General features: G+C 44.9%; 4 protein-coding genes and 1 long non-coding RNA gene across 8 annotated transcripts; 4 read left to right on the top strand and 1 right to left on the bottom strand.

Annotated features, from left to right (window-relative positions):
- Positions 1–4,475: 4,475 nt before the first annotated feature.
- Positions 4,476–14,812, top strand: LOC109886755 (L-seryl-tRNA(Sec) kinase). Its single transcript, XM_031813160.1, is given in 7 exon segments — positions 4,476–4,617; positions 4,620–4,820; positions 5,315–5,651; positions 10,008–10,209; positions 10,692–10,767; positions 11,076–11,169; positions 12,389–14,812. Coding segments are annotated over 7 exon segments (1,470 nt in total). The 5' UTR covers positions 4,476–4,590; the 3' UTR covers positions 12,922–14,812.
- A 6,753-nt stretch (positions 14,813–21,565) lies between these two features.
- LOC116359706 (zinc finger protein Pegasus) lies at positions 21,566–29,616 on the bottom strand. Of its 2 annotated transcripts, none has more exons than XM_031813022.1 (4): positions 29,226–29,615; positions 27,872–28,051; positions 27,550–27,726; positions 21,566–27,348 (listed from the first exon to the last, which is right to left on the bottom strand). In XM_031813022.1, the coding sequence occupies exons 2-4, from the start codon at positions 27,999–28,001 to the stop codon at positions 26,336–26,338; spliced, it is 1,320 nt and encodes a 439-aa protein (XP_031668882.1). In that variant the 5' UTR covers positions 28,002–28,051; positions 29,226–29,615; the 3' UTR covers positions 21,566–26,335. The 2 variants fall into 2 exon arrangements, with proteins under 2 accessions (XP_031668882.1, XP_031668881.1); XM_031813021.1 differs by having other exon boundaries at positions 25,170–27,348; positions 27,550–27,729; positions 29,226–29,616.
- A 2-nt stretch (positions 29,617–29,618) lies between these two features.
- Positions 29,619–51,794, top strand: LOC109886027 (short/branched chain specific acyl-CoA dehydrogenase, mitochondrial-like). Of its 3 annotated transcripts, none has more exons than XR_004206744.1 (11): positions 29,619–29,748; positions 30,977–31,136; positions 32,704–32,804; positions 35,602–35,808; positions 37,630–37,800; positions 41,639–41,764; positions 44,803–44,985; positions 45,609–45,746; positions 46,923–47,022; positions 48,094–48,238; positions 48,294–51,789. XR_004206744.1 is itself a non-coding variant. In XM_031813025.1 (11 exons), coding segments are annotated over exons 1-11 (1,296 nt in total). In that variant the 5' UTR covers positions 29,619–29,715; the 3' UTR covers positions 48,227–51,794. The 3 variants fall into 3 exon arrangements, 2 of the variants coding, with proteins under 2 accessions (XP_031668885.1, XP_031668883.1); XM_031813025.1 differs by having other exon boundaries at positions 48,094–48,168; positions 48,225–51,794; XM_031813023.1 differs by having other exon boundaries at positions 48,094–51,789.
- Positions 51,795–60,322: 8,528 nt separating this feature from the next.
- Positions 60,323–63,173, top strand: LOC116359736 (homeobox protein HMX3). The gene is made up of 2 exons (XM_031813140.1): positions 60,323–61,211; positions 61,835–63,173. The coding sequence occupies exons 1-2, from the start codon at positions 60,896–60,898 to the stop codon at positions 62,446–62,448; spliced, it is 930 nt and encodes a 309-aa protein (XP_031669000.1). The 5' UTR covers positions 60,323–60,895; the 3' UTR covers positions 62,449–63,173.
- Positions 63,174–64,220: 1,047 nt separating this feature from the next.
- Positions 64,221–65,520, top strand: LOC116359742 (uncharacterized). Its single transcript, XR_004206750.1, has 2 exons — positions 64,221–64,615; positions 64,977–65,520. It is a non-coding gene; the product is annotated as an uncharacterized LOC116359742 (long non-coding RNA).
- The last annotated feature ends 5,585 nt before the right edge of the window (positions 65,521–71,105 follow it).

Below are 71,105 nucleotides of genomic sequence, written 5' to 3'. Positions count from 1 at the left end.
ACTGCACTGTTGGAGCTAGGAACACAAGCATTTAGTCAGATATTACTGCACTGTTGGAGCCAGAAACACAAGCATTTAGTTAGATACTACTGCACTGTTGGAGCCAGAAACACAAGCATTTAGTTAGATACTACTGCACTGTTGGAGCTGGGAACACAAGCATTTAGTCAGATATTACTGCACTGTTGGAGCTGGGAACACAAGCATTTAGTCAGATATTACTGCACTGTTGGAGCTGGGAACACAAGCATTTAGTTAGATATTACTGCACTGTTGGAGCTAGGAACACAAGCATTTAGTCAGATATTACTGCACTGTTGGAGCTGGGAACACAAGCATTTAGTTAGATATTACTGCACTGTTGGAGCTGGGAACACAAGCATTTAGTTAGATACTACTGCACTGTTGGAGTTAGAAACACCAGCATTTAGTTAGATACTACTGCACTGTTGGAGCTGGGAACACAAGCATTTAGTTAGATATTACTGCACTGTTGGAGCTAGGAACACAAGCATTTAGTTAGATACTACTGCACTGTTGGAGCTGGGAACACAAGCATTTAGTTAGATACTACTGCACTGTTGGAGCCAGAAACACAAGCATTTAGTTAGATACTACTGCACTGTTGGAGCTAGGAACACCAGCATTTAGTTAGATATTACTGCACTGTTGGAGCTGGGAACACAAGCATTTAGTTAGATACTACTGTACTGTTGGAGCTGGGAACACAAGCATTTAGTCAGATATTACTGCACTGTTGGAGCTGGGAACACAAGCATTTAGTCAGATATTACTGCACTGTTGGAGCTGGGAACACAAGCATTTAGTCAGATATTACTGCACTGTTGGAGCTGGGAACACAAGCATTTAGTTAGATATTACTGCACTGTTGGAGCTAGGAACACAAGCATTTAGTCAGATATTACTGCACTGTTGGAGCCAGAAACACAAGCATTTAGTTAGATATTACTGCACTGTTGGAGCTAGGAACACAAGCATTTAGTCAGATATTACTGCACTGTTGGAGTTAGGAACACAAGCATTTAGTCAGATATTACTGCACTGTTGGAGCTGGGAACACAAGCATTTAGTCAGATATTACTGCACTGTTGGAGCTGGGAACACAAGCATTTAGTCAGATATTACTGCACTGTTGGAGCTGGGAACACAAGCATTTAGTTAGATATTACTGCACTGTTGGAGCTAGGAACACAAGCATTTAGTCAGATATTACTGCACTGTTGGAGCCAGAAACACAAGCATTTAGTTAGATACTACTGCACTGTTGGAGCCAGAAACACAAGCATTTAGTTAGATACTACTGCACTGTTGGAGCTGGGAACACAAGCATTTAGTCAGATATTACTGCACTGTTGGAGCTGGGAACACAAGCATTTAGTCAGATATTACTGCACTGTTGGAGCTGGGAACACAAGCATTTAGTTAGATATTACTGCACTGTTGGAGCTAGGAACACAAGCATTTAGTCAGATATTACTGCACTGTTGGAGCTGGGAACACAAGCATTTAGTTAGATATTACTGCACTGTTGGAGCTGGGAACACAAGCATTTAGTTAGATACTACTGCACTGTTGGAGTTAGAAACACCAGCATTTAGTTAGATACTACTGCACTGTTGGAGCTGGGAACACAAGCATTTAGTTAGATATTACTGCACTGTTGGAGCTAGGAACACAAGCATTTAGTTATATACTACTGCACTGTTGGAGCTGGGAACACAAGCATTTAGTTAGATACTACTGCACTGTTGGAGCCAGAAACACAAGCATTTAGTTAGATACTACTGCACTGTTGGAGCCAGAAACACAAGCATTTAGTTAGATACTACTGCACTGTTGGAGCTGGGAACACAAGCATTTAGTTAGATACTACTGCACTGTTGGAGCCAGAAACACAAGCATTTAGTTAGATACTACTGCACTGTTGGAGCCAGAAACACAAGCATTTAGTTAGATACTACTGCACTGTTGGAGCTGGGAACACAAGCATTTAGTTAGATACTACTGCACTGTTGGAGCCAGAAACACAAGCATTTAGTTAGATACTACTGCACTGTTGGAGCTGGGAACACAAGCATTTAGTTAGATACTACTGCACTGTTGGAGCTGGGAACACAAGCATTTAGTTAGATATTACTGCACTGTTGGAGCTGGGAACACAAGCATTTAGTTAGATATTACTGCACTGTTGGAGCTGGGAACACAAGCATTTAGTTAGATATTACTGCACTGTTGGAGCTGGGAACACAAGCATTTAGTTAGATACTACTGCACTGTTGGAGTTAGAAACACCAGCATTTAGTTAGATACTACTGCACTGTTGGAGCTGGGAACACAAGCATTTAGTTAGATACTACTGCACTGTTGGAGTTAGAAACACCAGCATTTAGTTAGATACTACTGCACTGTTGGAGCTGGGAACACAAGCATTTAGTTAGATACTACTGCACTGTTGGAGCTAGGAACACAAGCATTTAGTTAGATACTACTGCACTGTTGGAGCTGGGAACACCAGCATTTAGTTAGATACTACTGCACTGTTGGAGCTGGGAACACAAGCATTTAGTTAGATACTACTGCACTGTTGGAGCTAGGAACACAAGCATTTAGTTAGATACTACTGCACTGTTGGAGTTAGAAACACCAGCATTTAGTTAGATACTACTGCACTGTTGGAGCTGGGAACACCAGCATTTAGTTAGATACTACTGCACTGTTGGAGCTGGGAACACCAGCATTTAGTTAGATACTACTGCACTGTTGGAGCTGGGAACACCAGCATTTAGTTAGATACTACTGCACTGTTGGAGCTAGGAATACAAGCATTTAGTTAGATATTACTGCACTGTTGGAGCTAGGAATACAAGCATTTAGTTAGATACCAGTCCACTGTTGGAGCTGGGAACACAAGCATTTAGTTAGATACTACTGCACTGTTGGAGTTAGGAACACAAGCATTTAGTTAGATATTACTGCACTGTTGGAGCTAGAAACACAAGCATTTAGTTAGATATTACTGCACTGTTGGAGCTAGAAACACAAGCATTTAGTTAGATATTACTGCACTGTTGGAGTTAGAAACACAAGCATTTCACTACACCCGCAATATCATCTGCTGAATATGTGTATGTGACCAATAACATCTGCTGAATATGTGTATGTGACCAATAACATCTGCTGAATATGTGTATGTGACCAATAACATCTGCTGAATATGTATATGTGACCGATAACATCTGCTGAATATGTGACCAATAGCATTTGATTTGATTTTAAAAACGTTCGTCGAAGGAGTGGCTTTGAGACGGCGTGCACATGCGCAGTTCGACACGAGAGGACCCGATGACGTGTTTATACGCATGAGTTTATTTATTTTATTTTTATTTATTTGACCTTTATTTAACCAGGTAGACTAGTTGAGAACACCTTTATTTAACCAGGTAGGCAAGTTGAGAACACCTTTATTTAACCAGGTAGGCAAGTTGAGAACACCTTTATTTAACCAGGTAGGCTAGTTGAGAACACCTTTATTTAACCAGGTAGGCTAGTTGAGAACACCTTTATTTAACCAGGTAGGCAAGTTGAGAACACCTTTATTTAACCAGGTAGGCTAGTTGAGAACACCTTTATTTAACCAGGTAGGCAAGTTGAGAACACCTTTATTTAACCAGGTAGGCTAGTTGAGAACACCTTTATTTAACCAGGTAGGCTAGTTGAGAACACCTTTATTTAACCAGGTAGGCTAGTTGAGAACACCTTTATTTAACCAGGTAGGCTAGTTGAGAACACATTTATTTAACCAGGTAGGCAAGTTGAGAACACCTTTATTTAACCAGGTAGGCAAGTTGAGAACAAGTTCTCATTTACAATTGCGACCTGGCCAAGATAAAGCAAAGCAGTTCGACAGATAAAACGACACAGAGTTACACATGGAGTAAAAACAAACATACAGTCAATAATGCAGTATAAACAAGTCTATATACAATGTGAGCAAATGAGGTGAGAAGGGAGGTAAAGGCAAAAAAGGCCATGATGGCAAAGTAAGTACAATATAGCAAGTAAAATACTGGAATGGTAGTTTTGCAATGGAAGAATGTGCAAAGTAGAAATAAAAAATAATGGGGTGCAAAGCAGCAAAATAAATAAATAAATAAAAATTAAATACAGTTGGGAAAGAGGTAGTTGTTTGGGCTAAATTATAGGTGGGCTATGTACAGGTGCAGTAATCTGTGAGCTGCTCTGACAGTTGGTGCTTACAGCTAGTGAGGGAGATAAGTTATCTAGTATCTAGTCATTATCTAGTATGAACGGGGACTTCTGTTGGAGAATCAGTTTTAGCCGGTCTTTGATACTGTCCTGTCTTTTGTATTACTCTGAACATGCCATTGGTTTGGTAGAACCTCCAGCACCGTAGGTGGCAGCACTGGGCCATAAACTAGTATACTTACCAAAACAAAACCACCCTCGAAGTACTGGATTATGAAGTGGACTTGTTATGGGTCAGGAAGAGGACATTCCTCAACAAATAATAGTTTAATAACGTTGCAAAGGTGACAAATCGTTCCGTCGATGGATCTAAATGAAGATCGTGTTCATTTGCGATGTGCACCCGGATATGCTTGTGTGTTCTCTGCGGTTTACCTGCAGCAGGAAAGTCGACGCTTGCACAGGCGCTCAACTCTCACTCTGTCCAACGAGGATGGAGGTCCGCTGTCATTTCTTACGACGACCTGATTCCCGGTGACGCTTTCAATGTGAAGGAAGTCGAGGATGAGGAGGATATTCCGCGATCGCAGACGGTACATTACAACTCTAAGTCCTGTTTATATCAATGTAGACTACTGAGAACTGTAAATGCTCAACTACCCACCTGGGATGTTTTGTGCCGAAATTCAATCAAATCTGCATTATTGAATTACACTGCCTGTAAAGCTACTGCAATTAGACAACATTTTACCAGAGGAATCAAAAGGGAGTTAATTTCCATATAAATGCGGCATAGGTTTGATTGATACTGTAATGAAACGGCAAGGATCAGGTCTCGAACCCTCGGGTCCGGCGCGCTATCGACTGTGCCGCACAAGAATGCTCGATTTCCAGCGCTTATAAACCCAGGGTCGTTACAATATGATATACTATTTGAAATAGGCAACAGAGTTTGTCATGAATGTAATCCTCATGTCACTGTGCCACAACCCCCATGTCTTTCAGCAGACTAAATGGAAATGATAGAACAGGGTTTGTCGTGAATGTAATCCTCATGTCACTGTGCCACAACCCCCATGTCTTTCAGCAGACTGAATGGAAATGTCACAGACAAGCGGTGCTGCGGTGTGTTGAACAGTTCCTACAGAGTCCCACAGAGCAGCTACCACCAATCATCTACCAGATCAACAGGGATGCCCGGAGTCGTCTCCTTCACGCCGCTCAGGCCTGCGGGACACCGGCAGGCTCTTCTCAGGCCTGCGGGACACCGGTGGGCTCTTCTCAGGTCTGCGGGACACCGGCGGGCTCTTCTCAGGCTTACCCGTCACCTTCAGATCGACCACCGCCGCCACTCGTCATTCTGCTGGACGACAACTTCTACTATCCAAGCATGAGATACGAGGTGTACCAACTGGCCAGAAAACGTATGTTAAATCTGAAACTCTGTCGTAGAGTTACTGCACCGTCTGAAACCCTGTCGTAGAGAGTTACTGCACCGTCTGAAACCCTGTAGTAGAGAGTTACTGCACCGTCTGAAACTCTGTCGTAGAGAGTTACTGCACCGTCTGAAACCCTGTCGTAGAGAGTTACTGCACCGTCTGAAACCCTGTCGTAGAGAGTTACTGCACCGTCTGAAACCCTGTCGTAGAGAGTTACTGCACCGTCTGAAACCCTGTCGTAGAGAGTTACTGCACCGTCTGAAACCCTGTCGTAGAGAGTTACTGCACCGTCTGAAACCCTGTCGTAGAGAGTTACTGCACCGTCTGAAACCCTGTCGTAGAGAGTTACTGCACCGTCTGAAACCCTGTCGTAGAGAGTTACTGCACCGTCTGAAACCCTGTCGTAGAGAGTTACTGCACCGTCTGAAACCCTGTCGTAGAGAGTTACTGCACCGTCTGAAACCCTGTCGTAGAGAGTTACTGCACCGCCTGAAACCCTGTTGTAGAGAGTTACTGCACCGCCTGAAACCCTGTTGTAGAGAGTTACTGCACCGTCTGAAACCCTGTCGTAGAGAGTTACTGCACCGCCTGAAACCTGTCGTAGAGAGTTACTGCACCGTCTGAAACCCTGTCGTAGAGAGTTACTGCACCGTCTGAAACCCTGTCGTAGAGAGTTACTGCACCGTCTGAAACCCTGTCGTAGAGAGTTACTGCACCGTCTGAAACCCTGTCGTAGAGAGTTACTGCACCGTCTGAAACCCTGTCGTAGAGAGTTACTGCACCGTCTGAAACCCTGTCGTAGAGAGTTACTGCACCGTCTGAAACCCTGTCGTAGAGAGTTACTGCACCGTCTGAAACCCTGTCGTAGAGAGTTACTGCACCGCCTGAAACCCTGTCGTAGAGAGTTACTGCACCGCCTGAAACCCTGTCGTAGAGAGTTACTGCACCGCCTGAAACCCTGTCGTAGAGAGTTACTGCACCGTCTGAAACCCTGTCGTAGAGAGTTACTGCACCGCCTGAAACCCTGTCGTAGAGAGTTACTGCACCGTCTGAAACCCTGTCGTAGAGAGTTACTGCACCGTCTGAAACCCTGTCGTAGAGAGTTACTGCACCGTCTGAAACCCTGTCGTAGAGAGTTACTGCACCGTCTGAAACCCTGTCGTAGAGAGTTACTGCACCGCCTGAAACCCTGTCGTAGAGAGTTACTGCACCGTCTGAAACCCTGTCGTAGAGAGTTACTGCACCGTCTGAAACCCTGTCGTAGAGAGTTACTGCACCGTCTGAAACCCTGTCGTAGAGAGTTACTGCACCGTCTGAAACCCTGTCGTAGAGAGTTACTGCACCGTCTGAAAACCCTGTCGTAGAGAGTTACTGCACCGTCTGAAACCCTGTCGTAGAGAGTTACTGCACCGTCTGAAACCCTGTCGTAGAGAGTTACTGCACCGTCTGAAACCCTGTCGTAGAGAGTTACTGCACCGTCTGAAACCCTGTCGTAGAGAGTTACTGCACCGCCTGAAACCCTGTCGTAGAGAGTTACTGCACCGCCTGAAACCCTGTCGTAGAGTTACTGCACCGCCTGAAACCCTGTCGTAGAGAGTTACTGCACCGTCTGAAACCCTGTCGTAGAGAGTTACTGCACCGTCTGAAACCCTGTCGTAGAGAGTTACTGCACCGCCTGAAACCCTGTCGTAGAGAGTTACTGCACCGTCTGAAACCCTGTCGTAGAGAGTTACTGCACCGTCTGAAACCCTGTCGTAGAGAGTTACTGCACCGCCTGAAACCCTGTCGTAGAGAGTTACTGCACCGCCTGAAACCCTGTCGTAGAGAGTTACTGCACCGTCTGAAACCCTGTCGTAGAGAGTTACTGCACCGCCTGAAACCCTGTCGTAGAGAGTTACTGCACCGTCTGAAACCCTGTCGTAGAGAGTTACTGCACCGTCTGAAACCCTGTCGTAGAGAGTTACTGCACCGCCTGAAACCCTGTCGTAGAGAGTTACTGCACCGTCTGAAACCCTGTCGTAGAGAGTTACTGCACCGTCTGAAACCCTGTCGTAGAGAGTTACTGCACCGTCTGAAACCCTGTCGTAGAGAGTTACTGCACCGCCTGAAACCCTGTCGTAGAGAGTTACTGCACCGCCTGAAACCCTGTCGTAGAGAGTTACTGCACCGTCTGAAACCCTGTCGTAGAGAGTTACTGCACCGTCTGAAACCCTGTCGTAGAGAGTTACTGCACCGCCTGAAACCCTGTTGTAGAGAGTTACTGCACCGTCTGAAACCCTGTCGTAGAGAGTTACTGCACCGTCTGAAACCCTGTCGTAGAGAGTTACTGCACCGCCTGAAACCCTGTCGTAGAGAGTTACTGCACCGCCTGAAACCCTGTCGTAGAGAGTTACTGCACCGCCTGAAACCCTGTCGTAGAGAGTTACTGCACCGTCTGAAACCCTGTCGTAGAGAGTTACTGCACCGTCTGAAACCCTGTCGTAGAGAGTTACTGCACCGTCTGAAACCCTGTCGTAGAGAGTTACTGCACCGCCTGAAACCCTGTCGTAGAGAGTTACTGCACCGTCTGAAACCCTGTCGTAGAGAGTTACTGCACCGCCTGAAACCCTGTCGTAGAGAGTTACTGCACCGCCTGAAACCCTGTCGTAGAGAGTTACTGCACCGTCTGAAACCCTGTCGTAGAGAGTTACTGCACCGTCTGAAACCCTGTCGTAGAGAGTTACTGCACCGTCTGAAACCCTGTCGTAGAGAGTTACTGCACCGTCTGAAACCCTGTCGTAGAGAGTTACTGCACCGTCTGAAACCCTGTCGTAGAGAGTTACTGCACCGTCTGAAACCCTGTCGTAGAGAGTTACTGCACCGCCTGAAACCCTGTCGTAGAGAGTTACTGCACCGTCTGAAACCCTGTCGTAGAGAGTTACTGCACCGTCTGAAACCCTGTCGTAGAGAGTTACTGCACCGTCTGAAACCCTGTCGTAGAGAGTTACTGCACCGCCTGAAACCCTGTCGTAGAGAGTTACTGCACCGTCTGAAACCCTGTCGTAGAGAGTTACTGCACCGCCTGAAACCCTGTCGTAGAGAGTTACTGCACCGTCTGAAACCCTGTCGTAGAGAGTTACTGCACCGTCTGAAACCCTGTCGTAGAGAGTTACTGCACCGTCTGAAACCCTGTCGTAGAGAGTTACTGCACCGTCTGAAACCCTGTCGTAGAGAGTTACTGCACCGTCTGAAACCCTGTCGTAGAGAGTTACTGCACCGTCTGAAACCCTGTCGTAGAGAGTTATTGCACCGTCTGAAACCCTGTCGTAGAGAGTTACTGCACCGTCTGAAACCCTGTCGTAGAGAGTTACTGCACCGTCTGAAACCCTGTCGTAGAGAGTTACTGCACCGTCTGAAACCCTGTCGTAGAGAGTTACTGCACCGTCTGAAACCCTGTCGTAGAGAGTTACTGCACCGCCTGAAACCCTGTCGTAGAGAGTTACTGCACCGCCTGAAACCCTGTCGTAGAGAGTTACTGCACCGCCTAAAACCCTGTCGTAGAGAGTTACTGCACCGCCTGAAACCCTGTCGTAGAGAGTTACTGCACCGTCTGAAACCCTGTCGTAGAGAGTTACTGCACCGTCTGAAACCCTGTCGTAGAGAGTTACTGCACCGTCTGAAACCCTGTCGTAGAGAGTTACTGCACCGTCTGAAACCCTGTCGTAGAGAGTTACTGCACCGTCTGTGAAATGTCTTGATAATATTTCATTTAAAGCTGTTTGAAAAATACGTATGGGAAGCATAGAAATTGCACACCTAGAACAGATCTACCGCTTTCTAAGACTTGCTTTCAATGAAAATGACAGATCTATAAGTCACATTTCTATGTGCATTTGGTCTGGTCGGCCCAAAAAGTTACAAATTACCAAACAAAACAAACACCTCTCAGCCCAAGGACGACTTTTAAATATGTCCACAGAAAACAACAACACATTTACAGGAACAACTGTGCAGATAAAGTTTGTCAACAGAATAAAACTGAGGGAGATTCGACCATAATTCTGTTACCAAACTTTTGCATCTGCACAGTTTTTCAAGGAAATTTGATTTATTATTATATATTTTTTTTACTATGTAAATTGTTCATATGTGTTGTGCATAGAATTGTATGTATGGTTTGTTAAACTTTGAAATCAATGTTTTTTTTTTGTTTAGCATAAGTTTTCGTCTTAAATCAGAGTCTCGGCGTAATTCCGTTTCCGTGGAATTGCCCCGTACCAGTTAACGTTATGTGGTCATTTTAACCAGTTAGTAAATCATAGATATCGTTTGCCTACGTTGACATTTTTCTCTTTGAAACAGACTCTGTGGGATTCTGTCAGGTGTACGTCCACTGTCCCGTGGAGTCGTGTGTCAGGAGAAACCAGCTGAGGCCCCAGCCGTTACCCAGTGATGTTATAGTAGAGATGGCCAAGCGCATGGAGCCTCCAAACCCTCAGAGAAACTCATGGGAGCAGAACAGTGTCACTCTGGACAGCGAACACCACTTCACCATAGAATACATGTGAGTGAGACTAGGGAAGTGTCCGCTTACACAAGAAATCAAGTCAAATGTATTTATAAAGCCCTTCATACATCAGCTGATATCTCAAAGTGCTGTACAGAAACCCAGCCTAAAACCCCAAACAGCAAGCAATGCAGGTGTAGAAGCACGGTGGCTAGGAAAAACTCCCTAGAAAGCCCAAAACCTAGGAAGAAACCTAGAGAGGAACCAGGCTATGTGGGGTGGCCAGTCCTCTGGCTCCCTCTCCCCTCTGGCTCCCCATCCGAGGCTATGTGGGGTGGCCAGTCCACTGTGGCCCCATCCGAGGACACCCCCGGACAGGGCCAAACAGGAAGGATATAACAGACTGACCCTAGCCCTAGACAGGAGGGGTCAGGAGACACTGTGGCCCCGTCCGATCAATCAGACAGGAAATGTGACGTTAACGCAATCAAACGTTACTATTTATGTATATTAACCTTGTGTTTCACCGTCTCCTTCAGCCAAAGGTTGGTGAAGGTGATCTCTACTGCGTTGGAGAACCCACTGAGTCCAGTCCAGGACAACACTGAGCAGAAGGTATGTTCTGTTAGTTCATGGACAACACTGAGCAGAAGGTATGTTCTGTTAGTTCATGGACAACACTGAGCAGAAGGTATGTTCTGTTAGTTCATGGAACCCACTGACACTTCCAAAGGACATCTCTGTGAAACCCTCCTATATTCTAGTAGGAGGCAGAGCAGCTTACAGTATGGTGATGACCATGTTAACATGACCTCTGCTATATTCTATATTATGTAGGAGGCTGACCTTCAGAGCTCTGTGGTGTATTCTATATTCTGTAGGAGGCTGACCCTCAGAGCTGTGGTGTATTCTATATTCTGTAGGAGGCTGATCGTCAGAGCTGTGTGTCCAGTGTGGTCCACCAGGCTGACCAGGCCTGCAGACGCCTGGTTTCACAGGCCATGCAGGAGGCCAGAGGTCAGTATTCATCCTTACTGTGATCCTTAAAGCCCACACACACACACACACACACACACTGATAGAGTTTGCCGGCTGAGAGTACTTAGCGACTCTGAACGGAATGCCAGACGTAATTTGCAAGCGGAAAATGTTGTCAGCCGTACGCCCACCGGCAGTCGGCCCCTAAAACCCGCCGTGTCGAACGAAGGGAATATGAACAGAACGTGGACATTTGGGGTGTTTACTCTCCCCTTTAAAAGACTCAGTGAGATGGCGTTGCCCGCACGAAATAAACACAATATCCAGCCCATTTCCACAACAACTAAAAGAGGTGTTGAAGCACGAGACGACTAAACTTCTCTGTTCTTTTTGGGGGGGGGGGGACCCGTACCAACCACGTCGTAGCAGCGTGACGCTCCCCTCGTAACACGTGTCAGATACTCTTGACTGTGTGAGAACATGGCAGTAGAGTCTTGCCTCGCGCTCATCTCAAAATCTTGTTTCAACGTCATCTGGAGTCTAACTTTAAAAAAGAGATAATAGTGGCAAGGCATGTAGTAGCCTAGCGGTTAGAGTGTAGAGGAGGTAGGTAGCCTAGTGGTTAGAGTGTAGAGGAGGCAGGGTAGCCTAGTGGTTAGAGTGTAGAGGAGGCAGGGTAGCCTAGTGGTTAGAGTGTAGAGGCGGCAGGGTAGCCTAGTGGTTAGAGTGTAGAGGCGGCAGGGTAGCCTAGTGGTTAGAGTGTAGAAGCGGCAGGGTAGCCTAGTGGTTAGAGTGTAGAGGCGGCAGGGTAGCCTAGTGGTTAGAGTGTAGAGGCGGCAGGGTAGCCTAGTGGTTAGAGTGTAGAGGCGGCAGGGTAGCCTAGTGGTTAGAGTGTTGGACTAGTAACCGGAAGGTTGCGAGTTCAAACCCCCGAGCTGACAAGGTACAAATCTGTCGTTCTGCCCCTGAACAGGCAGTTAACCCACTGTTCCCAGACCAGTTAACCCACTGTTCCTAGACCAGTTAACCCACTGTTCCTAGACCAGTTAACCCACTGTTCCTAGGCCGTCATTGAAAATAAGAATCTGTTCTTAACTGACTTGCCTCGTTAAATAAAGGTAAAATAAATAAATGAAAAACCCAGAGAGAATGAATGATTGTGTGTTTATATTTTTCTAAGTAGAACGTTTCTTGACTCACCACCTCCCCTTATCTCTTTATCACCAGTAAATCACCACTCTTCTTCCTCTATGTTCAGAGCATCAACTTCCCTCAGAGAGGATGAGGTCTCTGGCAGCCGACTTCAATGAATCCAAAACCACATTTCTCCAGGACCTGCGGAGACAAGTTCTCCACGGCCTTCCCTTAACCCAGGGAGAGGGCGTGGAGGTGGAGCGGGTTGTGAACAGAGCCGTGGAGGTGGAGCGGGTTGTGAACAGAGCCGTGGAGGTGGAGCGGGTTGTGAACAGAGCCGTGGAGGTGGAGCGGGTTGTGAACAGAGCCGTGGAGGTGGAGCGGGTTGTGAACAGAGCCGTGGAGGTGGAGCGGGTTGTGAACAGAGCCGTGGAGGTGGAGCGGGTTGTGAACAGAGCCGTGGAGGTGGAGCGGGTTGTGAACAGAGCCGTGGAGGTGGAGCGGGTTGTGAACAGAGCCGTGGAGGTGGAGCGGGTTGTGAACAGAGCCGTGGAGGTGGAGCGGGTTGTGAACAGAGCCGTGGACGTCTTCAACAAAGAGAAACAGGAAATCATTGCAAGATACCTTCCTCCTTATGACACAGAAAATGAGGGATAGATGATTATGAGCCATTATGTCACTTTCATTGATTCTATGTAAATAGACACACATATTGACGTTAGTAATTACATTTCTATATTTTTCTGACAAAATGTCCAACCTGTTAGGTGCATATACAGGGTGGAACCAAGCAAGGTAGAACCAAGCAAGGTGGAACCAAGCAAGGTGGAACCAAGCAAGGTAGAACCAAGCAAGGTGGAACCAAGCAAGGTAGAACCAAGCAAGGTGGAACCTAGCAAGGTGGAACCAAGCAAGGTGGAACCAAGCAAGGTAGAACCAAGCAAGGTAGAACCAAGCAAGGTGGAACCAAGCAAGGTGGAACCAAGCAAGGTAGAACCAAGCAAGGTAGAACCAAGCAAGGTGGAACCAAGCAAGGTGGAACCTAGCAAGGTGGAACCAAGCAAGGTGGAACCTAGCAAGGTGGAACCTAGCAAGGTGGAACCTAGCAAGGTGGAACCAAGCAAGGTGGAACCTAGCAAGGTGGAACCTAGCAAGGTGGAACCTAGCAAGGTAGAACCTAGCAAGGTAGAACCTAACAGGGTGGAATGTGGAGGCTAACTTAGCCGTAGCACTGGGTGGAACCTAGCAAGGTGGAAATGTGGAGGCTAACTTAGCCGTAGCACTGGGTGGAACCTAACAAGGTGGAAATGTGGAGGCTAACTTAGCCGTAGCACTGGGTGGAACCTAACAAGGTGGAAATGTGGAGGCTAACTTAGCCGTAGCACTGGGTGGAACCTAGCAAGGTGGAAATGTGGAGGCTAACTTAGCCGTAGCACTGGGTGGAACCTAGCAAGGTGGAAATGTGGAGGCTAACTTAGCCGTAGCACTGGGTGGAACCTAGCAAGGTGGAAATGTGGAGGCTAACTTAGCCGTAGCACTGGGTGGAACCTAACAAGGTGGAAATGTGGAGGCTAACTTAGCCGTAGCACTGGGTGGAACCTAACAAGGTGGAAATGTGGAGGCTAACTTAGCCGTAGCACTGGGTGGAACCTAGCAAGGTGGAAATGTGGAGGCTAACTTAGCCGTAGCACTGGGTGGAACCTAGCAAGGTGGAAATGTGGAGGCTAACTTAGCCGTAGCACTGGGTGGAACCTAGCAAGGTGGAAATGTGGAGGCTAACTTAGCCGTAGCACTGGGTGGAACCTAGCAAGGTGGAAATGTGGAGGCTAACTTAGCCGTAGCACTGGGTGGAACCTAGCAAGGTGGAAATGTGGAGGCTAACTTAGCCGTAGCACTGGGTGGAACCTAACAAGGTGGAAATGTGGAGGCTAACTTAGCCGTAGCACTGGGTGGAACCTAACAAGGTGGAAATGTGGAGGCTAACTTAGCCGTAGCACTGGGTGGAACCTAGCAAGGTGGAAATGTGGAGGCTAACTTAGCCGTAGGACTGGGTGGAACCTAGCAAGGTAGAAATGTGGAGGCTAACTTAGCCGTAGCACTGGGTGGAACCTAGCAAGGTGGAAATGTGGAGGCTAACTTAGCCGTAGCACTGGTTGGAACCTAGCAAGGTGGAAATGTGGAGGCTAACTTGGCCGTAGCACTGGGTGGAACCTAACAAGGTGGTAATGCGGAGGCTAACTTAGCCGTAGCACTGTGAGTGATCAAGATCCAGCTGGCATAATGGTGAACACTTGAAGATAATTTTTTACTGTTCTGTCAAACATAATTTAAAATGATCAAATGTTCATCTACTTTAGCCGAACAGCAGGGGACATTTTAAGAGTGAGACTGTACTGACTAACATCATGAAACATTAAAATGTAGATGTAAACCGAGTGTTGATACTTAATGTAGCGTTGCGCTGTTATGGACACTTCCTGATTGTGATGTCATCATCCACTGAAAACAAAATGGTCAAAAATGCAAATAAAATTCCCATTGAGATCGATATGTTTTGTGTTTTTATGGGAAAAGGACACCTACCTTTCTATTTAAAGCTCTTTGGAAACCACATTCTACAGAGAATAAGAGGTGTTATTTCCTGGGGACAGAAAAGGCACTGCATCACAGGAATGAATGACCCGGTCTGTGAGAGCCAGAAATCTTGCTTTTTTTGTAGGTGACCAAATACTTATTTTCCACCATAATTTGCAAATAAATTCTTAAAAAATCCTACAATGTGATTTTCTGGATTTTTTTTCTCATTTCGTCTGTCATAGTTGAAGTGTACCTATGATGAAAATTACAGGCCTCTCTCATCTTTTTAAGTGGGAGAACTTGCACAATTGGTGGCTCACTAAATACTTTTTTGCCCCACTGTATATGGTTTTATAGAGGGCTGTTTGACAACATGTTGTACAATGTCCATGTATATGGTTTTATAGAGGGCTGTTTGACAACATGTAGTAAGTACAATGTCCATGTATATGGTTTTTGCATGATGGTCTCAAGTTAGGCGAAGGGAGGGAGGCCTCCTTAACGCGCAACAAGATAAATCCTCTTCAGCACCACGGACAGCACCAGCGAATATTCACTTATTTCATGATTTCTGTTTTGTTGAAATATAAACTATAGAAGAGTCCCTGTCAATTTGAATATTTTACTTCCTGTAAAGGCAACCTTCCCGCAGGAAACATATCACACAACTATGCCATCAAATAGTCTCTGCGTGACCTCTATAGCCCTCTCTACGTGACCTCTATACCCCTCTACGTGACCTCTATGCCCCTCTCTATGTGACCTCTATGCCCCTCTCTATGTGACCTCTATACCCCTCTCTACGTGACCTCTATACCCCTCTCTACGTGACCTCTATACCCCTCTCTATGTGACCTCTATACCCCTCTCTACGTGACCTCTATGTGACCTCTATACCCCTCTCTACGTGACCTCTATGTGACCTCTATACCCCTCTCTATGTGACCTCTATACCTCTCTCTACGTGACCTCTATGCCCCTCTCTACGTGACCTCTATACCCCTCTACGTGACCTCTATGCCCCTCTCTATGTGACCTCTATACCCCTCTCTACGTGACCTCTATACCCCTCTCTACGTGACCTCTATACCCCTCTCTATGTGACCTCTATACCCCTCTCTACGTGACCTCTATGTGACCTCTATACCCCTCTCTACGTGACCTCTATGTGACCTCTATACCCCTCTCTATGTGAGCTCTATACCTCTCTCTACGTGACCTCTATGCCCCTCTCTACGTGACCTCTATACCCCTCTCTGCGTGACCTCTATACCCCTCTCTACGTGACCTCTATGCCCCTCTCTATGTGACCTCTATACCCCTCTCTACGTGACCTCTATACCCCTCTCTACGTGACCTCTATACCCCTCTCTATGTGACCTCTATACCCCTCTCTACGTGACCTCTATGTGACCTCTATACCCCTCTCTACGTGACCTCTATACCCCTCTCTATGTGACCTCTATACCTCTCTCTACGTGACCTCTATACCCTCTCTGCGTGACCTCTATACCCCTCTCTACGTGACCTCTATACCCCTCTCTACGTGACCTCTATACCCGTCTCTACGTGACCTCTATACCCCTCTCTACGTGACCTCTATACCCCTCTCTACGTGACCTCTATACCCCTCTCTACGTGACCTCTATAGCCCTCTCTACGTGACCTCTATACCCCTCTCTACGTGACCTCTATACCCCTCTCTACGTGACCTCTATACCCCTCTACGTGACCTCTATACCCCTCTCTACGTGACCTCTATACCCCTCTACGTGACCTCTATACCCCTCTCTACGTGACCTCTATACCCCTTTCTACGTGACCTCTATACCCCTTTCTACGTGACCTCTATACCCCTCTACGTGACCTCTATACCCCTTTCTACGTGACCTCTATACCCCTCTCTACGTGACCTCTATGTGACCTCTATACCCCTCTCTACGTGACCTCTATACCCCTCTCTACGTGACCTCTATACCTCTCTCTACGTGACCTCTATACCCCTCTCTGCGTGACCTCTATACCCCTCTCTACGTGACCTCTATACCCCTCTCTACGTGACCTCTATACCCGTCTCTACGTGACCTCTATACCCCTCTCTGCGTGACCTCTATACCCCTCTCTACGTGAACTCTATACCCCTCTCTACGTGACCTCTATACCCCTCTACGTGACCTCTATACCCCTCTCTACGTGACCTCTATACCCCTTTCTACGTGACCTCTATACCCTTTCTACGTGACCTCTATACCCCTCTACGTGACCTCTATACCCCTTTCTACGTGACCTCTATACCCCTCTCTACGTGACCTCTATACCCCTCTCTACGTGATCTCTATACCCCTCTCTACGTGACCTCTATACCCCTCTACGTGACCTCTATAGCCCTCTCTACGTGACCTCTATACCCGTCTCTACGTGACCTCTATACCCGTCTCTACGTGACCTCTATAGCCCTCTCTACGTGACCTCTATACCCGTCTCTACGTGACCTCTATACCCGTCTCTACGTGACCTCTACGTGACCTCTATACCCCTCTCTACGTGATCTCTATAGCCCTCTCTACGTGACCTCTATACCCCTCTCTACGTGACCTCTACGTGACCTCTACGTGACCTCTATACCCCTTTCTACGTGACCTCTATACCCGTCTCTACGTGACCTCTACGTGACCTCTATACCCGTCTCTACGTGACCTCTACGTGACCTCTATACCCCTCTCTACGTGACCTCTACGTGACCTCTACGTGACCTCTACGTGACCTCTATACCCCTCTCTACGTGACCTCTACGTGACCTCTATACCCGTCTCTACGTGACCTCTACGTGACCTCTACGTGACCTCTATAACTATAGCCTCTGAAATCAGAAAGTCTGTTGTTCTAACTTCTTAATAACCAAATAATAAAAAGTCCTGTATTTACAACAGGCCTCTTAGTAATGGTAATAATGTAATATATTACAACAGGCCTCTTAGTAATGGTAATAATGTAATATATTACAATAGGCCTCTTAGTAATGGTAATAATGTAATATATTACAACAGGCCTCTTAGTAATGGTAATAATGTAATATATTACAATAGGCCTCTTAGTAATGGTAATAATGTAATATATTACAACAGGCCTCTTAGTAATGGTAATAATGTAATATATTACAACAGGCCTCTTAGTAATGGTAATAATGTAATATATTACAATAGGCCTTAGTAATGGTAATAATGTAATATATTACAACAGGCCTCTTAGTAATGGTAATAATGTAATATATTACAACAGGCTTCTTAGTAATGGTAATAATGTAATATATTACAACAGGCCTCTTAGTAATGGTAATAATGTAATATATTACAACAGGCCTCTTAGTAATGGTAATAATGTAATATATTACAATAGGCCTTAGTAATGGTAATAATGTAATATATTACAACAGGCCTCTTAGTAATGGTAATAATGTAATATATTACAACAGGCCTCTTAGTAATGGTAATAATGTAATATATTACAATAGGCCTTAGTAATGGTAATAATGTAATATATTACAACAGGCCTCTTAGTAATGGTAATAATGTAATATATTACAACAGGCCTCTTAGTAATGGTAATAATGTAATATATTACAATAGGCCTTAGTAATGGTAATAATGTAATATATTACAACAGGCCTTAGTAATGGTAATAATGTAATATATTACAACAGGCCTTAGTAATGGTAATAATGTAATATATTACAACAGGCCTCTTAGTAATGGTAATAATGTAATATATTACAACAGGCCTTAGTAATGGTAATTATGTAATATATTACAATAGGCCTCTTAGTAATGGTAATAATGTAATATATTACAACAGGCCTTAGTAATGGTAATAATGTAATATATTACAATAGGCCTCTTAGTAATGGTAATAATGTAATATATTACAATAGGCCTTAGTAATGGTAATAATGTAATATATTACAACAGGCCTCTTAGTAATGGTAATAATGTAATATATTACAATAGGCCTTAGTAATGGTAATAATGTAATATATTACAACAGGCCTCTTAGTAATGGTAATAATGTAATATATTACAATAGGCCTTAGTAATGGTAATAATGTAATATATTACAACAGGCCTCTTAGTAATGGTAATAATGTAATATATTACAACAGGCCTCTTAGTAATGGTAATAATGTAATATATTACAACAGGCCTCTTAGTAATGGTAATAATGTAATATATTACAATAGGCCTTAGTAATGGTAATAATGTAATATATTACAATAGGCCTCTTAGTAATGGTAATAATGTAATATATTACAATAGGCCTCTTAGTAATGGTAATAATGTAATATATTACAATAGGCCTCTTAGTAATGGTAATAATGTAATATATTACAATAGGCCTTAATAATGGTAATAATGTAATATATTACAATAGGCCTTAATAATGTAATATATTACAATAGGCCTCTTAGTAATGGTAATAATGTAATATATTACAATAGGCCTATATGATATTAATACTAAACTCAGTCTTCTTAGTAATGGTAATAATGTAATATATTACAATAGGCCTATATGATATTAATACTAAACTCAGTCTTCTTAGTAATGGTAATAATGTAATATATTACAATAGGCCTATATGATATTAATACTAAACTCAGTCTTCTTAGTAATGGTAATAATGTAATATATTACAATAGGCCTATATGATATTAATACTAAACTCAGTCTTCTTAGTAATGGTAATAATGTAATATATTACAATAGGCCTATATGATATTAATACTAAACTCAGTCTTCTTAGTAATGGTAATAATGTAATATATTACAATAGGCCTATATGATATAAATACTAAACTCAGTCTTCTTAGTAATGGTAATAATGTAATATATTACAATAGGCCTATATGATATTAATACTAAACTCAGTCTTCTTAGTAATGGTAATAATGTAATATATTACAATAGGCCTATATGATATTAATACTAAACTCAGTCTTCTTAGTAATGGTAATAATGTAATATATTACAATAGGCCTATATGATATTAATACTAAACTCAGTCTTCTTAGTAATGGTAATAATGTAATATATTACAATAGGCCTATATGATATTAATACTAAACTCAGTCTTCTTAGTAATGGTAATAATGTAATATATTACAATAGGCCTATATGATATTAATACTAAACTCAGTCTTCTTAGTAATGGTAATAATGTAATATATTACAATAGGCCTATATGATATTAATACTAAACTCAGTCTTCTTAGTAATGGTAATAATGTAATATATTACAATAGGCCTATATGATATAAATACTAAACTCAGTCTTCTTAGTAATGGTAATAATGTAATATATTACAATAGGCCTATATGATATTAATACTAAACTCAGTCTTCTTAGTAATGGTAATAATGTAATATATTACAATAGGCCTATATGATATTAATACTAAACTCAGTCTTCTTAGTAATGGTAATAATGTAATATATTACAGTTACTGTAACAAATGACAATAACATAAAAGTCCTTTTCAAGGTGTTAACATGTGACTCAAATTATACACTGAACAAAAATATAACCACAACATGTAGAGTGAAGGTCCCATGTTTCATGAGCTGAAATAAAGGACCCCCCCCCCCCCCCCCCCCCCCCCAAAGAAATCATTAAAAAACATATTTATCTCAAATGTTGTGCCCAAATTTGTCTACATCCGTGTTAGTGACCTTTTCCCCTTCGCCAAGATAATCCATCCACCTGACAGATGTGGCATTAGAGGATTTGGCAGTACGTCCAACCAGCCTCACAACCCCAGTGTGTAACCCTGCCAGCCCAGGACCTCCACATCCAGCTTCTTCCCCTGTGGGATCTGAGACCAGCCATCTGGACTGTTGATTAAACTGTGGGTTTGCACAACCATAGATATTTTACACAGGCTGTTAGAAACCGTCTCAGGGAAGCTCATCTGCTCGTTGTCCTCACCAGGGTCTCGACCTGACTGCAGTTCTGCATCGTAATCGACTCCAGTGGGCAAATGCTCACCTTCGATGGCCACTGGCCTCGCTGGAGAAGTGTTCTCTTCACGGATGAATCCCTGGTTTCAACTGTACCGGGCAGATCGTGTGTTTGGCATCGTGTGGGCAAGCGGTTTACTGATGTCAACTTTGTGAACAGAGTGCCCCATGGTGGTGGTGGGGTTGTAGTATGGGCAGGCATAAGCTACGGACAACGAACACAATTACATTTTATCGATGGCAATTTGAATACACAGAGATACCGTGACGAGATCCTGAGGCTCATTGTCGTGCCATTCATCCACCGCCATCACCTCATGTTTCAGCATGATAATACACAGCCCCATGTCGCAAGGATCTGTACAGAATTCCTGGAAGCTGAAAATGTCCCAGTTCTTCCATGGCCTGCACTCTCACCAGACATGTCACTCAATGAGCATGTTTGGGATGCTCTGGATCGACGTGTACGACAGCGTGGTTCCAGGTCCCGCCAATATCCAGAAACTTCATACAGCCATTTGAAGAGGAGTGGGACAACAACATTCCACAGGCCACAATCAACAGCCTGATCAACTCTATGTGAAGGAGATGTGTCACGCTGCATGAGGCAAATGGTTTGTCACACCAGATACTGACTGGTTTTCTGATCCACTCCCCTGTTCTGTTTGTTAAGGTTTGTTTGTCTGTATTCCCAGTCATGTGAAATCCATAGATTTGGGCCTAATGAATTTATTTATTAGACTGATTTCCTCATATGAACTGTGACTCTTTTGAATCTTTTACATTTTTGCATTTTTAAATGTGTAATTTTCTTCCGTGTAAATCAGAATCTACATATTTCTACCCTGTGGTGTTTCATATCATAACATTACTTTCTCCATAGTCCAATATAGAGAATTGATTGGGAGCCAATCCTACACATCCTAGATCACTGCATAGAAAACACCAGTCCAATACAGGGACCATTAGACACTCTGCTACATCAATCTATGTTTCCAGAAAACAAACAGGATGTGAAATATGAAAAACAAACTCCAGGCTCTGATCTGTGCAAATCATTTCCAATACTCAGGAAAGGGGTGGTGTTACGTTACTGTCTGTAAGGACCACAATCATTTCCAATACTCAGGAAAGGGGTGGTGTTACGTTATTGTCTGTAAGGACCACAATCATTTCCAATACTCAGGAAAGGGGTGGTGTTACGTTACTGTCTGTAAGGACCACAATCATTTCCAATACTCAGGAAAGGGGTGGTGTTACGTTACTGTCTGTAAGGACCACAATCATTTCCAATACTCAGGAAAGGGGTGGTGTTACGTTACTGTCTGTAAGGACCACAATCATTTCCAATACTCAGGAAAGGGGTGGTGTTACGTTACTGTCTGTAAGGACCACAATCATTTCCAATACTCAGGAAAGGGGTGGTGTTACGTTACTGTCTGTAAGGACCACAATCATTTCCAATACTCAGGAAAGGGGTGGTGTTACGTTATTGTCTGTAAGGACCACAATCATTTCCAACACGGCTACAACTGTTACGTGAAATACTTTTAAATACTTTTTAAAACAGGTTCAGAAGAATACTTTGGCCTTTTGATGCAGTACGATTTATCCAAGTCCGAATGATTAGTCTCCAACGCAAATGGTATTTATGCTACAGATCATTGTTGATTTAGGAGGTATTAGCTAAAGAGCACCAGGTAATATAAATCAGTAAGGCTGAAGGTAAGAAATGATGTGATTGGCAGAAACAGAGGATGTCTGAATGTGGAACAGAGAACACATGGAATCAACCGGAATGTGGAACAGAGAGAGAACACATGGAATCAACCGGAATGTGGAACAGAGAGAGAACACATGGAATCAATCTGAATGTGTAGCAGAGAACACATGGAATCAATCTTAAAGTGGACCAGAGAACACATGGAATCAACCGGAATGTGGAACAGAGAACACATGGAATCAATCTGAATGTGGAACAGAGAGAGAACACATGGAATCAATCTGAATGTGTAGCAGAGAACACATGGAATCAATCTTAATGTGGACCAGAGAACACATGGAATCAACCGGAATGTGGAACAGAGAACACATGGAATCAATCTGAATGTGGAACAGAGAACACATGGAATCAACCGGAATGTGGAACAGAGAACACATGGAATCAACCGGAATGTGGAACAGAGAGAGAACACATGGAATCAATCTGAATGTGTAGCAGAGAACACATGGAATCAATCTTAATGTGGACCAGAGAACACATGGAATCAACCGGAATGTGGAACAGAGAACACATGGAATCAATCTGAATGTGGAACAGAGAGAGAACACATGGAATCAATCTGAATGTGTAGCAGAGAACACATGGAATCAATCTTAATGTGGACCAGAGAACACATGGAATCAACCGGAATGTGGAACAGAGAACACATGGAATCAATCTGAATGTGGAACAGAGAACACATGGAATCAACCGGAATGTGGAACAGAGAACACATGGAATCAACCGGAATGTGGAACAGAGAACACATGGAATCAACCGGAATGTGGAACAGAGAACACATGGAATCAACCGGAACGTGGACCAGAGAACACATGGAATCAACCGGAATGTGGAACAGAGAACACATGGAATCAACCGGAACGTGGACCAGAGAACACATGGAATCAACCGGAATGTGGAACAAAGAACACATGGAATCAACCGGAATGTGGACCAGAGAACACATGGAATCAATCTGAATGTGGAACAGAGAACACATGGAATCAACCGGAATGTGGAACAGAGAACACGTGGAATCAATCTGAATGTGGAACAGAGCAGAGTAAATTACAGAGTGAAATCATGTCTAAGCTGAAAGCATCAATATGCACAGATGTCATTCACTTCAAGCCGTTGATATAATATTACGTTTTTACACTCACAATAAAGTGAGACACCCCTATACACAATGTATAACAAAGCCTGTCTGTTTGTCAATGTTGATGAGCACCTGTTTGGACCAATGGGCTTGTTCATGCTTCATGCCTTAACTCCTCACGCCATTTACACAACACTGTATATAGACTTTTTCTATTGTGTTTTCGACTGTACATTTGTTTATTCCATGTGTAACTCTGTGTTGTTGTTTATTCCATGTGTAACTCTGTGTTGTTGTTTATTCCATGTGTAACTCTGTGTTGTTGTTTATTCCATGTGTAACTCTGTGTTGTTGTTTATTCCATGTGTAACTCTGTGTTGTTGTTTATTCCATGTGTAACTCTGTGTTGTTGTTTACTCCATGTGTAACTCTGTGTTGTTGTTTATTCCATGTGTAACTCTGTGTTGTTGTTTATTCCATGTGTAACTCTGTGTTGTTGTTTATTCCATGTGTAACTCTGTGTTGTTGTTTACTCCATGTGTAACTCTGTGTTGTTGTTTACTCCATGTGTAACTCTGTGTTGTTGTTTATTCCATGTGTAACTCTGTGTTGTTGTTTACTCCATGTGTAACTCTGTGTTGTTGTTTATTCCATGTGTAACTCTGTGTTGTTGTTTATTCCATGTGTAACTCTGTGTTGTTGTTTACTCCATGTGTAACTCTGTGTTGTTGTTTACTCCATGTGTAACTCTGTGTTGTTGTTTACTCCATGTGTAACTCTGTGTTGTTGTTTATTCCATGTGTAACTCTGTGTTGTTGTTTACTCCATGTGTAACTCTGTGTTGTTGTTTATTCCATGTGTAACTCTGTGTTGTTGTTTACTCCATGTGTAACTCTGTGTTGTTGTTTACTCCATGTGTAACTCTGTGTTGTTGTTTATTCCATGTGTAACTCTGTGTTGTTGTTTATTCCATGTGTAACTCTGTGTTGTTGTTTATTCCATGTGTAACTCTGTGTTGTTGTTTATTCCATGTGTAACTCTGTGTTGTTGTTTATTCCATGTGTAACTCTGTGTTGTTGTTTATTCCATGTGTAACTCTGTGTTGTTGTTTATTCCATGTGTAACTCTGTGTTGTTGTTTACTCCATGTGTAACTCTGTGTTGTTGTTTACTCCATGTGTAACTCTGTGTTGTTGTTTACTCCATGTGTAACTCTGTGTTGTTGTTTACTCCATGTGTAACTCTGTGTTGTTGTTTACTCCATGTGTAACTCTGTGTTGTTGTTTACTCCATGTGTAACTCTGTGTTGTTGTTTATTCCATGTGTAACTCTGTGTTGTTGTTTACTCCATGTGTAACTCTGTGTTGTTGTTTACTCCATGTGTAACTCTGTGTTGTTGTTTATTCCATGTGTAACTCTGTGTTGTTGTTTATTCCATGTGTAACTCTGTGTTGTTGTTTGTGTCGAACTGCTTTGCTTTATCTTGGACAGGTCACAGTTGTAAATGAGAACTTGTTCTCAACTTGCCTACCTGGTTAAATAAAAGGTTACTTTTAAAAAATAAGAAGTGACTTTCTTTAAATTCTCAGACGGCACCGAGGAGGACACGTGATAAATGTCTCCAACCTCCAGATTGCTTTCTTTAAATTCTCAGACGGCACCGAGGAGGACACGTGATAAATGTCTCCAACCTCCAGATTGCTTTCTTTAAATTCTCAGACGGCACCGAGGAGGACACGTGATAAATGTCTCCAACCTCCAGATTGCTTTCTTTAAATTCTCAGACGGCACCGAGGAGGACACGTGATAAATGTCTCCAACCTCCAGATTGCTTTCTTTAAATTCTCAGACGGCACCGAGGAGGACACGTGATAAATGTCTCCAACCTCCAGATTGCTTTCTTTAAATTCTCAGACGGCACCGAGGAGGACACGTGATAAATGTCTCCAACCTCCAGATTGCTTTCTTTAAATTCTCAGACGGCACCGAGGAGGACACGTGATAAATGTCTCCAACCTCCAGATTGCTTTCTTTAAATTCTCAGACGGCACCGAGGAGGACACGTGATAAATGTCTCCAACCTCCAGATTGCTTTCTTTAAATTCTCAGACGGCACCGAGGAGGACACGTGATAAATGTCTCCAACCTCCAGATTGCTTTCTTTAAATTCTCAGACGGCACCGAGGAGGACACGTGATAAATGTCTCCAACCTCCAGATTGCTTTCTTTAAATTCTCAGACGGCACCGAGGAGGACACGTGATAAATGTCTCCAACCTCCAGATTGCTTTCTTTAAATTCTCAGACGGCACCGAGGAGGACACGTGATAAATGTCTCCAACCTCCAGATTGCTTTCTTTAAATTCTCAGACGGCACCGAGGAGGACACGTGATAAATGTCTCCAACCTCCAGATTGCGTTCCCATTTATAGAAACATCAATTCCTCATTTCAAAGTAACACTCACTCTCTTAAGTTATATAATCAAATAAAAAACTACACAATAAAATCGAGATCAGAATCGCTCTGATCCCTGATTATCATAAACACGGGAATAAGTGCATGTTCTCTGTGAGACGACCAAACATCGTTCGAATTCATCTCTCTGGTTACTGTGGAAGTCAGTCACTGCGTGTGCTGCCCGCGAGCGAAGTGGCAGGCGAAGTCATACTTGTTCCTGCACTTACAGCCGCAGACATTACACTGGAAGGGGTTCTCGTAGCCGTGGCAACCCATGTGAATGGTATACATGATGTTGTCTGAGAAGTAGGTGTCGCAGTGCTGGCAGCTGTGCAGCATCTGTGGGTCTGGGTGCTGTGTGCTACCGAGCAGGGCAGGGGTACTGGGCTGGCTGTTACTAATGCTAGCTGAGCTGGTGCGTGTGTGTGCACTGTGCTCACTGCTGGGTTCTGGGTCCACAGGGCTGGGGCTGTAGTTCCTGCTATGGCCTGCAGGGGGTTGGAGGTCCTCGGGGCTGGTTGGGGAGGAGGTTTGGTGGTGGTGGTGGTGGTAGTGGTGGTGGTGGGCACCACTTTGACTGGTGGACAAAGATACTGACACTGCAATCGGTGCACCAGAGGCCTGCTGGATGAGGAACGGCTTGACGTCGTTACAGGACAGTCTGTCAGGAGACACGGGGGTCTGGTCCACTGGGGGGAGGTTGGACAACTGGCCTGCCAGCGTAGACAGCTGGTTCAGTGGATTATTGTCCACCATCATGTCACTGTTGACATCCCTGCTGGCTCCTCCCCCTCCTCCAGTCCCATGGTCCTTCACATCGCTCTCGTACACCTCGTGGTTCAGGTAGTCTGGTTTCCCCACCACCATGGAGGGAGGGCTGAAGTTGATGAGGAGGTGTCTGCTGTAGCCTCCCAGGCCCAGGGAGCTGCCACTCTTCTTCTGTAGGACGTTCAGCATCTTCTTGTTGGACAGGAAGGCGGGCAGCCCCGCCCCCTTCATGGGTAAAAGCTTGTGGCGGCGCCGGCGGTGGTGGGACAGGTTGCTGCGGTCGCTGCAACGGAAGGAGCAGAGGTCACACTTGTAGGGCTTCTCTCCCGTGTGGGAGCGCATGTGGGCCTCAAGGTGGCGCTCGTAGGCAGAGGCGAAGGGGCACAGCTGGCAGCGGTGAGGCTTCTCTCCTGTTAAATCAACAAAGAGGGAATGTTTAGGTTTATTTGAACATCTCGGCACAACTCCAACATCCATTCAAATGTAACGTCACACAATATAAATACAAGTTTAAAAAATGTTTAGATCCTAACTATATGGGTTGGTGCAAAGGGGGCGGACTGACCATCTGGCATGTTGGGCAAATGCCAGATGGGCTGGTCCATTTTTACCTGTGTGAATTCTGATGTGCTCTATCAAGCGAGCGGTGCCTTTACTGGCGTAGCTGCAGTAGCTACACTTGAGCTTGCCGTCGAAAGTCCTCTGAAAGCCGTCCACCAGCAGCCCAGAGCTGTCGTCCAGAGAGACTTCCACCGACCCATTGTGATGATCGCTGTCTGGGAGAGCTGCTACTACCGGGAGAGGAGACGACAACACACAGAATTAAATAGATACTTTACAGTCAGCGATTAAAAAAAAATATATATATATATATATATATATACATCATAAGTTAAAAGTAAATTACTCTGATAGTGTTCATAACAGTCTCACCAGCTTGGAGGTGGTCGGGCTCTATCTCCCCACCGACAGAGCCCGAGATCATGTTGACATGGTGTGTTTGCTGTGTCAGGTACTCTTGAAAGTCCTTTATGAAATCCAGAGGTTTTAGATCATCATCCATTTGGCAAGATGGGGTGTTATATGATGACTTCTGATCACTCCCCCCGAAACCTGTAAGATAAGGCAATAATATATATTTTTAAAACCTTTATTTAACTAAGCATGGCAGTTAAAGAACAAATTCTTATTTACAATGACAGCCTAGCTGGGAACAGTGGGTTAACTGCCTTGTTCAGGGGTAGAACGACAGACTTGTACCTTGACAGCTCAGGGATTTGATCTTGCAACCTTTCGGTTCCTAGTCCAACACTCTAACCACTAGGCTACCTGCTTGACGATTTAACATAATGAACCACATGATAATCACATTGTTACATGTATGCCATGACCTATAGCCCGATATTGGACTAAATGACCTAACGTTACTGCTTAGTCCAAAGAACTTAGATGTTCTGTTTAAGGGGCGACAGGGTAGCCTAGTGGTTAGAACGTTGGGCTAATAACCGGAAGGTTGCAAGTTCAAATCCCAGAGCTGACTGTCGTTCTGCCCCTGAACAGGCAGTTAACCTAGGCCGTCATTAAATATAAGAATTTGTTCTTAACTGACTTGCCTAAATAAAGATAAAATAAGGGCAAAACAGAACAGCCAAATACTCCCGTCTAAACGTGAATCGGTACGGTTCTTGAAATATATATCGCCCGAATTTTGATAGCACAACAAAATAATTTCACAAATGCTAAATAAACATTGTATGTAGTGTACAGTGTTTTAACCGCTGCAGCCGATAGTATTTTTCAGTGAAAACTGTTTGTGGCATCGGTCTTTCGTTTAGACACAGGTTAGATGCAAACGTGTAAATATGGCCGTGTGGGAATCTAACCCAATAAAGGCGTGTCAGTTTAACAACTTGTTTATTTTTTCGCCTGATATGAAAGATACGGTTATTATGATTCCAAAAACCGTACAGCTATGCGGTTAATGTTCAAACCGGCCGTCGCGGCTCTTATTAATAAAACTCCCCCCTTTACTGAAAACGCCTTCCTCCAGTGACTCTTTCAATGTAATGGAACTGAGAGTCATGATCAAAGACGAGCTATAACCATAAACCATTATGTGGGCAGTCAGTCACGATCATAAGTATGTTGTCACCCCAAAACATCTCATAACAGTGGCAACATGACACGCAGCATGTTGATACACCGCCCATAACTCCACTACTACCGGCGTTGCTCGTTAACGTTAGTTAATATCACGTTAGTAATGTGAGCTAGACATTTTACTTACCAGCTGGTCGTCAATCACAGCACCGTTAAAAAAGATATATACACGATAACTTACGCGTCCCCATCCGTTCTTATGTTAATTCTAAGACCGATGTCAAGATGGACATTTCAAACACGATCTAGACAATCAAAATATATGTGATGACAAGTTAATGTTATCTGGTTGTGCTAAAACAAAGAGAGAATGAGAGAGCAGGGAGCTCTATGTGTTATAGTAGCTATGCAACAGTAAAAGGACTCCCATTTCAGAAGCACAGAGCTGACTGTCAGTGAAAAGCTCCTAGTTGGAAATACAACAGCAGAAAGAGAAAGGGTTTGCCTAGAGAAACATCTTTATTTGATTAAAGATACCCTGCGTATATAAAATTGAAGACATGAGTAAAAGCTGATCACGTTCTACCAAAGTGAAAGATGCGAAAACCGTTCCACGGTCGCTGTTTCACCCGGTCATTAGGAAAGTGAACACACTCAGATGTAAACAAGAGAAAAACATGGCTTCGCCCTTGATCAGGTGCTTCTCAAAGGTGAGACGAATAAGTAATGCAAAAGCGGTTTCTTCGTTCACATTGTTGTTTTTAGGATATGATGTCTTTGTGTAGTCATACTTAATTAGAAATACGAACTTAGATAGTGAGTGTTTTTTGTAACTTTAAATTACCCCATTTCGTAACCTGCTATCACACAACGCGTTGGCTAGTTAGCTGCATGATAATAAAAATGACATAACGTTAGCTAGTTAGTTACCGCCTGCGTCAGTTACACCACAAGTTACTCATGAAGAAATGTCCTGCCTGTGTCACTGCTTTTTATCTTGTCCTATATAGCCACTCTCTCATATTCACTCATGCTGGAGTATGGATGTTTGTTGCCTGACGACTCAAACTGAATTGTTCCAGTGCTCTATTGTCGCTAGCTAAGTTCACTATTTAACATTTTAGAAGTGCTCAGAAAGTGATTTTTTTTTAACCTGAGTGCCAAAACATTCAAGAGCTAAAGGTGCTCAAAGTTGACCTATTCTGCATACCCCACTTTACCATGAGACACTACTGGAAACAAATAAACGGTTGAGTTTGATATCATAAAAGCTTACAAACAGGGTTTGTCAACGTTCTCTGATGTCTGGACCTCCAACTATATTTGTATATGTTGTAGCCCTACTTGTGCCCACCATTGGTTGAGACAACATGATCTTGAATACAGGGTGGGTATAATGTTTTGGCGGATAAATTTACTAAAATGGGAATAAAATTGGAAATGCTACTTAAAAATGAATTAATGCTTTTGTAGATAATTTATATTTAAGGTAAATAAAAAAATTAAAATAAATTCAAAAATTGTCCATTTTTATTTTATTTTTTATTGACAACCCTGTTTTTAAGCTTTTATGAAATCAAACTCAACTGTTTATTTTTTCTGGTGATGAAGACATGGATGTCTCATGGTATGGTGGGGTATGCTAAATAGGTCACATTTCTCTTGAATGTTTTAGCATTCATGTCCAAAAAGTCACTTTCCGAGCACTTCTACGACAGGCAAATATGTGTGAAAGGTTTGGTACAAATCAAAAGGGGTGCTGTCAAAAAGGGATTGAATTCAAATGGATTTAATCAAATGGATGGTTGCCCTAACAAGGAGTTTGGGTAGCCAGGCAAATCTTTTTGGGGGGGATTGAGTAGAGTGGCAACTTTTTGCCTAGACACTCAAGTTGTATCATGTCATCCATCAGCGAAAATGTAACTGGTGTTATTTCAGGTTGGTAGGCAGGTGTCCCGACCATGGAGTGTGTGCCAACATGGGCTGCGGAACAGATCCACCCAACCAGACATGTCTGCAGAGCAGGCTGCTGCTCTGGGGGTCTCCTACCCTCCACTACAGACATATTCTGAGGAGGAGGGGATGATGAGGGATGCTGGTGAGTTGGAGCATGCCGGATATACAGTAGGCAGAGCAACAAAGTATATATATATATGTCACATACAATACCAGTCAAAAGTTGACACCTACTCATTCAAGTTTTTTTTATTTTAAATTAGACTATTTTCTACATTGCAGAATAATAGTGAAGACATCAAAACTATGAAATAACACATGGAATCATGTAGTAAGCAAAACAAGTGTTAAACAAATCAGATGATGTTATATTTTACATGATAAAGTAACCACCCTTTGCCTTGACAGCTTTACACACTCATGGCATTCTCTCAACCAGCTTCACAAGGAATGCTTTTCCAACAGTCCAATGCTGACTTCTTGTTGGCTACTTTTCCTTCACTCTGTGGTCCAACTCATCCCAAACCATCTCAATTGAGTTGAGTTGAGGTTGGGTGATTGTGGAGGCAAGGTCATCTGATGGTCAAATAGCCCTTACACAGCCTGGAGGTGTGTTGGGTCATTGTCCTGTTGAAAAACAAATGATAGTCCCACTAAGCCCAGACCAGATGGGATAGCATATCAATGCAGAATGCTGTGGTAGCCATGCTGGCTAAGACTGCCAAGAATTCTAAACAAATCACAGACCGTGTCACCAGCAAAGCACCCCACACCATAACACCTCCTCCATGCTTCATTTTGGGAACCACACGTGCTGAGATAATCCTACTCTGCTTTTCAAAAAGACAGCGGTTGGAACCAAAAATCTCCAGTTTGCACTCACCAGACAAAAAGGACAGATTTCCACCAGTCTAATGTTCATTGCTCGTTTTTCTTGGCCCAAGCAAGTCTCTTCTTACTGGTGTCCTTTAGTGGATTTTTTGCAGCAATTTGACCATGAAGGCCTGAGTCTCCTCTGAACAGTTGATGTTGAGATGTGTCTGTTACTTGAATTCTGAAGCATTTATTTGGGCTGCAATCTGATGCTGGTAACTCTAATGAACTTGTCCTCTGCAGCAGAGGTAACTCTGGGTCTTCCTTTCCTGTGGCGGTCCTCATGAGAGCCAGTTTCATCATAGCACTTGCGACTGCACTTGAAGAAACTTTCAAAGTTCTTGAAATTTTCCAGATTGACTGGCCTTCATGTCTTAAAGTAATGATGGACTGTCATTTATCTTTGCTTATTTGAGTTGTTGTTGCCATAATATGGACTTGGTCTTTTACCATATAGGGCTATATTCTGTATACCACCCCTACCTTGTCACAACACAACTGATTGGCCCAAACTTATTAAGAAGGAAAGAAATTCCACAAATAAACTTTTAACAAGACACACCTGTTAATTGAAATGCATTCCAGGTGACTACCTCATCAAGCTGGTTGAGAGAATGCCAAGAGTGTCATCAAGGCAAAGGGTGGCTACTTTGAAGAATATTAAATATATTGTGTTATTCCATAGTGTTGTTGTCTTCACTATTATTCTACACTGTAGAAAATAATAAAAACCAATAAGATTTCATTAACAGACTGGATCATGCTATGGATTGGTCTAAAAAGTTCAATTAATTAAGTCACATTGCATTTCATTTTAATGTCCCACATTTGAACAGTGAACAAGTTTGCACAGGAGCGTCTTGCCCCGTTTGTGTCAAAGATGGACGAAAACTCTCTCATGGACCCGGAAGTGATAAAGTCACTCTTTGAACAGGGGGTATGTGTTTCTCTTCTTTACATCCTATGGCCATTAGGCTCAGGGCATTTCCATGTAAAAGGACCCATTTTAGAACCAATGTGAAGCTCATAAGGACCCATTTAGAACCAACGTGAAGCTCATAGGGGCATTTCCATTTAAAAGGACCCATTAGAACCAATGTGAAACTCATAAGGACCCATTTAGAACCAACGTGAAGCTCATAGGGCATTTCCATGTAAAAGGACCCATTAGAACCAATGTGAAGCTCATAAGGACCCATTTAGAACCAACGTGAAGCTCATAGGGGCATTTCCATGTAAAAGGACCCATTAGAACCAACTTGAAGTGGGGGTCAAATTTAAAGCTAAATGCAGTTATCCTCTTAAGGTCATTTTGACCCCTAACTTTAAAAAATATATACAAATCATAAACTATTGCTAGTTAAAAACAAAATTGCATTTTCAATTAGTAGAAAATAATATAATTGACGCTTATTTATTTTTTAGCATAAAGCTCAGTGTTTGAATGATTTATTTTATACAGTCATTTAAGCTCCTCTTTATCAAGGGTGTCAATCATTTCGGACCCTACTGTGTGTTTTAAGATATTTTCAATTCTCTCTTCATGAGGATAATGAATGTTTACAGAAATAACAAGTAAAGGTAGTTGGTGTTTATACGAATATACATTTTGTTCATGAATGATTAATTGATTTAAAACGTGTAATTCTGTTACCAAATCGGTAATGGAATTATAAAAAAATAAGTAACGGAATTACTGCAATTGAATTGGCTACAATGGCAAATCATAGTAGTCACCAACCACGGTTGAGTCACCTGCTACTGTCCTCCCTTCCACTGACATACTGTTATGTTCAGCTCATAGGCCAATCTGGACAGCCCCCCCCCAAGTGTGTCACCTCTCCCAGCTCGTACTGACACCTACTCTCTTTCCATTTACTGTTACAAGCATCCTCACCCACTGAAATGTTGTCAGTCCGCCCTGTCCTTGATTTTAAACGTCCACAGATGTAGATTTTTTTGGGTCCAGAGCGGCTTTGATTTGGCCCAGACAGACGTCTCTAATTGGTTCCGATCACAGTAGAGTAGAGCACAGTATAATGTACTGCACTGAACATATCTACTGTACTGAACTACACTGTGCTGTACTGTGATGTGAAACATAGATGTCTATGATTGGTTCAGATTTGGTCTGGTCCGGACCAACCAAATTTGGTCTAGTTTGGGGGCGGAGCTCATTAGAATACTAGCTAGTGTGTCGAATAATACCCAAATATGTAAAGCAGGATATTACCCAGGATACATCACCATGAAGAGAATTATATTCATATCCATAATTATGCATTTCTGTAGAATACTGATCAGGGACCCATGATGTAGTTCCGTTACCGTAATTCTGTTACCGGATGGAAATCAACAGTGTAGTTCAATAACCAAAATATATATTTTTGGAGTCGAGGTGTCATGTCTGCAGAAAGAATAGGATGTCAACAGACATCTTGGAATCTTAATTCTCAAGACACTGAGTGTACAACATGTTCCATGACAGCCTGACCAGGTGAATCCAGGTGAAAGCTATGATCCCTTATTGATGTCACTTGTTAAATCCACTTCAATCAGTGTAGATGAAGGGGAGGAGACAGGTGGTTAAAGAAGGACTTTTAAGCCTTGAGACATTGATTGTGTATGTGTGACCATTCAGAGGGTGAATGGGGAAGACTAAAGATTGAAGTGCCTTTGAACAGGGTATGGTAGTAGGGTCCAGGACGCACCGGTTGGTGTCAAGAACTGCAACGCTGCTGGGTTTTTCCACACTCAACAGTTTCCCCGAGTGTATCAAGAACGGTCCACCAACGAATTGATGCTGTTCTGAGGGGCAAAAGGGGGTGCAACTCAATATTAGGAAGGTGTTCCTAATGTTTTGTACACTCAGTGTATATTTAGAGTTCTTGTAAAGCGTTCTCACATAAGAAACTGGGGGAGATTTTACCGAAATTCTGTTACCAAACTTTGGCGCAGTTCTTCTAGGGAATGTCTTTTTGTCAAATGTTCAAAGGGAAATTGTTACAATTAGTCCTTGTGCATGGAGTTGGTTTGTTAAACTTTAAATAAATATTTTTTTTGTTTAGTAATATTTGGAAGTCCCAGCATAATTCCGTTACCGTGGAATAGACCTAACCTACCTCCGCCATGTTCATTAGACACTGCCCTGGTGTCCAAAATGGACACTGCCCTGTTGTCAAAATGGACACTGCCCTGTTGTCAAAATGGACACTGCCCTGTTGTCAAAAAAGGACACTGCCCTGTTGTCAAAAAAGGACACTGCCCTGTTGTCAAAAAAGGACACTGCCCTGTTGTCAAAATGGACACTGCCCTGTTGTCAAAATGGACACTGCCCTGTTGTCAAAATGGACACTGCCCTGTTGTCAAAATGGACACTGCCCTGTTGTCCAAAAGGACACTGCCTTGTTGTCAAAAAGGACACTGCCTTGTTGTCAAAAAGGACACTGCCCTGTTGTCAAAAAGGACACTGCCCTGTTGTCAAAAAGGACACTGCCTTGTTGTCAAAAAGGACACTGCCCTGTTGTCAAAAAGGACACTGCCCTGTTGTCAAAAAGGACACTGCCCTGTTGTCAAAATGGACACTGCCCTGTTGTCAAAATGGACACTGCCCTGTTGTCAAAATGGACACTACCCTGATGCTGACACGTTAAAGTATGTCTTGAACACCACCCTGTTGTATGTACCTGAGTATTCCCCATTAATTTGTCAGATGATTCATTGTCACTTCCCAGCTGATGGGCATAGAGATCGACCCAGAGTACGGAGGAACCGGCTCCACGTTCTTCTCCTCCATCCTGGTCATTGAGGAGCTGGCCAAAGTGGACGCCTCCGTGGCCGTGCTGTGTGACATCCAGAACACCCTCATCAACACGCTGTTCACCAAGCTGGGGACCGCAGCCCAGAAAGAGCGGTATCTCAGCCGGCTGTCAACAGACATGGTGAGGGATTTAACAGGTCGCCTGTCCTATTGATTTTATTCAACGGGTTTCTAGCCGAGAGGAAATATGTGGCCTATGTGTTTTGATTTAAGGGTAGTGAGAGGTAGTGCATCTGTGTGTCCTGTACTGTAGATCCAGACCTGTCCATGTAATGATGCTGATACCTTGTTGTCCTGTAGTTCCAGACCTGTCCATGTAATGATGCTGATACCTTGTTGTCCTGTACTGTAGTTCCAGACTTGTCCATGTAATGATGCTGATACCTTGTTGTCCTGTAGTTCCAGACCTGTCCATGTAATGATGCTGATACCTTGTTGTCCTGTACTGTAGTCCCAGACCTGTCCATGTAATGATGCTAACGCCTTGTTGTCCTGTAGGTTGGAGGTTCCAGACCTGTCCATGTAATGATACCTTGTTGTCCTGTACTGTAGGTTGGTAGTCCCAGACCTGTCCATGTAATGATGCTGACACCTTGTTGTCCTGTACTGTAGTTCCAGACCTGTCCATGTAATGATGCTGATACCTTGTTGTCCTGTAGTTCCAGACCTGTCCATGTAATGATGCTGATACCTTGTTGTCCTGTACTGTAGGTTGGTAGTCCCAGACCTGTCCATGTAATGATGCTGATACCTTGTTGTCCTGTAGTTCCAGACCTGTCCATGTAATGATGCTGATACCTTGTTGTCCTGTAGTTCCAGACCTGTCCATGTAATGATTCTGATACCTTGTTGTCCTGTAGTTCCAGACCTGTCCATGTAATGATGCTGATACCTTGTTGTCCTGTAGTTCCAGACCTGTCCATGTAATGATGCTGATACCTTGTTGTCCTGTAGTTCCAGACCTGTCCATGTAATGATGCTGATACCTTGTTGTCCTGTAGTTCCAGACCTGTCCATGTAATGATGCTGATACCTTGTTGTCCTGTAGTTCCAGACCTGTCCATGTAATGATGCTGATACCTTGTTGTCCTGTAGTTCCAGACCTGTCCATGTAATGATGCTGATACCTTGTTGTCCTGTACTGTAGTTCCAGACTTGTCCATGTAATGATGCTGATACCTTGTTGTCCTGTAGTTCCAGACCTGTCCATGTAATGATGCTGATACCTTGTTGTCCTGTACTGTAGTCCCAGACCTGTCCATGTAATGATGCTAACGCCTTGTTGTCCTGTAGGTTGGAGGTTCCAGACCTGTCCATGTAATGATACCTTGTTGTCCTGTACTGTAGGTTGGTAGTCCCAGACCTGTCCATGTAATGATGCTGACACCTTGTTGTCCTGTACTGTAGTTCCAGACCTGTCCATGTAATGATGCTGATACCTTGTTGTCCTGTAGTTCCAGACCTGTCCATGTAATGATGCTGATACCTTGTTGTCCTGTACTGTAGGTTGGTAGTCCCAGACCTGTCCATGTAATGATGCTGATACCTTGTTGTCCTGTAGTTCCAGACCTGTCCATGTAATGATGCTGATACCTTGTTGTCCTGTAGTTCCAGACCTGTCCATGTAATGATTCTGATACCTTGTTGTCCTGTAGTTCCAGACCTGTCCATGTAATGATGCTGATACCTTGTTGTCCTGTAGTTCCAGACCTGTCCATGTAATGATGCTGATACCTTGTTGTCCTGTAGTTCCAGACCTGTCCATGTAATGATGCTGATACCTTGTTGTCCTGTAGTTCCAGACCTGTCCATGTAATGATGCTGATACCTTGTTGTCCTGTAGTTCCAGACCTGTCCATGTAATGATGCTGATACCTTGTTGTCCTGTAGTTCCAGACCTGTCCATGTAATGATGCTGATACCTTGTTGTCCTGTCCTGTAGGTTGGTAGTTTCTGCCTGTCAGAAGCAGAGTCGGGGAGCGATGCCTTCTCTCTGAAGACGCGCGCTGACAAACATGGAGACTATTACATCATCAACGGTTCCAAGATGTGGATCAGCAATGCAGAGCAAGCCGGGGTGTTTCTGGTGATGGCCAACGTGGACCCGTCTGCTGTGAGTTCAACCCCACGCAGTCACCAACCCACGCAGTCACCGACCCACGCAGTCACCGACCCACGCAGTCACCGACCCACGCAGTCACCAAACAAACCCATGCAGTCACCAACCCACGCAGTCACCAACCCAACCCACGCAGTCACCAACCCAACCCAACCCATGCAGTCACCAACCCAACCCACGCAGTCACCAACCCAACCCACGCAGTCACCAACCCAACCCACGCAGTCACCAACCCAACCCACGCACGCAGTCACCAACCCAACCCACGCACGCAGTCACCAACCCAACCCACGCACGCAGTCACCAACCCAACCCACGCACGCAGTCACCAACCCAACCCACGCACGCAGTCACCAACCCAACCCACGCACGCAGTCACCAACCCAACCCACGCACGCAGTCACCAACCCAACCCACGCACGCAGTCACCAACCCAACCCACGCACGCAGTCACCAACCCCAACCCACGCGCGCAGTCACCAACCCAACCCACGCACGCACGCAGTCACCAACCCAACCCACGCACGCACGCAGTCACCAACACAACCCACGCACGCAGTCACCAACCCAACCCACGCACGCAGTCACCAACCCAACCCACACACGCAGTCACCAACCCAACCCACACACGCAGTCACCAACCCAACCCAACCCACACACGCAGTCACCAACCCAACCCACGCAGTCACCAACCCAACCCACGCAGTCACCAACCAAACCCACGCACCAACCAAACCCACGCAGTCACAAAACAAACCCACGCAGTCACCAACCCACGCAGTCACCGACCCACGCAGTCACCGACCCACGCAGTCACCAAACAAACCCATGCAGTCACCAACCCACGCAGTCACCAACCCAACCCACGCAGTCACCAACCCAACCCAACCCATGCAGTCACCAACCCCAACCCAACCCACGCAGTCACCAACCCAACCCACGCAGTCACCAACCCAACCCACGCAGTCACCAACCCAACCCACCCACGCAGTCACCAACCCAACCCACCCACGCAGTCACCAACCCAACCCACGCACGCAGTCACCAACCCAACCCACGCACGCAGTCACCAACCCAACCCACGCACGCAGTCACCAACCCAACCCACGCACGCAGTCACCAACCCAACCCACGCACGCAGTCACCAACCCAACCCACGCACGCACGCAGTCACCAACCCAACCCACGCACGCAGTCACCAACCCAACCCACGCGCGCAGTCACCAACCCAACCCACGCACGCACGCAGTCACCAACCCAACCCACGCACGCACGCAGTCACCAACACAACCCACGCACGCAGTCACCAACCCAACCCACGCACGCAGTCACCAACCCAACCCACACACGCAGTCACCAACCCAACCCCACACACGCAGTCACCAACCCAACCCAACCCACACACGCAGTCACCAACCCAACCCACGCAGTCACCAACCCAACCCACGCAGTCACCAACCAAACCCACGCACCAACCAAACCCACGCAGTCACAAAACAAACCCACGCAGTCACCAACCCACGCAGTCACCGACCCACGCAGTCACCGACCCACGCAGTCACCGACCCACGCAGTCACCAAACAAACCCATGCAGTCACCAACCCACGCAGTCACCAACCCAACCCACGCAGTCACCAACCCAACCCAACCCATGCAGTCACCAACCCAACCCACGCAGTCACCAACCCAACCCACGCAGTCACCAACCCAACCCACGCAGTCACCAACCCAACCCACGCAGTCACCAACCCAACCCACGCACGCAGTCACCAACCCAACCCACGCACGCAGTCACCAACCCAACCCACGCACGCAGTCACCAACCCAACCCACGCACGCAGTCACCAACCCAACCCACGCACGCAGTCACCAACCCAACCCACGCACGCAGTCACCAACCCAACCCACGCACGCAGTCACCAACCCAACCCACGCACGCAGTCACCAACCCAACCCACGCACGCACGCAGTCACCAACACAACCCACGCACGCACGCAGTCACCAACCCAACCCACGCACGCAGTCACCAACCCAACCCACACACGCAGTCACCAACCCAACCCACACACGCAGTCACCAACCCAACCCACACACGCAGTCACCAACCCAACCCAACCCACACACGCAGTCACCAACCCAACCCACGCAGTCACCAACCCAACCCACGCAGTCACCAACCAAACCCACGCAGTCACCAACCAAACCCACGCAGTCACCAACCAAACCCACGCAGTCACCGAACAAACCCACGCAGTCACCAACCAAACCCACGCAGTCACCGAACAAACCCACGCAGTCACCAAACAAACCCACGCAGTCACCGAACAAACCCACGCAGTCACCGAACAAACCCACGCAGTCACCAAACAAACCCACTCAGTCACCAATCAAACCCACGCAGTCACCAACCAAACCCACGCAGTCACCAACCAAACCCACGCAGTCACCGAACAAACCCACGCAGTCACCGAACAAACCCACGCAGTCACCGAACAAACCCACGCAGTCACCGAACAAACCCACTCAGTCACCAATCAAACCCACGCAGTCACCAACCAAACCCACGCAGTCACCAACCAAACCCACGCAGTCACCAACCAAACCCACGCAGTCACCAACCAAACCCACGCAGTCACCAACCAAACCCACGCAGTCACCAACCAAACCCACGCAGTCACCAACCAAACCCATGCAGTCACCAACCAAACCCACGCAGTCACCAACCAAACCCACGCAGTCACCAACCAAACCCACGCAGTCACCAAACAAACCCACGCAGTCACCAAACAAACCCACGCAGTCACCAACCCACGCAGTCACCAAACAAACCCACGCAGTCACCAACCCACGCAGTCACCAACCAAACCCACGCAGTCAACAACCAAACCCACGCAGTCACCAACCAAACCCACGCTGTGGAGGAGTTTCTCCTTAGTGTTTGTCTTGTCTTCAGACTGTGGAGGAGTTTCTCCTTAGTGTTTGTCTTGTCTTCAGACTGTAGAGGAGTTTCTCCTTAGTGTTTGTCTTGTCTTCAGACTGTGGAGGAGTTTCTCCTTAGTGTTTGTCTTCAGACTGTGGAGGAGTTTCTCCTTAGTGTTTGTCTTGTCTTCAGACTGTGGAGGAGTTTCTCCTTAGTGTTTGTCTTGTCTTCAGACTGTGGAGGAGTTTCTCCTTAGTGTTTGTCTTGTCTTCAGACTGTGGAGGAGTTTCTCCTTAGTGTTTGTCTTCAGACTGTAGAGGAGTTTCTCCTTAGTGTTTGTCTTGTCTTCAGACTGTGGAGGAGTTTCTCCTTAGTGTTTGTCTTCAGACTGTGGAGGAGTTTCTCCTTAGTGTTTGTCTTCAGACTGTGGAGGAGTTTCTCCTTAGTGTTTGTCTTCAGACTGTGGAGGAGTTTCTCCTTAGTGTTTGTCTTGTCTTCAGGCTGTGGAGGAGTTTCTCCTTAGTGTTTGTCTTGTCTTCAGACTGTAGAGGAGTTTCTCCTTAGTGTTTGTCTTGTCTTCAGACTGTGGAGGAGTTTCTCCTTAGTGTTTGTCTTCAGACTGTGGAGGAGTTTCTCCTTAGTGTTTGTCTTCAGACTGTGGAGGAGTTTCTCCTTAGTGTTTGTCTTCAGACTGTAGAGGAGTTTCTCCTTAGTGTTTGTCTTCAGACTGTAGAGGAGTTTCTCCTGAGTGTTTGTCTTCTCCTTAGTGTTTGATATGTCCTGTTGAGTGGAAGCTCCTAGGAAACAGCTACTTCCTGGTTGACACGCTGTTGGAACCTGTGTATGTGACCAATAAAGTTAGATTTTGTATCAAGTAGTAAATGACAGTATCTTCCTCTTTTGTTGCCAGGGTCACCGAGGTATCAGCTGCTTCGTCGTGGACAGAGACACCGAGGGGCTTCAGATCGGCAAGAAGGAGAACAAACTGGGTCTGAGAGCTTCTTCAACCTGTCCTCTCAACCTGGATAACATCAAGGTAGGTAGGCTCTTCAACCTGTCCTCTCAACCTGGATAACATCAAGGTAGGTAGGCTCTTCAACCTGTCCTCTTAACCTGGACAACATCAAGGTAGGTAGGCTCTTCAACCTGTCCTCTCAACCTGGATAACATCAAGGTAGGTAGGCTCTTCAACCTGTCCTCTCAACCTGGATAACATCAAGGTAGGTAGGCTCTTCAACCTGGATAACATCAAGGTAGGTAGGCTCTTCAACCTGTCCTCTCAACCTGGATAACATCAAGGTAGATAGGCTCTTCAACCTGGACAACATCAAGGTAGGTAGGCTCTTCAACCTGTCCTCTTAACCTGGATAACATCAAGGTAGGTAGGCTCTTCAACCTGTCCTCTCAACCTGGATAACATCAAGGTAGGTAGGCTCTTCAACCTGTCCTCTTAACCTGGACAACATCAAGATAGGTAGGCTCTTCAACCTGTCCTCTCAACCTGGATAACATCAAGGTAGATAGGCTCTTCAACTTGGACAACATCAAGGTAGGTAGGCTCTTCAACCTGGACAACATCAAGGTAGGTAGGCTCTTCAACCTGGATAACATCAAGGTGGGTAGGCTCTTCAACCAGTCCTCTTCAACCTGGACAACATCAAGGTAGGTAGGTTCTTCAACCTGGATAACATCAAGGTAGGTAGACTCTTCAACCTGGATAACATCAAGGTAGGTAGGCTCTTCAACCTGGACAACATCAAGACACACATTCTATATACGAACAAATATAGACCGTAACAACAACCAACAATGAAAAGGTGAATCTGATATGTATCAACCTGTCCATCAGATCAGAAGCATGTTGATTGAATGGTAATGTAATGTGTGGATCAGAAGCATGTTGAAGGGTAATGTGTGGATCAGAAGCATGTTGATTGAATGGTAATGTAATGTGTGGATCAGAAGCATGTTGAAGGGTAATGTGTGGATCAGAAGCATGTTGATTGAATGGTAATGTAATGTGTGGATCAGAAGCATGTTGATTGAATGGTAATGTAATGTGTGGATCAGAAGCATGTTGATTGAATGGTATTGTAATGTGTGGATCAGAAGCATGTTGATTGAATGGTAATGTAATGTGTGGATCAGAAGCATGTTGATTGAAGGTTAATGTAATGTGTGGATCAGAAGCATGTTGATTGAAGGTTAATGTAATGTGTGGATCAGAAGCATGTTGATTGAAGGGTAATGTAATGTGTGGATCAGAAGCATGTTGATTGAATGGTAATGTAATGTGTATAATAATGACTCTACCTTCTAGCTGCGTATATGAAATGTGTCTGTACTCTCTAGAAGTGGCCAGTTTTAGAGTATCCGTACTTTAGATTCTGTCTATATATTTTGTCGGGCTGGCCCCATTTAGTCGACCGGTCCTTTGATTGGTCCATAGGCTGTTGGTCGACCAAAGATTTCTTTAGTCGAGCAGATTATTACATTATTTTCATTGGCATACAAGACACCGGTGTGATTTGCGTCTGTCCGAGTGGACCAATCCGTTGCGGAGGCCGTGGGGGATGTCGTAGTCCATCACTGTTAGACGTGCTACTGAAGTTATATATATGGGTTATATTATGTTAGAACAACGGTCCAACACTAATCAATAAATAAATATTATTTTATAACGACTGCTCCCACGTTGGATAGATGTCGCTGTCTGCGGTTCTGAACCGTTGAATAGGCCCTCTTTCCTTACACCACGTTGCTATGTACATAATAGCAAAGGTAACCAGCATATTGGTTACCTCCGCGTTGCGTCGTGCCTAAGAACAGCCCTTAGCCGTTTTATATTGGCCACACCCCCTCTGGCATTTATTTTTTAAATATAGACTTACTGTATCAATCATTCATTCGCTCATGTTATATTGGCCAGGCCACACCCCCTCTGGCATTTATTTCTTAAATATAGACTACTGTATCAATCATTCATTTGCTCATGTCATCACACAGCATAAAGGGTCATTCATGCTTTAGAAATGTCATCAAAACATTTTAGTTTTAAAAGGAAAGAAAGGTAGCCTTGAATAATTAGCCTAAACAATAAATAAACCGCAATGTGTCAGGGATTATTTTACAATCGGTTATGAACAGACACTCTGGTACACTTAAAATTGTACACTGTTAACTGTTTATTGTTACTTAATAACACTGTTTCCAAATGGTTAGAATTTGTGTTGTAATCTAACAGCTGCTGTGGTGTTTTTCTTGTATCTCTAGAAGTTTCCACAACTAAATCAAAAAATGTCTTCCACATATCTGATTTTCCCGTTTCCTCCTGAGCAACCGGTAAACATTCCCGCTGTTTTTCAGAGTTTCTTATTCACATCCTCCGTATCCATTTTGCTGTCAATGTCTTCGGAGTTTATAACCAATTTTATAGTGATTTATGATAGGATATAGGTCAGGTCCTATTGGTCACATACATGTCACTTAAAGAAGGCGAGGACTAGACGGATTTAGACGGACAAATTTACGCTAACAGAACTTTTCGGTCAGAGAAACAAGTAGAAACGTCTGTAATTATGTTGCAGCATGGACAGCACAATAAACACTATAGCTGTATTGTGGTGCCTGCTAGCTGCAGCAGGGAGGAGAGCGGGACAACAACGTGCCCCAGTCACACGAGCAGTCGCTGCCTTTTTTAAAAAATGATTTGTTACACAGCGCTGCAAGTGCCGTCAAACACCCTCTTGAATCGTTTTGTGTCTTTAATTATTTAATCAAACAGTGCGCTTAAAGCATCAGACAAGCTCAGTGAATATAGTTGATTTGATTAAAACACATAGGGTGTGTCTATATATGAATGAAAAATACATTTAAATTGTTTTTTTTTATTTTTATTTCAACCAATGGATTGGTCGAAAGAACTGAGGGACTCTTGGTCGACCCAAGAGTTGTTTTTGTCGGAGGACGGAGCCTAATATTTTGTCTGTTGTTGGCACCAACATTTCACCAAGTCACATTCTGGCTACGTTGAAATGTACTTTGCGAATAAAAGTGATTCTGGTTTTGTTGAAGGTTCCTGAGAAGAACGTCTTGGGTCAGATCGGCCACGGATACAAGTACGCCATCGGCATGCTGAACGAAGGCAGGATTGGGATCGCTGCTCAGATGCTGGGACTGGCTCAGGGTTGCTTCGACCAGGCCGTTCCCTACACCAGACAGAGGGTTCAGTTTGGCAAACGCATCTTCGACTTCCAGGTTAAAAACCTATTCATTTAACACATTTTAAAAGATTTCCTGGTCATGGGATTAATGTTTCTCCACTTGTAGGTGTTGCTGCTATGACCAGTGTGTGGCTTGCTGTCTTCTATCAAACTGATCTTTGTGATTTATTTTAAAAACCTCCATTATTCTCCATCTTTAACAATAATCAAGGTCATTTAGCAGACACTTAAAAATAAAAAAATCCAAAGCGACTCAGTCATGTCTGCATACGTTTTAGCCTGGCTGGCCCCAGCGGGAATCGAACCCACAGCCCTGGCATTGCAAGCGCCATGCTCTACCACCTGAGCCACACAGAACCAGTGTTGTATTGGAAGGGAACTCCAGCACGCTAGTGATCATGATGCTTATATAATGTGTTACAGGCCATGCAGCACCACATCTAAAGGGTGTTCTGTAATGTGTTGCAGCACCACATCTAAAGGGTGTTCTGTAATGTGTTACAGCACCACATCTAAAGGGTGTTCTGTAATGTGTTGCAGCACCACATCTAAAGGGTGTTCTGTAATGTGTTACAGGCCATGCAGCACCACATCTAAAGGGTGTTCTGTAATGTGTTACAGCACCACATCTAAAGGGTGTTCTGTAATGTGTTTCAGGCCATGCAGCACCAGATCGCCCATGTAGCCACCCAGATAGAGGCTGCCAGGCTGCTTACCTACAACGCTGCCCGGCTGAAGGAGGCAGGACGACCTTTCATCAAGGAGGCCTGCATGGCCAAGTACTTCACCTCAGAGGTGAGCTGAATGTAGAGACCAAGGCCCACATTCATACAGCGTCTCAGAGTGCTACGATCATATAATCACTGGACTGGTCCTGTATCAGAACCCTGCTCGGAGAGGGGTCCCGCCCTGCTCGGAGAGGGGTCCCGCCCTGCTCCGAGAGGGTCCCCGCCCTGCTCCGAGAGGGTAACCGCCCTGCTCCGATAGGGTCCCGCCCTGCTCCGAGAGGGTAACCGCCCTGCTCCGAGAGGGTCCCGCCCTGCTCCGATAGGGTCCCGCCCTGCTCCGATAGGGTCCCGCCCTGCTCCGATAAGGTCCCGCCCTGCTCCGATAGGGTCCCGCCCTGCTCCGATAGGGTCCCGCCCTGCTCCGATAGGGTCCCGCCCTGCTCCGAGAGGGGTACCGCCCTGCTCCGGGAGGGGTACCGCCCTGCTCCGGGAGGGGTACCGCCCTGCTCCGGGAGGGGTACCACCCTGCTCCGGGAGGGGTACCGCCCTGCTCCGGGAGGGGTACCGCCCTGCTCCGATAGGGTCCCGCCCTGCTCGGAGAGGGGTCCCGCCCTGCTCCGAGAGGGGTCCCGCCCTGCTCCGGGAGGGTAACCGCCCTGCTCCGGGAGGGTAACCGCCCTGCTCCGGGAGGGTAACCGCCCTGCTCCGGGAGGGTAACCGCCCTGCTCCGGGAGGGGTACCGCCCTGCTCGGGGAGGGGTCCCGCCCTGCTCTGGGAGGGATACCACCCTGCCGGGGAGGGGTCCCGCCCTGCTCCGGGAGGGTAACCGCCCTGCTCCGGGAGGGTAACCGCCCTGCTCCGGGAGGGTAACCGCCCTGCTCCGGGAGGGGTACCGCCCTGCTCGGGGAGGGGTCCCGCCCTGCTCTGGGAGGGGTACCGCCCTGCTCCGGGAGGGTAACCGCCCTGCTCCGGGAGGGGTCCCGCCCTGCTCCGGGAGGGGTCCCGCCCTGCTCCGGGAGGGGTCCCGCCCTGCTCGGGGAGGGGTCCCGCCCTGCTCTGGGAGGGGTACCGCCCTGCTCGGAGAGGGTACCGCCCTGCTCCGAGAGGGGTCCCGCCCTGCTCCGATAGGGTCCCGCCCTGCTCTTCTAAAAGAGGGAATGAACAGTGCAAATCCAAACTACTTCATTCAACAGCATCACAGTATTTGTGTTGATTGTTCCTTGTTCTTTTCTGCATAAATTAGGTGGCAACGTTGACCACTTCAAAATGCATCGAGTGGATGGGAGGGGTAGGCTTCACCAAAGACTACCCTGTTGAGAAGTACTACAGAGATTGTAAAATAGGTACGTTTCTAATGCTAGTTCCAAAGCTATCCTGTACTGTTGCTATGCAACCCGGTGGGTAACATGACTCTGTGGGGTGGTGTTGAGGAACGTCATAACTACAGTTATCTAGCTAGTTATTGTGCCACAGCAAGGTGGAGTGGGGAGGGGGGGGGGGGGTGGTGGTGCTGGGCTACACAGAAGGTAATCTGATCCTCGAGGAATTCCTCTGTCTGGTCTGACCTTGGTGTGCTAGGAGAGAGGGGGTGGGTGGGCTAGGAGAGAGGGAGTGGGTGGGCTAGGAGAGAGGGGGTGGGTGGGCTAGGAGAGAGGGAGTGGGTGGGCTAGGAGAGAGGGGGTGTGTGGGCTAGGAGAGAGGGGGTGTGTGGGCTAGGAGAGAGGGAGTGGGTGGGCTAGGAGAGAGGGGGTGGGTGGGCTAGGAGAGAGGGGGTGTGTGGGCTAGGAGAGAGGGGGTGTGTGGGCTAGGAGAGAGGGGGTGGGTGCTAGGAGAGAGGGGGTGTGTCCAAAATAAGAGGACGGGGCCCTGTGTGGCGTCCTAGGTAAGAGGACGGGGCCCTGTGGCGTCCTAGGTAAGAGGACGGGGCCCTGTGGCGTCCTAGGTAAGAGGACGGGGCCCTGTGGCGTCCTAGGTAAGAGGACGGGGCCCTGTGGCGTCCTAGGTAAGAGGACGGGGCCCTGTGGCGTCCTAGGTAAGAGGACGGGGCCCTGTGGCGTCCTAGGTAAGAGGACGGGGCCCTGTGGCGTCCTAGGTAAGAGGACGGGGCCCTGTGGCGTCCTAGGTAAGAGGACGGGGCCCTGTGGCGTCCTCTTATGACACAATGACACTTTGCTTTCATCGGTTGGTTCTACTTTGACTGTTGATGGCAGAGATTTTGGCAGATCCAGGCGCAGTTCGACAGACTGAGTGAACTGTTTCTCTTTGGTCCAGTACTGATTAAGGAGAACTCTCTATTTTAATTATTGGTGGAAGTTATGGACATTAACGTGTGATAACATGTTGTCTGTAATGTTCCATTCCAGTGTTGGTGTAATGGTCATTAAAGCTGTTTCTCTGTCTCTGTATCTACACAGGTACCATTTATGAGGGCACAACCAACATCCAGCTGTCCACCATGGCCAAGTTTATAGACAAGGAGTATGATCACTGACCTCCTGACCTGGTCTGGCTGTTTCCTCATCGTGTAGACTGATCTCCTGACCAGGACCTCCTGCCCTGGTCTGGCTGTTTCCTCATCGTGTAGACTGATCTCCTGACCTGACCTCCTGCCCTGGTCTGGCTGTTTCCTCATCGTGTAGACTGATCTCCTGACCTGATCTCCTGACCTGGTCTCCTGACCGTATCCTCAGCATGGAGCCTGACCTCCTGACCTGACCTCCTGACCTGGTCTCCTGACCGTATCCTCAGCATGGAGCCTGACCTGACCTCCTGACCTGGTCTCCTGACCGTATCCTCAGCATGGAGCCTGACCTCCTGACCTGATCTCCTGACCTGGTCTCCTGACCGTATCCTCAGCATGGAGCCTGACCTCCTGACCTGACCTCCTGACCTGGTCTCCTGACCGTATCCTCAGCATGGAGCCTGACCTCCTGACCTGACCTCCTGACCTGATCTCCTGACCGTATCCTCAGCATGGAGCCTGACCTCCTGACCTGGTCTCCTGACCGTATCCTCAGCATGGAGCCTGACCTGACCGACCTCCTGACCTGGTCTCTTGACCTGATCTCCTGACCTAGTCTCTTGACCGTATCCTCAGCATGGAGCCTGACCTGACCTCCTGACCTGATCTCCTGACCGTATCCTCAGCATGGAGCCTGACCTGACCTCCTGACCTGATCTCCTGACCGTATCCTCAGCATGGAGCCTGACCTCCTGACCTGACCTCCTGTCCTGGTCTCCTGACCGTATCCTCAGCATGGAGCCTGACCTCCTGACCTGACCTCCTGACCTGGTCTCCTGACCGTATCCTCAGCATGGAGCCTGACCTGACCGACCTCCTGACCTGGTCTCTTGACCTGATCTCCTGACCTAGTCTCTTGACCGTATCCTCAGCATGGAGCCTGACCTGACCTCCTGACCTGATCTCCTGACCGTATCCTCAGCATGGAGCCTGACCTGACCTCCTGACCTGATCTCCTGACCGTATCCTCAGCATGGAGCCTGACCTCCTGACCTGGTCTCCTGACCGTATCCTCAGCATGTAGACTGACCTGACCTCCTGACCTGATATCCTGACCGTCATACACTCCTCTGTGACCAACTGGATTTGATCACTCGTTGTTGAACTGTTGTGGGATTTAGGGCTCTATTCAATCTGAATGGTTGGAAGTTCAGCGTTTTACAGCATGATATGAACATTTTAAAGGCCATGTTCCCGGGTTAGTGGAGACCGTAAACAACCTGTACCACTTCAGCCACCCAGACTGAATAGAGCCCTTAGTGTCAGACATTACTGTAGAGGTCAATGGTGAACCACTGCTGACTGTATAGTACTAGAGGAAGCTCCATAATCATGTTCACTTCGCATCTGATGCTTTCCACTATGGATGGATTGATGGTTACTGGTTCCAGACCTGGAGATAGATGGTGTAAACAGTTGGAAACACCATGGTGTTTTGGAACAACTGTTTCCAGACCTGGAGATAGATGGTGTAAACAGTTGGAAACACCATGGTGTTTTGGAACAACTGGTTCCAGACCTGGAGATAGATAGTGTAAAGTAGCTCTGGTGGTTTCAACTGGTTCCAGACCTGGAGATAGATGGTGTAAACAGTTGGAAACACCATGGTGTGTTGGAACAACTGGTTCCAGACCTGGAGATAGATGGTGTAAACAGTTGGAAACACCATGGTGTTTTGGAACAACTGGTTCCAGACCTGGAGATAGATGGTGTAAACAGTTGGAAACACCATGGTGTGTTGGAACAACTGGTTCCAGACCTGGAGATAGATGGTGTAAACAGTTGGAAACACCATGGTGTGTTGGAACAACTGGTTCCAGACCTGGAGATAGATGGTGTAAACAGTTGGAAACACCATGGTGTTTTGGAACAACTGGTTCCAGACCTGGAGATAGATGGTGTAAACAGTTGGAAACACCATGGTGTGTTGGAACAACTGGTTCCAGACCTGGAGATAGATGGTGTAAACAGTTGGAAACACCATGGTGTTTTGGAACAACTGGTTCCAGACCTGGAGATAGATGGGGTAAACAGTTGGAAACACCATGATGTGTTTTGGAACAACTGGTTCCAGACCTGGAGATAGATAGTGTAAAGTAGCTCTGGTGGTTTCAACTGTTTCCAGACCTGGAGATAGATAGTGTAAACAGTTGGAAACACCATGGTGTTTTGGAACAACTGGTTCCAGACCTGGAGATAGATAGTGTAAAGTAGCTCTGGTGGTTTCAACTGGTTCCAGACCTGGAGATAGATGGTGTAAACAGTTGGAAACACCATGGTGTTTTGGAACAACTGGTTCCAGACCTGGAGATAGATAGATAGTGTAAAGTAGCTCTGTTGGTTTCAACTGTTTCCAGACCTGGAGATAGATGGTGTAAAGTAGATCTGGTGTTTTCAACTGGTTCCAGACCTGGAGATAGATAGTGTAAAGTAGCTCTGGTGTTTTCAACTGGTTCCAGACCTGGAGATAGATGGTGTAAAGTAGCTCTGGTGTTTTCAACTGGTTCCAGACCTGGAGATAGATGGTGTAAAGTAGCTCTGGTGGTTTCAACTGTTTCCAGACCTGGAGATAGATGGTGTAAAGTAGCTCTGGTGGTTTCAACTGTTTCCAGACCTGGAGATAGATGGTGTAAAGTAGCTCTGGTGGTTTCAACTGTTTCCAGACCTGGAGATAGATGGTGTAAAGTAGCTCTGGTGTGTTGGTACAACTGTTTCCAGACCTGTTGATAGATAGTGTAACATAGCTCTGGTGTGTTGGTACAACTGTATCCAGACCTGGAGATAGATGGTGTAAAGTAGCTCTGGTGTTTTCAACTGGTTCCAGACCTGGAGATAGATAGTGTAAAGTAGCTCTGTTGGTTTCAACTGTTTCCAGACCTGGAGATAGATGGTGTAAAGTAGCTCTGGTGTTTTCAACTGGTTCCAGACCTGGAGATAGATAGTGTAAAGTAGCTCTGGTGGTTTCAACTGTTTCCAGACCTGGAGATAGATGGTGTAAAGTAGCTCTGGTGTTTTCAACTGTTTCCAGACGTGGAGATAGATGGTGTAAAGTAGCTCTGGTGTGTTGGTACAACTGTTTCCTGACCTGTTGATAGATAGTGTAACATAGCTCTGGTGTGTTGGTACAACTGTTTCCAGACCTGTTGATAGATAGTGTAACGTAGCTCTGGTGTGTTGGTATTGTTAAGTGTGTTCAACAGTTTTCCCCTACCACAGTACCTTGTGCTTTTTTACAAACGAATAAGAATACATCATGTTAATTCAACAGTATTGGTATGATTATTTACTCATCTGATTTTAAATAGTCTCGTAACAAATCAGTGCCTTTCATCCCAGCATAGTTTGTTGTTTATTTTGAAACACCATAAGATATAATATAATACCTCCGTTAGCTGTCGTCTGTTGGGTGGTTTCGGCTCTACTGTTGTCACGGTAACCATGTTTACTACGGTGGAGTCGATCCATCCTGTCTTTCAGCACTCTTACTTTGTTTTAAAGATATATCTGGGGAATTCGTTTCAAGAGATTGTCTACGTTTTTACTATTCATCAACTTCTTTGACCATACTAATAAATATTGAATAAGTGTTTTTAATGATCTTGTCTCCTCTTATTTCAGCTAAGGTATTCTTGCGATGCTAGCCTTCTAAATCTCGTTTAGCTATAGCTAAAGTACCAAAGCCCAACTCCTAGCAAGTCTGTTTTTCAGCCACTAGATGGCAGACATTTCCTTGTTTTTCTGAGTCTGAGAGGTGAGGTTTGTCACAGTAAAAGCCACAGACCGTAACCTCCAAAGAGCAGTCAATTAAAACAACTTCTAATAGCCTTGTCAGCCCTAATGTTATTTTATTGCAATTGAATTACGCTCAGGTTTCAGACGGAAGAGAACTCATTAAATAATTCACTCTCTCAGGAGCAGTTTGTCAGATAGATAAGATTGATTAGATTTCCGTACGAGACCCGGTCTTGTCCATACAATACAAGGGATATTGTTCTCTCCCCAGACAGCGTAGTTAGTACACACACAACATGGTGGACCTATATCAGCTGTCTGACAGTAATTATATCTGTTCGACAGAGCAAATGAACATTCATCACTGACGAAGTTGATTCTGTAAGATTCAGTCGAGCTACTTTGTCTCCTGTCGAGCTACTTGACTTGGTGTCTCCTGTCGAGCTACTTGACTTGGTGTCTCCTGTCTAGCTACATGACTTGGTGTCTCCTGTCTAGCTACTTGACTTGGTGTCTCCTGTCGAGCTACTTGACTTGGTGTCTCCTGTCGAGCTACTTGACTTGGTGTCTCATGTCTAGCTACATGACTCGGTGTCTCCTGTCGAGCTACATGACTTGGTGTCTCCTGTCTAGCTACATGACTTGGTGTCTCCTGTCTAGCTACTTGACTTGGTGTCTCCTGTCTAGCTACATTACTTGGTGTCTCATGTCTAGCTACATGACTTGGTGTCTCCTGTCTAGCTACATGACTTGGTGTCTCCTGTCTAGCTACTTGACTTTGTGTCTCCAGTCTAACTACATGACTTGGTGGTGTCTCCTGTCTAGCTACTTGACTTTGTGTCTCCAGTCTAACTACATGACTTGGTGGTGTCTCCTGTCTAACTACATGACTTGGTGGTGTCTCCTGTCTAGCTACATGACTTGGTGTCTCCTGTCTAGCTACATGACTTGGTGGTGTCTCCTGTCTAGCTACATGACTTGGTGTCTCCAGTCTAGCTACATGACTTGGCAGCCTCTCCTGTCTAGCTACATGACTTGGCGGCGTCTCCAGTCTAGCTACATGACTTGGTGTCTCCTGTCTAGCTACTTGACTTTGTGTCTCCAGTCTAGCTACATGACTTGGCAATGTCTCCTGTCTAGATACATGACTTGGTGTCTCCTCCTGTCTAGCTACATGACTTGGTGTCTCCAGTCTAGCTACATGACTTGGCGGCGTCTCCTGTCTAGCTACATGACTTGGCGGCGTCTCCAGTCTAGCTACATGACTTGGTGTCTCCTGTCTAGCTACATGACTTGGTGTCTCCAGTCTAGCTACATGACGTGGCGGCGTCTCCAGTCTAGCTACATGACTTGGCGGCGTCTCCAGTCTAGCTACATGACTTGGTGTCTCCTCCTGTCTAGCTACATGACTTGGTGTCTCCTCCTGTCCAGCTACATGACTGGGTGTCTCCTGTCTAGCTACATGACTTAGCGGCGTCTCCAGTCTAGCTACATGACTTGGTGTCTCCTCCTGTCTAGCTACATGACTTGGCGGCTTCTCCAGTCTAGCTACATGACTTGGTGTCTCCTGTCTAGCTACATGACTTGGTGTCTCCAGTCTAGCTACATGACGTGGCGGCGTCTCCAGTCTAGCTACATGACTTGGCGGCGTCTCCAGTCTAGCTACATGACTTGGTGTCTCCTCCTGTCTAGCTACATGACTTGGTGTCTCCTCCTGTCCAGCTACATGACTGGGTGTCTCCTGTCTAGCTACATGACTTAGCGGCGTCTCCAGTCTAGCTACATGACTTGGTGTCTCCTCCTGTCTAGCTACATGACTTGGCGGCTTCTCCAGTCTAGCTACATGACTTGGTGTCTCCAGTCTAGCTACATGACTTGGCGGCGTCTCCAGTCTAGCTACATGACTTGGTGTCTCCAGTCTAGCTACATGACTTGGTGTCTCCAGTCTAGCTACATGACTTGGTGTCTCCAGTCTAGCTACATGACTTGGTGTCTCCTCCTGTCTAGCTACATGACTTGGTGTCTCCTCCTGTCCAGCTACATGACTGGGTGTCTCCTGTCTAGCTACATGACTTAGCGGCGTCTCCAGTCTAGCTACATGACTTGGTGTCTCCTCCTGTCTAGCTACATGACTTGGCGGCTTCTCCAGTCTAGCTACATGACTTGGTGTCTCCAGTCTAGCTACATGACTTGGCGGCGTCTCCAGTCTAGCTACATGACTTGGTGTCTCCAGTCTAGCTACATGACTTGGTGTCTCCAGTCTAGCTACATGACTTGGTGTCTCCTGTCTAGCTACATGACTTGGCATCTCCTCCAGTCTAGCTACATGACTTGGCGGCGTCTCCAGTCTAGCTACATGACTTGGTGTCTCCAGTCTAGCTACATGACTTGGCGTCTCCAGTCTAGCTACATGACTTGGTGTCTCCTCCTGTCTAGCTACATGACTTGGTGTCTCCAGTCTAGCTACATGACTTGGTGTCTCCTCCTGTCTAGCTACATGACTTGGGATCGGGTAACGGTTGAGGGAGATAATATAGTTGTTTTCGATTTAATGTAATGGCCATAAACTAAGATAAATATGTATGTGTAATGTATTAATGAATTCATTATAAATCTCCACCTCAGAGCGACACAAATCTTCCCATGCAGCGTCATATCAGAGAGGATGGAGATGAAAACCTACTGTGTATATATAAACCTACTGTATATACACTGCTCAAAAAAATAAAGGGAACACTTAAACAACACAATGTAACTCCAAGTCAATCACACTTCTGTGAAATCAAAACTGTCCACTTAGGAAGCAACACTGATTGACAATACATTTCACATGCTGTTGTGCAAATGAAATCGACAACAGGTGGAAAGTATAGGCAATTAGCAAGACACCCCCAATAAAGGAGTGGTTCTGCAGGTGGTGACTACAGACCACTTCTCAGTTCCTATGCTTGCGAAAGTATTCGGGCCCCCGACAATAAATGTCGTTCCATTTCATGATTGTGTCCCACTTGTTGTTGATTCTTCACAAAAAATACAGTTTTATATCTTTATGTTTGAAGCCTGAAATGTGGCAAAAGGTCGCAAAGTTCAAGGGGGCCGAATACTTTCGCAAGGCACTGTGTATATATAAACCTACTGTATATATATATATATATATATATATATAAACCTACTGTGTGTATATATACAGTCTCTCTGAGGATATTCTCTTAATGACTTCCTCCGAACGTCAGAAACATTATCCACTTCGTCTATTTGAGATGTGAAGATGCTGAATTATAAAGCTTGAGTCTACAAACTGATTAGTAGAAGCTGTTTTGTATTATTTTAGCAACGTCTACAAATCATCATTATTACCATTTATTTCAAAGGGTGTAAACAAATGTCATTTTAAGATGCAGCTTACTTCCTGGATAAATGTTGCTATAGTAACCGTCTGTCTTCACAACTTTAAACCCTACAATTTGAGATGGGAGCATCTCCTGTATCACCAGAAGGTACTGTATAAAGGCTCTTCAGAGAAGAGGGGGGGGGGGGGGGGGGGGTCATTCCACTTCCTGGATAAATGTTGCTATAGTAACCGTCTGTCTTCACAACCCTCTTTACTATGGAGAGGTGGTGAGGAAGGACTGTGGGATGTGGGATGTATCATTTTAGTTCTGTCTGTCCTATATTTGCCTTGAGATCCCATCTTAACAAGGCAGGGGATTAGAATGAGAGAGAAATTACCATATTATTATTTTAATGAAAAGAAATTAGCATATTGTTCTTTTCATTCTCAGCACCATTGGTTTCCTAGTTACTGTTGCCTGCTGAATGTAATTGCTGCCTTTTGATGAAAGTACTATTATCTGGATCACATTTTCCATGAACAAACAGCTCTTCCCATCCTCTTCTCCCTCCCCCCTCCCTCTCTAACAGGACTATGAGATCTGTCATTACGCGTGGGGGGGGGGGGGGAGACACGTAGCTGTTCACAACAAGTGTCGTCCTTGAGACTCGGAGCCAACCTCTCAAGGTCAACGGACAGATTATGTATCCTGTGTAGGTTGTACAATAAAATCCACTTCTGTTGATTTTAGGTCTACATGCATGTCTGTATATGTTTTTTTTAAATCACCCCTACGTGGACAAGTTCAAAGTTCAAATCCTTTTGCTGTTTAAACTCGTTCATATCCTCTTAATATTGTCACATTAAAAACATCTCACCAAACTATTTGTTTGGGAACATAACAAATATATATTTATCTACTAAACACACCTTCAGGTATCAGCAGGTCCCAGGACATGTTAAGTTACTGAGAAGAATTTGTTGTCCGTCACGTGCTAATCTGTGAGGTCAAAAGGTCAGCCATACATCCCCTCCATCTGTGCAGGTGGAGGGGATGTATGGCTGACCTTTTGACCTCACAGATTAGCACGTGACGGTCTCTTCCAGATGTGTTGTCACTGGTTAAAACAGACACTGGAGCCTGGAGTGTAGCGTCCAGTGATTGGCCTGATGGTAACACACTGGAGCAGTGATTGGCCCGATGGTAACACACTGGAGCAGAGAGTGGCCCGATGGTAACACACTGGAGCAGTGAGTGGCCCGATAGTAACACACTGGAGCAGAGAGTGGCCCGATAGTAACACACTGGAGCAGAGAGTGGCCCGATAGTAACACACTGGAGCAGTGATTGGCCCGATGGTAACACATGGAGCTGTGATTGGCCCGATGGTAACACACTGGAGCAGTGATTGGCCCGATGGTAACACATGGAGCTGTGATTGGCCCGATGGTAACACACTGGAGCAGTGATTGGCTGATTGGCCCGATGGTAACACACTGGAGCGGTGAGTGGCCCGATGGTAACACATTGGAGCAGTGAGTGGCCCGATGGTAACACACTGGAGCAGTGATTGGCTGATTGGCCCGATGGCAACACACTGGAGCAGTGATTGGCCCGATGGTAACAGTTTGGCTTATTATATCAGTTAAAGTTGCTTATGATTCACCAATCCTATAATAGATGTAATTTCAAATCCTCCCCACTGTGTTCCAACAGCATCATTGACTCCACCCCCTTTAACCCTTGCCTTTCCTGTACCTCACCTTGCAACCCCCTATCCATCTCCCTGCTTGTATCAGCACTTGTAAACCAGTGTCCCATGGAAACCCATTTCTCCTTGCTTCCCTCTCCTTCCTGCTATATGATTGTGACTAACATGTCGGTCCTCTCACACGACCAATAAACTATTATGTAATATGAGGATTTGAATTCAATTAGATTTCAATGTTTGAAAAAGATGGTTCACAGGGCAGAGTGTTGTCCCCCCCCTGACAGGGCAGAGTGTTGTCCTCCCCCTGACAGGGCAGAGTGTTGTCCTCCCCCTGACAGGGCAGAGTGTTGTCCTCCCCCTGACAGGGCAGAGTGTTGTCCTCCCCCTGACAGGGCAGAGTGTTGTCCCCCCCCTGACAGGGCAGAGTGTTGTCCTCCCCCTGACAGGGCAGAGTGTTGTCCTCCCCCTGACAGGGCAGAGTGTTGTCCTCCCCCTGACAGGGCAGAGTGTTGTCCTCCCCCTGACAGGGCAGAGTGTTGTCCTCCCCCTGACAGGGCAGAGTGTTGTCCTCCCCCTGACAGGGCAGAGTGTTGTCCTCCCCCTGACAGGGCAGAGTGTTGTCCTCCCCCTGACAGGGCAGAGTGTTGTCCTCCCCCTGACAGGGCAGAGTGTTGTCCTCCCCCTGACAGGGCAGAGTGTTGTCCTCCCCCTGACAGGGCAGAGTGTTGTCCTCCCCCTGACAGGGCAGAGTGTTGTCCTCCCCCTGACAGGGCAGAGTGTTGTCCTCCCCCTGACAGGGCAGAGTGTTGTCCTCCCCCTGACAGGGCAGAGTGTTGTCCTCCCCCTGACAGGGCAGAGTGTTGTCCCCCCCCTGACAGGGCAGAGTGTTGTCCCCCTGACAGGGCAGAGTGTTGTCCCCCCCCTGACAGGGCAGAGTGTTGTCCCCCCCCTGACAGGGCAGAGTGTTGTCCCCCCCCTGACAGGGCAGAGTGTTGTTCCCCCCCTGACAGGGCGGAGTGTTGTCCCCCTGACAGGGCAGAGTGTTGTCCTCCCCCTGACAGGGCAGAGTGTTGTCCTCCCCCTGACAGGGCAGAGTGTTGTCCTCCCCCTGACAGGGCAGAGTGTTGTCCTCCCCCTGACAGGGCAGAGTGTTGTCCTCCCCCTGACAGGGCAGAGTGTTGTCCCTCCCCCTGACAGGGCAGAGTGTTGTCCCTCCCCCTGACAGGGCAGAGTGTTGTCCCTCCCCCTGACAGGGCAGAGTGTTGTCCCTCCCCCTGACAGGGCAGAGTGTTGTCCCTCCCCCTGACAGGGCAGAGTGTTGTCCCTCCCCTGACAGGGCAGAGTGTTGTCCCCCCCCTGACAGGGCAGAGTGTTGTCCCCCCCTGACAGGGCAGAGTGTTGTCCCCCCCCTGACAGGGCAGAGTGTTGTCCTCCCCCTGACAGGGCAGAGTGTTGTCCCCCCCCTGACAGGGCAGAGTGTTGTCCCCCCCCTGACAGGGCAGAGTGTTGTCCCCCCCCTGACAGGGCAGAGTGTTGTCCTCCCCCTGACAGGGCAGAGTGTTGTCCTCCCCCTGACAGGGCAGAGTGTTGTCCCCCCCTGACAGGGCAGAGTGTTGTCCTCCCCCTGACAGGGCAGAGTGTTGTCCTCCCCCTGACAGGGCAGAGTGTTGTCCTCCCCCTGACAGGGCAGAGTGTTGTCCTCCCCCTGACAGGGCAGAGTGTTGTCCTCCCCCTGACAGGGCAGAGTGTTGTCCTCCCCCTGACAGGGCAGAGTGTTGTCCTCCCCCTGACAGGGCAGAGTGTTGTCCTCCCCCTGACAGGGCAGAGTGTTGTCCTCCCCCTGACAGGGCAGAGTGTTGTCCTCCCCCTGACAGGGCAGAGTGTTGTCCTCCCCCTGACAGGGCAGAGTGTTGTCCTCCCCCTGACAGGGCAGAGTGTTGTCCTCCCCCTGACAGGGCAGAGTGTTGTCCTCCCCCTGACAGGGCAGAGTGTTGTCCTCCCCCTGACAGGGCAGAGTGTTGTCCTCCCCCTGACAGGGCAGAGTGTTGTCCTCCCCCTGACAGGGCAGAGTGTTGTCCTCCCCCTGACAGGGCAGAGTGTTGTCCTCCCCCTGACAGGGCAGAGTGTTGTCCTCCCCCTGACAGGGCAGAGTGTTGTCCTCCCCCTGACAGGGAAGAGTGTTGTCCTCCCCCTGACAGGGAAGAGTGTTGTCCTCCCCCTGACACATGGTTCACAGGGCAGAGTGTTGCCTAATGATGGGCTAATGATGGGCTAATGATTGGGCTAATGATGGGCTAATGATGGGCTAATGATTGGGCTAATGATTGGGCTAATGATGGGCTAATGATTGGGCTAATGATTGGGCTAATGATGGGCTAATGATTGGGCTAATGATTGGGCTAATGATGGGCTAATGGTGGGGCTAATGATGGGGCTAATGATGGGGCTAATGATGGGGCTAATGATGGGGCTAATGATGGGGCTAATGATTGGGCTAATGATTGGGCTAATGATGGGCTAATGATGGGCTAATGATTGGGCTAATGATGGGCTAATGATGGGCTAATGATTGGGCTAATGATTGCCTACAGGACTTCCTCTCTGCAAATCAGATTATATTCTGAGTGAAACTTCTGTTGTTGGATGACGTAGCAACCACATGTATTTTAGTATGTTTGTTCATACCAGACGTTTGGCTTCATTAAAGTGGGATAAAACTCACTAAACAAATCACTGGTTCATAAATGTATTTCCATATCTGATATAAATCATTTATATTTGACTTGAAAGATAAATTAAACACGTTTATTTTTGGGCTGGAATATAAAAATGTGCACCTCATTGTTATCATTCAGACAGCATGTGGCACCAACAGGTGATAATGCAGGTAAAAGCCCCCATTTAGTGTTTAATTAACTGTCAGCATCTAGTAAAACAGCCCCCCCATTTAGTGTTTAATTAACTGTCAGCATCTAGTAAACAGCCACCTATTCACCCATCAACAATGACTTAACAGTTTCACCCTATTCATGTTGTACATGCACTGCTAATGAGTAGACATGTCATTACAACCAATTAGGACATGTGTTTACTTATTAAATGCCTGTTTGACAGTAAGTAATTGTTAGTAACATTGAGTGCATTACCCATCTACTTCCATTGTGCTTTCTAATTGGACTTCATGGCCGAAAACACGCCCATCCCATTCAGCTTGGAACGGGGGGATCACACAGTCTGGGTGGACTTGTCGGTCAGTGCAAAAATAGATCCTTGGGACGTTCCTACCCTCAACCCTATACTTAAACCCAATCCTAAACCCTATACTTAAACCCAACCCTAACCGTTTTAAATATCAATGGGGGATGTCCCAAGGATCCCGCCTAGCAGGCCGACCCTACCTACTACCCTGCTCCTGTCCCCTCCCTCCCTTCCTCTGCACTTCTCTTCTCCCCCGTAGGCCTACCCTACCTATTCTTGTCCTCCTGTCCCCTCCCTTCCACTCCTCTCCAGTTTCATCTCAAATCCAATTTGCCATTGTAGCCTACATGCCCAATCGCCCAGGACTGCGCGCATTTAACAGTTTTATGTAATCGTTAGTAGAATGCGGTGCAAGTCTGACGCATTGATCATTGTGCCATTTATCATTGCTGCGATCATTCCAGGACAGACCTGCCTCAAGATTTATGCTACATTTTACATTTAAATTCGAGTCATTTAGCAGATGCTCTTATCCAGAGTGATTTACAGAAGTGAGTACATACATTTTCGCACTTTTTAAAAAATATATTTTTTTCTTTATTCTCAAAGCATTAACAAAAATAGGCCTATGTTTTACTGAAACACCACGTTTGGGTAACCGGAATAAAGCAACAATATATTCAACTGTTTCTCTTGACGTTTGTTTGCTGTGAGTCATTCAAATGGACAATAAACATTCACAAGCGAAGGCAGAGACGGCACAGGAGACCCGTCCGCCCGCTAAAGACTCACCTTTCTCTATCAAGAACCTGCTCAACTTCGACAGTAAACCTTCCAAGCCGAAGACGCTGCTTGCCACCACCAAAGGACTATTGGAAGGAGGTTTCTCTCTCTCCCGGATCGGTGATTTAACTTTTCCTAGTTTTGACATCCCAGCCCAGAGATTTGGATTATCGGCGCACTATTTGGAACGACCGTCGGCGTGGTGGTATCCCTACGCGCTTGGCACATCGGGACACCATCTCTACAGGACCGGAGGTAGATTACTACCATACATTCAATATGTTCTGATTATACATTTAGCTCATTAGAATACCTCAAATACTGTTTTGGTTATAACGGATTAAATAAGACTACAACATATTTTTAAATCAATTATGCTGCTATAATACTTGCTATTCGCAATACTCCTCAGTTGGAATAATAGTCAGACTAATGATTAGTAAATGTTTAAAATATATATATATATATATATATATATATATATATATATATATATATATATTTGATCTTTATTTAACCAGGTAGGCTAGTTGAGAACAAGTTCTCATTTGCAACTGCGACCTGGCCAAGATAAAGCAAAGCAGTTCGACAGATACAACAACACAGAGTTACACATGGATGTATAGGTGAACTATGTCTAAAGTAACCTTCTTATTGTCATGAATCTTCAGTCCAATATTGCAAAATGTCCCACAACAATTAGGCCTACTGCCTCAATTTGACTCACCGGGCGATTCGGGTCCTTTTAAGAAAATGTACTTGGATGAGTATAATCAAATTGTTAACTATAGTGGTTTAAAAAAAAGTAATTTATGTTTATTTTATGGTTGCATTAATGTTTTGAATAAATGGTAAACATTGTCGTTTATTTCGTTTAGGGTTTGAGAAGGCCGTCGTGAGAGACACATCATCAACAGGCGGGGACCGAGACACACCGGAGCTGCTGCGAAAATCACCCGACCAAGACGACCAAGATGACGACAAAAACAAAAGTACTGATGATGTCGTTCTGGAGGAGAGTGATGGGGATGAACCAAAGAAGGAAGTAGAGTTGGTGGATGACTGGAGGAAAATTAAAGACGAGAACACGGATAAAAAAACGTGTCGGAAAAAGAAAACGCGGACAGTCTTTTCAAGGAGTCAGGTATTTCGGTTGGAGTCAACGTTCGATATGAAACGGTACCTCAGTAGCTCGGAACGGGCAGGCCTGGCGGCATCCCTACACCTCACAGAGACCCAGGTGAAAATCTGGTTCCAGAACAGAAGGAACAAGTGGAAACGACAGTTGGCCGCGGAACTCGAAGCGGCCAATCTGAGCCACGCCGCGGCCCAGAGGATAGTCCGCGTTCCCATATTGTACCACGAGAACAGCGGCTCAGAAACTGGCAGCGCTGGGAACGTGTCAGTCAGTCAGTCCCTACTAACATTCCCTCATCAAATGTACTATTCACATCCACTAGTCACATCCGTGCCGCTGCTGAGACCAGTTTGAGAGACTCATTTATTGTGTTGATATTTCTGTATTGTAATTTATGTATTACAAACATTATTAGGCCTATTTTTATTTATTTTTAATCTATGATAATAGTTGGTGTTGGTTAAAAGGCTTTGTATATTGTACAGGTCTATTATGACAAATGTTGTATTTATTATAATTATTATTATAATTATTTGTATTCCCGTGTCCAAAACTGAAATATTTCCTCCTAATCAAATAATTTCATATTAAATTGTTGTGCGTCCAAAGTAATCTGAACATTTGGTATTGATATTGCTTTGATTTAACTGATCGGTTTAATATATATGTTTTTAAACAGGGTGGAAACGTATAGGTCTGTGTCTCCATGTAGCCTACGACATTTGACAATGAATTACATCGATGTTTTGTGTGCGATTAAAACAAATCCTAAGTAAAGTTAATATTTCATCATGTATAGCCGTTTATGTGTAATAGTTCTGTAGTTCTACTGTTCGCTTCACGTACACGGTATAATGGCTCACAGCTGAAAAATAACTACTACTTTGACCTATATCGTTTTATAGCGCAAGACAGTGAGGACAAATCATACGTTCTTAAGTATGGAAACATAGGCTATAGGTCTCACAATGTTATCGCAGACTTGTAATTAAAAAAAAATCCGTCATAAGAGTTTCACCAAATGGCCAAAACATGGAGATTTTTTATTTGTTACATTGCTGAATAAATCGTGAAATACGTTCCCGACTACACCGAGTGTATTTAGAAACATACATACATGTTTTCATATATACCTCTAATAAAACGTGGGACTTATACGTTGGATGTATGTTTCGTATCAAATACAGTATGTCCTTGCATTAGATTCCATTTTAGAGTTAAACATAGCGCTCCTTTGGGGAAACAGTTTATGTGTCATTTCTTTTAAGGGATTTGGAATTCATCAAGACAAGGCTTTAACTTATAGACAACAAAAGCATAGCACGCATTTAATTAATGAAATAATATAATATAATACATTTTTAGCTAATTATATTTCTCTATTGTCAGTGGATAACTCATCCCAGAGATATCCTACTGGGCACACACATTCTTCGTTGGTTCAACTTAATTTCGTTGAAATGGCGTGGAAACAACGTTGATTCAGCCAGTGTGCTCAGTGGGATATGACTCTGGACAAAACAATAAATGATGTCAACATTCCTGATATCAAAACACATATTTCAATAATTTCTTGAATTTGGCCCATAGGCTATATATAGATGGGACTAAAGATTAAGAGATGTCTTCACAAAATAAATTCCATTTCATTTATTCTGGTATTTTCAAGAACAGAATGGTGAAATCGCCAAAGGCCAATTTTCAGACAGAAACTAGGCGCACATTGGCTTTTCCGAATCCGTCTGAGAGGATTAAGGCTTGGTTTCACATCTCTGTAAGGAATAAGTACAACGAAATCAGCTCACTAATTTGTAACAAACAATAATTAATCTCCAATTAGTGGCTATAATACAGCACGGAATAGTGGAAATTCAAAATAGAGCTATATGTCTACAACATTTGATCATGAAGGGCATTTTCATTTGTAATATTCAAATATTGACTGGAACTTTGGGTAAACGTCAGGTGTGCATAGCATTCATTTGTTGCAGACTGAGTTGGGTTGGGGAGCGCTTTGGTGCGTGTGTCTCTCTCCAGCACGGTTTAAAATGACCGGGTCTCTTCCCAGCTTGTGATTGGTCCATGAGAATCCTACCTACGCGCCAACAAAGTAACTGAACGTTGTATGGGAGTGATGGTACTCGGGGAATTCAGACATAACTCTGCAGAAGGAGAACAAACCCGCGTCTGAAAAAATATCCAACGGGTTCCACATTTATTGCCTGAAGTTAAAGCTTCTAAATGTTTATCAGAATGAAGAAATCTGAAGACAGTGGCAGTAAAGTATCATTTACCTCAGTTTCCAATTTTACTATTCAGTCAATTCTTGGAACTGTGTCCGAGGACGCGCACAAGGACAGTTGTAATTCTAGTTCCGACGCGGGGCTGCTGCAGAGACAACGCATGCGCTCGGTGTCTTCAGAAGGATTCAGCGGTGGGGAGGATTCTACAGACTTCTACCCTTTACCCGGAGGAAAGAAACCACGCAATGACTTCAACGATCTCACACTTTCTTATCTAAGTAAGTGAAAATGCTTTATAAATTGTGTTTTGTTTTTTGGGTAGCCTACTTGATTGTTATTCTGATAACAATTACACATTATATTAAACCTATAACTATTATTATTACTATTGAACGATGTAAGATATGATGATAAAGAATGACAGACTACAGCTATTGTTTTATGTCTTTGTTTATTAGCAGTCTAATTCGAGATTTTTCGGCTACTGATAAAAAGTATTATTCTAAACTGCTTGATGGAAGAATAAAAAAGTGACTTGATTGATTTTAAATGATGCTGTGTTTTTAACACAATAACAAGATAGCCACGTCTTTTTAAAAATAAACATTTGGATTGATTACCGTGCTTGCACTATTTTAGGTGACAAAAACAGACTAATTCTGGGGCAAGAGATGGTGAAGAGACATCAACTTTTTCATGATTATAAAGAAGGTGACCAGAGATACTACAACCAAACATCACCTGCTATTTCAGAAAAGGGTCATATTGACGACGACGAAACATCCAACTCGTCCAGAAAGAAGTCTCGGACCGTATTCTCGCGGAGTCAGGTTTACCAACTAGAATCGACGTTTGACATGAAACGTTACCTTAGCAGTACAGAACGAGCTAGTCTCGCATCAAGTCTCCAGTTGACAGAGATACAGGTGAAAACTTGGTTCCAGAATCGGAGGAACAAGTGGAAACGTCTGCTTTCTGCGGAGATAGAAGCGGTGAACATGGCTCACGCATCATCCGCACAAACTCTGGTTGGGATGCCGTTCTTCTTCAAAGAGAATTTCCGGCTACGGATTCCTGTCCCTGGATCAATGACTTTCCCTACACCTCTATGTTATCCCGGGAGCAACATGCAAGCTTTACCTTTGTACAATTTTTATAATAAAATTGAATAGAATGATTGCCAGATTGCCTTTTGTAGTCTAATTTATTAAATTACAAACTATTTACATTGCCATTATTAGGCTGTGCCATAGGCCTATTTTATTACAACACACCGAATCATAAATAACCTTACAAAACAATATCTACATATCCGTCCACTGCCTCCCAGTGTATTTTCCTCTCTAGATTCTTAGAAAAAAAACGTTCTGGATCGAAACAAAAAAGGGTTATATTGTTTGCATCACATACTGTATGGCACCCCCGCAGGGGTTCTTCTTCACTTAACCAACATTGGTTCTATATAGAGAACCCTTGGGTTCCATATAGTGTTCTTAATGGGATTCCATACAGGGTTCTGTAACCAATTTCGGTTATATATAGAACCTTAAGCGGTGCCATATATGAAGCAAGCATATATCCCTTTATGGTTCTATCCAGAACCTATCTTCCTAAAATAAGGCTGTACCGGTAGGTCACGTGATTCAGTCCCGTCCTATCAGGAAACAATACAGTTTTTATGAGTTACAAATTGAATAACAAAGGTCGCAAACGTGAGAAAATGTAACATTGAAAATGTGTGTGTGGACCATTTCATGCTGAATGATTTACCTGACGCACGAAAAATGTCACGAACTGGCTGATGCAAACATTAAATGCCGGTACATTTGTATAAATGCAGACAGAAAAACGTGTTCATTCGACATGGTGGGATCTTTTTGTGTCGGTAAAATTAATTATGATGAGAAATAGCGGTGGAAAAGCCTTTATGCGCAAATATTGATATAATAAACATTATATCGATGTGAACTTGGGAGTCACGCAATATGCAGTGTGGTCCTCCCATTTTGACTCAGGAAAGCATGCAGTTTATGAGGCTGCAGATTAAATAAATGATGATGAACTTCACAGGATGGTGAATGTGCAAGGTGATTAGCTTGATGCTCCTTTACATTACATATCCTCAGGCAAAATGTCAGTTTGATGGAAACACATCTCTGGTGAGAAAATGCGCATATATTTCGTTTTAAATAAAACGTCACAATACGTTCGATTTGGCTGTTGGCGGGCAAGGGGCCCCCCCAGCTCCGGTAAAATCATTGACAACTACGTGCCATTTTCAAGGGATTGTGAAATACATGTTATAACTATTTGGTTTTAATATCATCACCTATTGAGGATAGTCAGAACTGCACACCTCCCGATTATTCCATACAAAAACATTTAGCGCTATCATACAACAAGTAACGTCATGCTTTTCGTGATCAGTAAACATCAATGATCGTGTCATTTAAGATAGGTGAAGGCACCTATCCATTTGATATGTAGCGAGCAAACAACATCATTTAACTTTCTTCATCAGAGATTAGGCCTTTGGAAAAAGCTTAACATCGGCAGGTCCTCGTCCTGGTAAAGTTGTCGGACTCCTGTCATTACCAATATAGATGGAAAGCAAATCAAACAATATTAGGATATAGCCATCTAGTTTATCCCCTGAAAGGTAGCTTGTTAACACCCGTTCTGCCAGTCATTCTGTTAAAGGTCACCAAAGCACACACATCCCTGGGTCGCTCCTCTTTTCAGTTCGCTGCAGCTCGCGACTGGAACTAGCTGCAACAAACACTCAAACTGGACAGTTTTATCTCCATCTCTTCTTTCAAAGACTCAATCATGGACACTCTTACTGACAGTTGTGGCTGCTTTGTGGGATGTATTGTTGTCTCTACCTTCTTGCCCTTTGTGCTGTTGTCTGTGCCCAATAATGTTTGTACCCTGTTTTGTGCCTCTACCATGTTGTGTTGCTACCATGCTGTGGTGTCATGTGTTGCTACCATGCTGTGGTGTCATGTGTTGCTACCATGCTGTTGTCATGTGTTGCTGCCATGCTGTTGTCATGTGTTGCTGCCATGCTGTTGTCATGTGTTGCTGCCATGATGTGGTGTCATGTGTTGCTACCATGCTGTTATGTGTTGCTGCCATGCTCTATTGTCATGTGTTGCTGCCATGCTATATTGTCATGTGTTGCTGCCATGCTATATTGTTGTCTTAGGTCTCTCTTAATGTAGTGTTGTGTTGTCCTAGGTCTCTCTTTAAGTAGTGTTGTGTTGTCTTAGGTCTCTCTTTATGTAGTGTTGTGTTGTCTTAGGTCTCTCTTAATGTAGTGTTGTGTTGTCCTAGGTCTCTCTTTAAGTAGTGTTGTGTTGTCCTAGGTCTCTCTTTATGTAGTGTTGTGTTGTCTTAGGTCTCTCTTTATGTAGTGTTGTGTTGTCCTAGGTCTCTCTTTATGTAGTGTTGTGTTGTCCTAGGTCTCTCTTTATGTAGTGTTGTGTTGTCTCTCTTTATGTAGTGTTGTCTCTCTTTATGTAGTGTTGTGTTGTCCTAGGTCTCTCTTTATGTAGTGTTGTGTTGTCCTAGGTCTCTCTTTATGTAGTGTTGTGTTGTCTCTCTTTATGTAGTGTTGTGTTGTCCTAGGTCTCTCTTTATGTAGTGTTGTGTTGTCCTAGGTCTCTCTTTATGTAGTGTTGTGTTGTCCTAGGTCTCTCTTAATGTAGTGTTGTGTTGTCCTAGGTCTCTCTTTATGTAGTGTTGTGTTGTCCTAGGTCTCTCTTTATGTAGTGTTGTGTTGTCCTAGGTCTCTCTTTATGTAGTGTTGCGTTGTCTCTCTTTATGTAGTGTTGTGTTGTCTCTCTTTATGTAGTGTTGTGTTGTCTCTCTTTACGTAGTGTTGTGTTGTCCTAGGTCTCTCTTTATGTAGTGTTGTGTTGTCCTAGGTCTCTCTTTATGTAGTGTTGTGTTGTCCTAGGTCTCTCTTTATGTAGTGTTGTGTTGTCCTAGGTCCTCTCTTTATGTAGTGTTGTGTTGTCTTAGGTCTCTCTTTATGTAGTGTTGTGTTGTCCTAGGTCTCTCTTTATGTAGTGTTGTGTTGTCCTAGGTCTCTCTTTATGTAGTGTTGTGTTGTCTTAGGTCTCTCTTTATGTAGTGTTGTGTTGTCCTAGGTCTCTCTTTATGTAGTGTTGTGTTGTCCTAGGTCTCTCTTTATGTAGTGTTGTGTTGTCTCTCTTTATGTAGTGTTGTCTCTCTTTATGTAGTGTTGCGTTCTCTCTTTATGTAGTGTTGTGTTGTCTCTCTTTATGTAGTGTTGTGTTGTCTCTCTTTATGTAATGTTGCGTTGTCTCTCTTTATGTAGTGTTGTGTTGTCTCTCTTTATGTAGTGTTGCGTTGTCTCTCTTTATGTAGTGTTGTCTCTCTTTATGTAGTGTTGTCTCTCTTTATGTAGTGTTGTGTTGTCTCTCTTTATGTAGTGTTGTGTTGTCTCTCTTTATGTAGTGTTGTGTTGTCTCTCTTTATGTAGTGTTGCGTTGTCTCTTATGTAGTGTTGTCTCTCTTTATGTAGTGTTGTGTTGTCTCTCTTTATGTAGTGTTGTCTCTCTTTATGTAGTGTTGCGTTGTCTCTCTTTATGTAGTGTTGTGTTGTCTCTCTTTATGTAGTGTTGTGTTGTCTCTCTTTATGTAGTGTTGCGTTGTCTCTCTTTATGTAGTGTTGCGTTGTCTCTCTTTATGTAGTGTTGTGTTGTCTCTCTTTATGTAGTGTTGTCTCTCTTTATGTAGTGTTGTGTTGTCTCTCTTTATGTAGTGTTGTGTTGTCCTAGGTCTCTCTTTATGTAGTGTTGTGTTGTCCTAGGTCTCTCTTTATGTAGTGTTGTGTTGTCTTAGGTCTCTCTTTATGTAGTGTTGTGTTGTCTTAGGTCTCTCTTTATGTAGTGTTGTGTTGTCTTAGGTCTCTCTTTATGTAGTGTTGTGTTGTCCTAGGTCTCTCTTTATGTAGTGTTGTGTTGTCCTAGGTCTCTATGTAGTGTTGTGTTGTCCTAGGTCTCTCTTTATGTAGTGTTGTGTTGTCCTAGGTCTCTCTTTATGTAGTGTTGTGTTGTCCTAGGTCTCTCTTTATGTAGTGTTGCGTTGTCTCTCTTTATGTAGTGTTGTGTTGTCTCTCTTTATGTAGTGTTGCGTTGTCTCTCTTTATGTAGTGTTGTGTTGTCTCTCTTTATGTAGTGTTGTCTCTCTTTATGTAGTGTTGTGTTGTCTCTCTTTATGTAGTGTTGTGTTGTCTCTCTTTATGTAGTGTTGTGTTGTCTCTCTTTATGTAGTGTTGTCTCTCTTTATGTAGTGTTGTGTTGTCTCTCTTTATGTAGTGTTGTGTTGTCTCTCTTTATGTAGTGTTGTGTTGTCTCTCTTTATGTAGTGTTGTGTTGTCTCTCTTTATGTAGTGTTGTGTTGTCTCTCTTTATGTAGTGTTGTGTTGTCTCTCTTTATGTAGTGTTGTCTCTCTTTATGTAGTGTTGTGTTGTCTCTCTTTATGTAGTGTTGTCTCTCTTTATGTAGTGTTGCGTTGTCTCTCTTTATGTAGTGTTGTGTTGTCTCTCTTTATGTAGTGTTGTCTCTCTTTATGTAGTGTTGTGTTGTCTCTCTTTATGTAGTGTTGTGTTGTCTCTCTTTATGTAGTGTTGCGTTGTCTCTTATGTAGTGTTGTCTCTCTTTATGTAGTGTTGTGTTGTCTCTCTTTATGTAGTGTTGTCTCTCTTTATGTAGTGTTGCGTTGTCTCTCTTTATGTAGTGTTGTGTTGTCTCTCTTTATGTAGTGTTGTGTTGTCTCTCTTTATGTAGTGTTGCGTTGTCTCTCTTTATGTAGTGTTGCGTTGTCTCTCTTTATGTAGTGTTGTGTTGTCTCTCTTTATGTAGTGTTGTCTCTCTTTATGTAGTGTTGTGTTGTCTCTCTTTATGTAGTGTTGTGTTGTCCTAGGTCTCTCTTTATGTAGTGTTGTGTTGTCCTAGGTCTCTCTTTATGTAGTGTTGTGTTGTCTTAGGTCTCTCTTTATGTAGTGTTGTGTTGTCTTAGGTCTCTCTTTATGTAGTGTTGTGTTGTCTTAGGTCTCTCTTTATGTAGTGTTGTGTTGTCCTAGGTCTCTCTTTATGTAGTGTTGTGTTGTCCTAGGTCTCTATGTAGTGTTGTGTTGTCCTAGGTCTCTCTTTATGTAGTGTTGTGTTGTCCTAGGTCTCTCTTTATGTAGTGTTGTGTTGTCCTAGGTCTCTCTTTATGTAGTGTTGCGTTGTCTCTCTTTATGTAGTGTTGTCTCTCTTTATGTAGTGTTGTGTTGTCTCTCTTTATGTAGTGTTGCGTTGTCTCTCTTTATGTAGTGTTGTGTTGTCTCTCTTTATGTAGTGTTGTCTCTCTTTATGTAGTGTTGTGTTGTCTCTCTTTATGTAGTGTTGTGTTGTCTCTCTTTATGTAGTGTTGTCTCTCTTTATGTAGTGTTGTGTTGTCTCTCTTTATGTAGTGTTGTGTTGTCTCTCTTTATGTAGTGTTGTGTTGTCTCTCTTTATGTAGTGTTGTGTTGTCTCTCTTTATGTAGTGTTGTGTTGTCTCTCTTTATGTAGTGTTGTGTTGTCTCTCTTTATGTAGTGTTGTCTCTCTTTATGTAGTGTTGTCTCTCTTTATGTAGTGTTGTGTTGTCTCTCTTTATGTAGTGTTGTGTTGTCTCTCTTTATGTAGTGTTGTCTCTCTTTATGTAGTGTTGTGTTGTCTCTCTTTATGTAGTGTTGTGGTGTCTCTCT

Source organism: Oncorhynchus kisutch, unplaced genomic scaffold (assembly GCF_002021735.2).
Source record: "Oncorhynchus kisutch isolate 150728-3 unplaced genomic scaffold, Okis_V2 Okis04b-Okis11a_hom, whole genome shotgun sequence".
Lineage (NCBI taxonomy): Eukaryota > Metazoa > Chordata > Actinopteri > Salmoniformes > Salmonidae > Oncorhynchus > Oncorhynchus kisutch.
This window is presented reverse-complemented; position numbering and strand designations above follow the sequence as displayed.

Bases quoted from the DNA above. Each gene is read 5' to 3' on its own strand.
- LOC116359706 (XM_031813021.1), bottom strand. From the start codon at position 28,001: ATGGATGATGATCTAAAACCTCTGGATTTCATAAAGGACTTTCAAGAG. The intron at 27,730-27,871 runs GTGAGACTGTTA...CTCTCCCGGTAG, and splicing joins GCCCGACCACCTCCAAGCTG to TAGCAGCTCTCCCAGACAGC. The intron at 27,349-27,549 runs GTAAAAATGGAC...TTGATTTAACAG, and splicing joins GCACATCAGAATTCACACAG to GAGAGAAGCCTCACCGCTGC.
- LOC109886027 (XM_031813025.1), top strand. From the start codon at position 29,716: ATGGCTTCGCCCTTGATCAGGTGCTTCTCAAAG. The intron at 41,765-44,802 runs GTAGGTAGGCTC...GTTTTGTTGAAG, and splicing joins TCAACCTGGATAACATCAAG to GTTCCTGAGAAGAACGTCTT. The intron at 44,986-45,608 runs GTTAAAAACCTA...AATGTGTTTCAG, and splicing joins AACGCATCTTCGACTTCCAG to GCCATGCAGCACCAGATCGC.
- LOC116359736 (XM_031813140.1), top strand. From the start codon at position 60,896: ATGGACAATAAACATTCACAAGCGAAGGCAGAGACGGCACAGGAGACC. The intron at 61,212-61,834 runs GTAGATTACTAC...TATTTCGTTTAG, and splicing joins CCATCTCTACAGGACCGGAG to GGTTTGAGAAGGCCGTCGTG.